The sequence below is a fragment of the Chlamydotis macqueenii genome, chromosome 1, assembly GCF_036417535.1.
Source record: "Chlamydotis macqueenii isolate bChlMac1 chromosome 1, bChlMac1.mat, whole genome shotgun sequence".
Classification (NCBI taxonomy): domain Eukaryota; kingdom Metazoa; phylum Chordata; class Aves; order Otidiformes; family Otididae; genus Chlamydotis; species Chlamydotis macqueenii.
The window spans coordinates 185258327-185319274 of NC_141556.1; the positions used below are offsets into that span (position 1 = coordinate 185258327).

The window sequence follows — 60948 nt, forward strand, 5'->3', positions numbered from 1 at the left end:
GTACACGAAGGGAATGGTCACGTGTGCTGGCGGCTCAGATACCATCGATGCTCACGGCTGAATGATGCTGCCCACATGTGCCAGCCAGCACAGCAGCAGCCTGGCAACACTGCCTGCACCAAGGTGTGGACACACAAAGTCCTGCTTGCTTTTAATAAAGATAAATGGGGACAGAAATAATCATGGTGCAATTAATATATACCTGTCATTCTCTACCATGTGGAGTTATTAATATCAGCCTCTTCAAAGAAGAAATGACAGGAAGTTATTAAAGCTGATATTTATTATTAAATACAAAAAGCAGCCAAGGCTTAGCTCGGTCAAAAGAAATCCATAAAGCACGCAGATGCTGCCAACAATGCCGTAATTTTATTTAATCAATAACAAGAAGACATAGGGAAGGACAACCTTTATTGTAACTGCAGCGCTTCCTAGAAGATCTTGCATTCACAGCTCAAAAACCCTCTACAGAACCTGGCAGTATTTTACTAGAAGTTGTTTATCTTGTAAGGCACATGAAACAACATATATTGCCAAAAACCAAGCTGGGGAAATTACAGAGACAGAAAATTACTTTAGTGTATTATCACCCCCTTGAACATTTCCCTCATTAAAGTAATTACACATTTAAGACAAAGAAACATTTTAAAAACCTTTGAGGTGTGCAAATTTCAAATGCGGTTGACATCTTTTGGGTACACAAAAGGATTTGATTAGTAGTTGCAACACACAGACCCCCTACAAAGCACAAACAACATTTGCAATTACAAAACCTGTGAAAGCTAAACTTTTTACTTTAGCAGTCTTTTAAAATTCATACAAAAAAAAAGAAGTGGGCTGGGAAATAGTCTCCAGCAAGCTGTCCAGGCTCTAGGAGTTTTAGCTGGAGTCATGATATATATAATATTAATGTCAGGTGGTGCTTGGTATGTTACAGTTCAGTGAATGCTATAGGTGTAGCTATAGCTGGAGAAGCAGCCTACTTTGGAAATGTTTTCACCTGGAAATTCTCTGTCTGGAATCGCAGCCAAAGGGCACATCAAAAATAGCAATCAGCACCCTTGTCAGCTTTCTTATTTTCCTTGGATAAAGTTACAGCATCTCCTAGGCACAAAGAGTAGGGAATGGATCTGGAATTGCTCTAACTCTTGACAACATCATTTAAAATGTTTGAATGTTTACTGTAATTTTCACTTGCTACACAGTTAGTTATAAAGTGTGTAATTATGTCCCTTGGTTCGTTGAAGTGAAAGATAGTAATTCCAACAAGACATTAAAATAATTCACCCAAACAGCTGCACGTAAAACTGCTGCATTACCCAAAGTGAAGCGGCAGCTGAGAATTGCTACAGACTCTTCAGAAAATTACTAGACTCTTGCTAAAATTTAGCTCCAGTGCCTGTCAGCGAAGTGAAAGGCGAGTGCATTTACAACTCACACCCTGCTCCAACAGTTTGCTCCTTCCTTTAACATCCTTTATTGCTCTATGTCTTCTTGTGTTCCAGTAATGAGGATTTAGCGGTAATTAAAATCTAGGAGAGCAAGGGAAGGGAAAATTTTCTGCTTTAATTGTATTCCTCAAGCATATAAAAGTACTCCATTGCTTCTTTAGAAGGTATAATAAACTCACAGTAATTGCTTACTGTATCATTTAAATTTCCTAATTCTTGCAATAAAAAATAAACTTTTTTAACTAGAAAATAATTAGGTAAATTTAAAATGCCAGGAAAGAGTTGGTATTTCCATCTACACTGACGAATTGGTCACAGATGGAGTTTTGAGATTCAGGTGTGTTCCCATTGAGAGACTTGAGCATCTCCAAACTCTATTTGGAGAAGAAAATCTATAATGATGTATATACAATGACATACGCTAACTATGACTACTCAGAGCTTTACAAAAATATGTATATATATTAAGGGGTCTGGAAAGATCTCTGTTAACTTCACATTGAGGCTGCTGGAGACTTCAATTCAGGAAAGGACTTGAGCGTATGCTGAAGTTTTGATTCAGCCATGCGTGTAACCAGGAGCTGAACTCAATACTGTTCAGGAACGTACTTGAAGTTTAACCCACACCTGAAGTCTTACCACAGTCATCTTTTGCACTGCTGCTGTCATAGTGATAGATTGCCTGGGCTCTGGCGATGAACCGCTGAGTTGTGAAGCACAAACTGATCTCCAAAGGCAAGCAACCAGTTTACCTGGACAAGGAGCGTGGAAGTGGCTGCTGAATGAGCATTTAAGAACCAGAGCTATGCCACTAAACGTATAGAAAATGCTGATGTATTGTCCTGGTTTTGGCAGGGATGGAGTTAATTTTCCTCTCAGTAGCCGGTGTGGTTTGGATTTCGGATGTGAAGAATGTGGACAAACACACTGATAATATGAGTGTGCTAATGAGACCAAGTACTCTGTCCAGCTTTCCAGGTCTTGCTGAGGCGCAAGTGCAGGAAGCTGGGAGGGATACAGACAGAATAATTGACCCAAATTGGCCAAAGAGAGTATTCCATGCCATAAATGTCATGCTCAGTGTATCAGTCAGAGTTGCCCAAGGGGGCGAATGGCTCCCTCTCACTCCTTTGCTTGCTGCTCAGTTTCATTCCCATGATCGCTGCACAGGATGGGCTGTATCAGTCATTGGGACATCAGGTGGTGAGAAATTGTGCATTGTTTGTATATTTTAGTATCCTTATATTCTGTTATTATTGTAAATTTCCTTTGGTATTCTAGTAAACTGTCTTCGTCTCAACCCAGGAGTTTTCCTTTCTTCCTAATTCTCTTCCCCATCCCTCTGGGGAGGGAGAGGGTGAGTGAGAAACTGTGTGGTGACTAGGGCTAAACCACAATGTTTTTCTAAGTATCTTTTAAAATACGATATATTTTTTTAAAATAGTTATATATATATAATATACATATATAGAAATAGAAAATTATATATTTCAATGGGATGAAGTCACTGCTTGAAATGTTATCCTATAAAAAAAGATTAATATTTTATTGCACATTAAGAAGTAATAAATATCTGTTTAATCTGCAGAGTATTAAAAATAAAAGTCAATAGACTTCAAAAGTAAAAGCCTGTGAATTTGGCCTCTTTTTCTCCAGATTACATTTTTTCCGTCCTTTTTTACAAGCTGCAATTTTCCAGCAGCTAGTGAGAATTGTTGTTCCTCTCACATCAGCTCTGATCTGAGCTCAGACAAAGCCCCTAGTACTCATTACTCTCTATGTTGTGATCTATATTGCAGCAACAAAAAACCCAGCTTCTTTCACATACAGATAAGTTTGTCAAAGTCAGCCCTGTTGGCTACCCCACACTGCTTGTAATCACACTTGATTGCTTTCCATATCAAATTGTGCCACCTTCATAAAGTTGTAGATGATTATAGCACTTTATCTGCTAACGGAGGGCTGTGTGGATCACACTTCTCCTTAAAGAGGATGCTTCCCTCAAACCACACTTTGAAGAAGAAGCCTGTTGTAGAAGAAAACTATCAAGGACCTTATTAGACATACACATCCTACCCACACACGAAGAAAAAACATGGTTGTGTTATAACCAAACATGGTTGTAACCAAACCAGAACAAGTACTTGCTCAGTAATGCAATAAGGATGGATGAGCAGTGGGACATTGTACAGAGGTGTGGAGTAAACATCTGTCCTGCTTAGGAACTGGCCATGTCAGAGCTTTGGGTTAGTGTTGTTCTTGCTGAAGCCACTGACAGGATTGCACCTGTATCTCAAATATGCCTTTTTGGTGGATTAGATTGATGAAAAGAGGTGCTTACTATAAGCAGGTCTGCACTATGAAGAGCTGCGACAAAGTTGAACAACTGCAGCAACTTGCAACTATTTGTGCTAGACCAGTCTCAAGAAGGATAACATTCAATGTCCAAAGTGGGACTGTTATAAAATCTTTTCCAACCCAGTTAGCCTCTGGTTTAAAGTCTTTTTGTTATAACACAGTTACATTTCATCCATGGTGTTTTCCTACTGTGTTCTCTTGTCTTTCGGAAAAATTAGAGATCAAGCTCAGACATAAACTTTCTGAGGAAGCAAAGCACTTTCCTCTCAATTTTTTCACAGTAATACAGCAATACAAATGCGGCAGCATTTAATGAGATGGGATACAACATGATCTATGACCCCTATGTCTGGTCTCAGTCATTTTTAATAACTCATTACTGGGATGCATGGGTTACGGTAGGAAGAGCCATCCTGCCAGCTGGTGATTTGCACTCCTATTAAACTAATGCTGTTCCCTCATCTTCTTCATCTTCTCTGTCTCTTCACTTTTATCCCTGCTCTAAATCCTCATACGGTGCAATGCCCAGCGTGCTTTGGCACAACTGTCATATGGCAAAGAGAGAGGTGTTTAGTTAGGCGTGCTGGCAGCACTGGGAGAAACGTGACACAGCTCATCCCTCTCTTTTCAGACATCATCTGTCATTCAGCTAGAAAAAGCACCAGCAGTAGCTAGGAGGCAGAGAGAGAGCTGACGGGCTGCATGTGTTAACAAGAGCACGTACCTGACGGCTCCTGCATGAAGCCCTTTCTCACCTTAGGAAGTTTCCTACTTCTGTGGACCCTTAAACGGTGGACTGGTAGTTTTTGAAAAGTCTTTTGTGCATGCTATTTCTTTCCTAATGTGACTGAGTTCTTTTAATCTGTCCCTTAAAGCCTTAAACTAAAAATGCTGTGGTGTTGGAAATCCCAGATACAACACCGAGAAAGGGAAAGCTCATCAGCCCCTCTCCCCTCCCTGCCTTCAGCTATACCTTTGGCTGCAAATGGTTGCAGAGACACCCATGATTTCAAAAGCAAAAGGTTTCAAATGCAATTCCGCTGCTTTTTTATTCTGCAACTCTGTCAAAATATTGGATGGGAAGTGAGCCAGGAAATTGCCTTCCTGTTGGAGGTACAAGGAAGAGCAGAGAGCTGATTGACAGCAACCACCACCATTTGTGTCATCAAACTCTTCGCAAGATGCAGCTTTCACACCTGCTCCCAACCCCGACGGTTCAGAATGTCTTCTGATGAGGAGATTCACAATTATTTTGTGATACAAAAGCAGTTCAGTGGATTGATACAGGCTGATGGTAATTAATGACTCCAGGGTAACTAAAACCTTTCCCCCATTCCTCTGGATGTCATCTCCAGCAGCACCTGCCTTCTCTGCTCTTCCCCAGTGCTAAGAAGAGAGCAAGGCTGGCCAAAGCCAGGGAGCTCTTGTTGCACTGCTGGAGGAGGCACAGGGCTGTGAGAGGTCTTAAAGCATCACACGTATTACATTCTGTTTTCTCAAACCTCACTTTTAAATGAAGATTGAAAGAATAAGCCAAATTATCCTCTCCTGTAAGGATGTAGACACTTAGAAAAAATCAAACTTTTGCATCTGAAAACTTTTCCCATGCACATATTTACATGCTTATAGATGAATATAGCCGTTCACACCAAAAAATATCATTATAAACTTGGGGTGAAAACATCAAACACCCTCATTGTGGGTATCCAGCTGTGTTTAAAAGTTTCCTTCACTTTTCTACTCCTCCCTGAGGAAGCCTGTGGACTATTCTAAATGGTTTCTGTATAGTTTACACCATGCCATGGTGTTTCTGCTTTTCCCTTGCAAGTCCCCAAGGAGTAACCTACAGTCTTAGTACACGTGAAAAACAGTTTTGGAGATGACAAAAAAAAGATGGCATGAGATTAGGGTTGTTTATGAAACGAAGTTTTCAAAGATGAACCCTTGGCAGGACAGAGCAATTCATACTATTTATTGGGTGAGTAAACTTGGAATAAAATGCTGTCTCCCCACAGTCCATAGAATGGTCTTTTACAGAAATGTCAGCAAATCTTTTCATGCCAGGTTTTTAACAATCACTTTGAACTACACCATAGAGCAAGGGACATTTGAACAGTTATTCTGATTAAAGTCGTGCTTTGTATCAGCACGCTCTCACCTAGGCCATTTTACTTGTGATTTGATGACATGGAATAATAGAGAGCGTATATATAAAACTTGCATGGTGTGCACTTAATATCTTCAAAATGTGGATGCTACTGAGATGTGGAAAATAGACAACCTCTTCAATAAAAGTGTGAAAGCCAGAAAAGGTCAGAGAAGCAGAGGAACAATTTCAGCTGCTCCCTAGTCTCTGGGATAGAAATGGGTAAGATGGTGAAAATACATTTTCAGTTACTGCTGAAAATTATACAGCAGGAGAAACAATCAGGAAGAGTCTCAGTTTGTGCCAATAAAAAAGTGTCACTTCATGGGAAGTCAGATCCAACGCTGTATATTGCTGGGTCATCTTCTACTCTGTCCTGTTCTCCTCCTTTGCCCCTTATGAGCTCCTAAGTGCTTTGCAGAACCCATTTCTCTCATCCAGTCAGAGGCTCTGCCACATCCACCTTGGCATCAGTATCTGCTTCTCACTGCCGGTGGTTCTATCAACTCCGCATTTTCCTCCTGCTTTCAAACTGCCTCACTCCAGCCTATGGCGGCACAGGGCTAGGCTGAACTCGAGTCAGATGTGCTTTATTAGAGAGCCAGCCCTCCCTCTTTGCTCTGTGTCTGCCAGCTATCTGTCTATATTACTTTAGGGCTTACACTCTAGATTTTATTCCCTTCTGTGATGGCGATATAACACTTTAAATTTATTCTCAATGGCATTTGAGTCAAAAACCCTTCGTCTCAAGCACAGCTGGCATTAGTTGCCTAAGCTATGCAACAGCCTCAAACTATTTCGTTGAACACGAGGAAATAAATGGAGCTACCTAATCAATATAGCAGGCTGAACTTGAAGCACCCATCCTTTATTTAAGCGTCTTAGCTGAGAATCAGTGTTTTATTAATCTTAATCCTGAGAACTGTGGTAAGCTGAAAGAAAGTAATTACTGACATTGACTACACTTAGCCAGGAAAGTATTTCTCTATTAGAAGTTCTGCAGGAATACAGACACACTTTCAGGAACGAGGAGTCATTAGCAAAAGGTGTTTTTCATGAAGAAAGTAAACTGTCAGCAATAAGAACCACCATCAGGCTGGAGATAACCATGGAGCGGCACACGGGTGCATAGCCCGTGCTCAGTGACTGTGTACAGCCAAACTGCTGCCTTCCATCTGTACGCAGACCCCCGGCTGGGGAATGTGGCTCTCAGGATCAGACTCTGCTTTGGGTCCAAGTGAAAACAGAGAGAAATGCCAGGTGCTCAGATGTCCAACATCCAGGCAGGTGTTACGTCAGCCGTGCTTCACCAGGGTGCAGATTTCTCTGGAAAGGTATGAAACCACCACGCTGGAGGTGTAATGACTCAGTGCTTTCCCTGTGCAAAACTAGGAGTAAGTATTTGTGCAGCAGCAGGTGCTTTTCCCTACATGTTTTTCTAGTGTTTCAGGACACCGATGCCAGACATTTCCTTTCCTATCAGAGCACTGGCTGAGTCAATGCTCCAGCGCTTGTTATTAATGTACAGGTGTGGAATCTAAACCAAACACCTTAAAAATTGTTTGGAGTGCCTTCGATTGTGTTTATCTCATGCCTTCATAAGTGATCTTCTGTGCTTTCATATCACTGATTTTCTGGAGAAGGTGGAGGTCAGGCAGGGGAGGAAGGGAACACACCATCCTTAATCATAGAATCATAGATTCATAGAATCTTAAGGTTGAAAGAGACCTCCAAGATCATCAAGTCCAATCATCAATCCAACACCACCATGCCTACTAAACCATGTCCTGAATTGCCACATCTACACATTCTTTGAACACCTCCAGGGATGGTGACTCCACCACTTCCTTTGGCAGCCTGCTCCAGCACCTGACCATTCTTTCAGTAAAGAATCCTATCAGTAAAGAATCCTTACAGACCTATAAGCACAAGGAAGCATTCGTGCCTGTTCCTCTTCATAGCACAGCCTGTGGTACACCTGCTAAACTGTGACTGCAGACAGTCTGAGCAGAAAAGGCACCGGGTGATTCATCTACCAAAAGGATCTCAAAAGCTTCCTGTTTGTGTGGATGTGTAGCAACCCCTTTGCTGTTATCCAAATGTTAATTTCTCTGATACTACTGAAGGGCACAGCCTGATGATCAAAAAAGTTCTGCGAGCATTGAGCAAATGGAGATGGAAAAGGTTCTCTCCTGTGTGAAGTCCATCAGACAACTTCAGCCCGTGCATGAATGTTGGACTCCTGAACCACTGGAGCCTTCAGCTGTGGAGAGCTCAAAGCCTACAGGGCTGAAGCCTGCTGCACCTTGCAGGTTCTATGCTGTGATCATGAAATACAAAGATTTGTTCTTGACTCAGTATTAGGAGGAAAGTGAAATACCTCTGAGAGAAAATATAAAGCCAAATGGCTTGTTTCCTACAATATAGAGTATGGATGAGTGTTTCAAGTGCCAGAGTCCCGCAGAAAGCTCCTCCTAGAAAGTCTAGAACACAGCTCAAAGTGCTGCAAACTGAGAAAGAAGTATTCGTGCTGTGTGGTGGATCACAGAGAGGGAAGGTTTGATGCTGTAGTGGAAATACAGTGTTACGAACATTGATAAACGCAACTCAAATGTTATCATTGGAAAAAAGGTCTGTCTCAGTGTCCTAAGCTACTGCTTATGACAAAGTCTGCTAAATAAACCCAGGGTCTGTCTCATGAGGGTGTGGAAGGCAGATCCACAAAAACGTAGCTGTAAAGACCTCGGTGCTGCAGTGCAGAGCAGTACATCTCCGTCTGCAGGACCCCAACCTCCCCCTTGCCTGTCTGCATGCAGCTTGCAGAGCCAGGGAAATCCCTTCTCTGGAATGCTGAAGACACCATTTTCCTACTCACATTTCTCACACTGCAGTCACCACCTCTTCTCCATCTCACTGCTGCCAGCTTTTCTCAGACCATTTCTATTTTGCTGCCTGGTCACACCTGTAGGACCTTCATTAGGTCATAGTTAGGCTCTTCATTAGCATTTTCTGAAGCTAGTAGATCCATTACCATGGGTGTGAAGTACCTCACGCACTGTGCAACAGGTTAGGATAGCACATCTGTGATCCTGGAAGAAGGATGAGAGCAGCAGCAAAGGCAATTTCTATGCCCGCAAAACCATCCATAAGTCTATAGACTTCTGGATTGCAGAAACCTAACTGCAGAGTTGATCAGTATTCACTCCAGCCGCTGCCTAATCCTGCAAGCTTCAAAGAGTAACAAACCTTTCTCTCACTTTCACTGTGCTAATAATTCTGCTTCTCCATATGCTGTACATTTCACACTCATTCTGGGATCCAGGAACTAAGAAATGTTACATGCATATAAAATTTTACCAAAAAATTTTAGTGTGCCACAGAAGCCAGAGCACAAGAGTGCCCTGCTTTGACCACCGTGGGAGCCAGGAAGGAAAAGTGAAATTAATATTAAACTTTCCAAAGTCTCACATTGCACAAGGTACTCCAATTGCCCTACAGGGCAGCAAAGCCAAATTTTATTCCAAATTACACCACTTCCACGAGGAGAATGTAATGATGATTTACAGCATCCAGTGAATAAAACTGTCTGAAATACCCAGCCCGATGCTTGTTGAGCAACCCATCAGTGTTGCTTCATTCCAATTACAAAACATCCTAAATCAAGGAATTCACCAACTTCAACCTTGTTTCCCTTCTTTAATGAGAAGCATCACTACAGTGCAAATTCATTCTAGCTAGCTTAAGTTTCCTTAATTAGGAGGTTAATGGAAAGGCATGGGGTTCTTTAGAGGACAATCCAGATCTTCACTGGAGCAAACTGCAGTCTCTAGAAGGGCAGAAATAGCACAAGCTTTCATAAAAACTCCAGCGACAGAGTAGGAGCTATTGTCTGGAAATGATCCAACCAATTCACTACAAAGCATTGTTGTCAGCATGAAGCAGAAATGTGATAATAAGAAAAGCTACAGTAGCCCTCAGCGTATTTGTTTTTAATATTTTTTACATCTCTGTGTTCTGTTTCTGATTTTGGTTTTGATTGTAAGTTCTTCTCCCTTCTTTCTCTCCACCTTTTCCCTCCTTTCCTTTCTGACACTCATTTATTTCTGTCACTAGATGCCTCTCCAATTTCTTATCTTTTCAGATCTGCCTCTCTCCTCCCATCCTCCTTCCTTTTGCTGTGAAAGCTGAAGGTCTCAGCCTGAACACTCCTCTTTGTCATGAACAAGGCTTTTTGGAGCAATTTCTGGGCACATGCAATAGGGAATATGCATCCCCCTTCCATAAAGCACACATGTGGAGAAGGAACATGAGTTACAGGTAGAGGTGCAGAATGCAATGTTGAGAGGTGAGGAAAGTTCTTCCACAGCCATTGCCCCTAATGCCCAGAAATCCCAGAACTGCTCTCTACAACAGTTTTGTTCATACACAAAAGTAATAAGGCGCCTACACGGGAGCTATTAAAAGAAGTTCAGAGAAATTCAGCTTTTTCTGCCATTCAATGAGGTTTGAGGTTTGGGACAAGCCTCTTAGGATTTTGCCCCACATTCCTGCCACCCCATGCAAACCAGAAACTCTCCTCATGCACAGTAACAGGGGCTGGTGTCCTCTCCCCTCACTGGCATTCACCCTCACACATGACCTCTTCATACTGCAAGACAAGTCAGCTTCTCTGTTTTTCTCTCATTCATGTCCTGCTTTTCTCTTCTTCCTACCCAGTCCATCTAATGCAAAGACCTCCTGCCATGGCATTACAGACATCCATTTACACGGAATCCTTACAGAGCACCAGCACACGATGAATCTAGTTCAATTATCCATCATCAACATTTGGCCTGCTCTGTGGGGATAATCTCATCCTGGCAGGTCTTCCACCTTCAGCCCCTGATTCTATACTGGTTGTAAAAATTAAATCAGACAGTAAAGATCATCAGCTTGAGGAGTTTACAGACCACTTCAAGGAGTAGAAGGTGAAACAAAGCACCCGAGGGAGAGAGCAGAAATGTCACAGAAAACAACACGTCAGTTCAATAAATAAGTAGGGTTTGATACACACAAGCATCCTGACAGCAGTAGATCACACCAAAGGAGCTGAGACAAGAAAGTGCTTTCCCCATTGCAAACAGATGAGCTCACTCTACACAGAAACAAGGGAAGAATGGCAGAAAGGCTGGTCATATCAGTGGTGACAATGGACAGGAGTTAGAAGAAAGAGGAAGAAAGAGAATGGAGAAGATAGACAGATATGCTGGTGGTGAAGTTCTGCTAACTTCTGCATTCGAGAAGGCATGTAAGGAAAGGAAACCAAGACCAGGGTTATTCCAGAGGAAAAAGCGTTCATCCACAATGCTGCCATGTCCTGTATGGCTGTAAGTGTCAATAGTTACTGCATTCCTCCGCACAAAGTGGTGACACTGTGACACCTTCTGCCATCGTAATTGCTAACCAGGTGCTACTGGTTCCAGTGCCATAGAGGGAAGAGATAAGGACTTGTGACTGGGGGGGATAAAGACGTCCATGTTCATCTGCCTCACCATGAGATAGCCACTGTGTTTGCCAGGACATACACTTCTCCCTGCCCCCTCAACTTGTAACAAGCACATCCCAAGGAGAGAGCATAGCTCCTCCCCCCATGACATCCATGAAATCTTTGAGAGATCCTGTGGTTTCCAGCAGCTTCATGCCCTGGAACTCCTCAGGAAACTCCCTAACCCAAGGAGCCACAAAAGCAGAAAGTAAGTGTATTCCGTCTTGGAAGAGAGCAGGAGGGGAGAGAGCATTCCACACACTGGTCAGCACACCCACAGGTGAGCCTTCCACAACGAAAACTATTTATCTGAGGAAGCATTTGCTGAACTGGGCCTTTACTACCTCTGCTGCAAAGCCTTACAAGTCATAATGGAAATTATCAAAACGGAAAAGTTGTCAGAGTAGCGGAGCTAGCAGGGAATTATCCATCAGTACATATTAAAATTGAATGGTCAGAAAAAAAGCCTCCCTCTTCCAATGAGAAAGTAATGACGGACGGTCAGATGAAAAACTAGTTAGAAGAAAGGAAGGAAATTTTCAGTCCCTTCTGCAGCTCAGCAGTCATAAGCCTTCCGTTAATTTTAGTTATAGAGAGATGATGTATTAATTAGGTTTTGCCCGAGGCATATCACTTTAATTAAATATCTATTCAAACTAGGAAAACAGGAAAATGGTTTATTTTCTTTCCTAATTCTCTGCAAGAGCTGAATATTTTCTTACATAATTTCAAAGAATAACAAACAACTCTTATTAGGACTGAAGTCTGAAATCCTTAATGAGGCACGGAAATTAAATCAAAGCACTGACTTGTATAATACATGGTTTACAAAAATTAGTCACATATTAGATTGAGAAACTATCAGCTTGTTTAAATAGCTGGGTATTTTATATCTCACATGAGACGAAATCCCCCACAGTATTTGAAACATCACAGTGCTTTCTGTGAGCCTTCGCCTGCTGAATTGTATAATGATTGGTGTCGTATAAACGCTTCCAGGAGGATCTGACCTGCTTCAAAATAGCAACGAGACAGCCTGCCAGGTAGAAGCAGAGTTCAAATGGCCTGGATATGACTCAGCTGGTTCATTCCTACTGCCCTTGGCTATAATTACAAAAGCAGGGGAGGGATCAGTTTCACATCCAAATCGTAAGTGCTCGAATTAGCCTCCTAATATAAGTGCCAGAGCTCCCTACCTACAGCACAGAGAATGAGGCAGGTGTCCTCAAAGGTATTCAGAGGAAGAGGAGTCTGCCTGTCCATGTCCATCTTATCCAGCACTGACATCAGGCAGAGGTAATATCCCTCTGGAGATCCTCAGATTAAAATATTGCTTGAGCTTTGAGGCTTTTCCCATTTAAACATCCAGAAGTTACCTGTGGGGCAGGGAGAGCAAGGCGCCTGTTTAGAGGAGTGCGAATACAACTAAGTCAACATGGCACTAAAAAGCCAGACTGCTTCACAAGCTGCTCATAGTTTTTATTTTGTACACTAGGGAGACTACTTTGTCCTCCTTCGATTTGACATAGCACCTTGTGTAATGGAGCCAGGAATCTTACGGGGACATCCACATGAGGTAAGTGACGAAATCATGAACCTAAACTTTCACAGAAGTCTTCAGTACAGTTTTAATAGATTCCCACTGGCAGGAACATGCGAAAACTTTAGAAAGAAAATAAATGTGCTTTTTGAGTGTTCTGTTCTCAAGGAAGAAAAAGGGAAAAAAAAAGACAAAAAAAAGAGCCTAAATGTAGAAAAATGACAGTCACTAGTTAGAATAAAGCTCTTCACAATCTAAAGAGGGCCTATCCAAGGAGACTAGTTACAATGTGTGTGATAAATTGCATCTTTTCATACTTTGCTTTTATTCTTGTAGTCTGACATCACTCGTTTGGCCCTAGCCATTCATGTCTTTCAAAGGCCGTTTGATTATTTGTGTTTATTCCTGAGTAGGGGGACTTCAGTAAAGTTCATAAGGAAGAAACTGATATAGTGGCTTCAGCTTTTTGGATCACTTAATCAAATCAGTTCTTGCAAGCTCTGCATGAAAAAGACAGGCAGCTCAAGGCTTATGAAGAAGACGAATACATTTTGTCACAACACATCAACCACTGACATTTTTCCTATGTATTTATCAGTAGGGAAGTTGCACAAAATCTTATTGTTTGTCTGTCTTATTAAACCAGCTTACAAAGGAGGTCACTCGTTAGCAATGCAGAAAAGGCTAGGAATAGTAAAAGGATCTGCAGAGTTCCTCAGGGAAAATTGGTGAAGGGCTTTTGTGGGAAGAGGTGAGGTGGTCATGCGACAAGTAGAAAATTAGGAGAGTTCTTATATGGTCAAAGATGGCAGAACTACGGATATTTGAGCAGCTGTACAGTGCCTGGGACAAATGGCTTTGAGGAGAAACATGGCCACCTACAAGCATAAAAACATCTACAAAGCACTGATGTGAAAAAAGATTAATTAGTATTTATATAATGTTGCGGTTTAGCCCCAGTCAGCAATCGAGTACCACACAGCTGCTCACTCACCCTTCCCCTCCCCAGGGGATGTGAGACTAAATTGTGAAGAAGAGAAAACTCGTGGGTTGAGATAAAGACAGTTTACTAGGATAGAAAAGGAAAATATAATAATATATATCAAAATAATAATAATAGGAATAATAAAATATACAAAATGAGCAATGCACTATTTCTCACCACTCGATGACCCGATGACCAATACAGCCCGATTCAAGCAGCAATCACCAAATGAAAAACTGGAAAACAACCCCAGAACGATTCCAAATAGCGAGATAAAAAGTAAGACAGCTCACCAGCCAACCTCCACTTATACACTGAGCACGATGTTTATGGCATGGAATACTCTCTTTGGCCAGTTTGGGTCAACTGCACTGGCTATGTCCCTCCTAGCTTCCTGCACCTGCACATTAGCAAAACCTGGGAAGCTGGAAGGTGTCCTTGGTCTCTTTAGCAACAACTAATAGCATCAATGTAATTTCAACATTCTTCACATACCGAATCTCATACTAAATCCAAAATACAGCAGATACTAAGAAGAAAATTAGTTTCATCCCAGCCAAAACCAGGACATATAAACACTCTGAAGAGCTGCTTCCTAAAATCTCTCAGTAGCACACAAGCATGCAGATGCAATACTTCACTAGACTTACAAGGGATATTGCGCCTACCTGGCATCACAGTGGGAACTCATACCTACGTGGCTTTGTCCAAAACACCTCAACTGCCACTTCCAGCATTTCAAAAAGTGCCATAAGACTACCATGTCTTTGCTGCAAGAGTGCTGTTTTGACATGTTCTGTTTCAAGAAGCAGAAGTGACCTAGCCAGCAGGATAGGTAAATCCAAATCCAGAAAAGCTGTTCCGCACAGCAAGGTGAAGACGTAGGGTGACGACATTCAGTTCCAATAGCTGCAATCAGCTTCAGAGAGGATTTACCCACCCACTCATAAGATTTGTGAGTGGGTGGGTAAAAATTTGTGTTTGTCCTCTGGTATAATTTGGTAACTGATCTGTGTAAGTGAAAATCCAACAAGATAGCATGAGAAGGGGCATGAGAGCACTTCAAATGGAGCCAGCTCTGAATCAAAAAGGATAAAGCATCTTCATTTGAATCACTTTAAACATTGAAGCTCAGCAGATTTGGTGAGAAAAGGTTGAATTGTGTGTTGGAACATTTTCTTTTTCAAAGCTGATAGATCAAAAAGGTGTGGAATAGTCTTACATGGGGCCTCTTGCATTCTTTTTTGTTCTAAAAGCAGCATAAATAGCTCTCTTGGTGATGATTCAATGCAAGGAATTGTACAGTTAGGGATGGGACTGTGCTCTCTGAAAAGGTTACAGGGAAGAGGAAGAAAGATAACTCTTCTCTTTTGCTTTGAATGTCTTTTTTTTTTTTTAAATTATCTACTAGCTATAACGAAAAGTCCATGATAAAGAATAGCACGATAATCCCAGAGATAATAGTGTTTACCTCTTAGGTTAATCAAATCAGGAACACATCCTACTGAGTGAGATATAGCAGAAGTGTGCGTAGGATTCTGTCAGTTATTTGCAGAATTGACAGGGTCATATACTCGAAGATGACCTCATTACATAGATGTCTTAGGGTTACGATAAAAGATAGATTGCAACATAATACGTCAAAATTGCTTTTTTTACCAGGCACTGTTCATGACTATATACAATCGAAGATGCTTCTTCCCACCAGATTTGCAAGAATCCTTCACTTCAGATATACAAATTGTAAAGCGTTCGAGATCCAGAATCAAATCAGCTACCTGTTCTCAAAACAGTTACCATCTATACCTGTACCTGGTAAGACACAGTTGTCTCTCCATTTACCATCTACTTCTGAACATTGTGTGCTAGTAATACAAATGAAAGACCTGACACAACCTGCAGCACTTTTTGTCTACTGACTCGGACGAGAGGAGTTTTATTGTAGAGGTGTGCAAAATTTTCAAGAACAAATAACTATCACAGCTGTCCCAATTCTTTATGGCCAACTTGAGACATTTCTTACAGCTCTGATGTGAACATTTTGCTTTAAAAGTCAGCCCTTCCAGTGGGTCTCAAGTAGGAAATCTGACCTGTGCAATGGAAATACCTGCTGAATGGCAATTGTTGCTGTCCTGCAACCATGCCTCAACCATGTTCTGTTGTGCCAGAGAGTGCAGAAAGCACATAAGAGCAGGTTTCAGGAATGATGGAAACTAACATCTGAGGTTGGGGCCCACCAAGCATTGTAGATACCCTGTGTGTACAAAGTGAAGCACTGATTTGCAATCCTGAAGGCCTCCACAAAAAAAAAAAAAAAAAAAGTTTGTGGAAGATTAGAAAAATCTTAAGAAAAATTTTCGAGATGTCATAAAAATGTATACAAGTCAGTTATTAAAGTATTTTTTTTCTTTATGTCATTAAAACCTTGAGAAGAAAACCAAGGAAACCAGACTATGCTGAGTGGTTGCCAGTAGCAGCTGTATTGCTCCAGAACAGGGAACAAGTGTGCACCTCTGCAACTGTCTCTCCTATGCCACCTTAAGGAACTCGGCTGCTGCCAGCAGCTAAAAATGTAAAGAGTGTAGCAGGGTTATCTGAAAAAGACAGCCACAGTGGAAAGGGTGTTAGGCTTGTAAAAGAATTAATGAATACTAGTTTAGACCATCAAACTTATCTGGATGCATACTTAGAAGTAGCAATGGATGCATCAACCAACATGCTTTGTCACCACAGGCAACAGACAGAAAGCTGGAAAATTACTTAAGTCTTGTATTTTCTTAGCTGCCTTGTTTGCTCTTCTCCTTCCAGATTATTATTAGATTTATGTTAGGGAAGTTCATTTTAAGTGTGGGTTGACTAGACAGTCCAATTTGCCCTTGAATTGTTCTGGCAGCAATCAGAGTTCACTGGTTGCTAATGAAGTGGACATCCATGAGGAGACTCTTTTCTGATATGTTTTCCAGAGTCTTTTTGAAAATATGTTGATTCCAGAATGGCACCTGGAATTCCAGTGTGGGTCTGTCTGGTCAGGTACAGCTTTATAGAGCAGCAATTTTAGTGAGAAGTTTTACAACAGATGGAAACCATGAGCTCTTTTCCCTTCTCATTTCCTTATTTGGAGAGTCAAGAATCTTGCTGTAAAATACAAAGAAAACAATAATTCAGTAGGATTTAGCCTTGTGCCATCATGGTGATTTGGAAAAGGAAAAAGTCATCAAGGTGAAGAAATATACAGTGGGTTACAGTTTTAAGGGAAAAAAACTTTCAGATGTGGATGGGCCCAAAAAACCAAAGACATGTACAGTCACATGCCAATCTGTTTGTAGCCCTAAGAACACAGACGAAGTCAACACAAGGTGAAGAAACACAGAAACTAATTTTCAGGATACACTTCATTTCCTCAAGCACTTGTTACTGCCCTGAGGCAGAACAGCCAGGAAACATGCAGCAGTGTCCCGGGTGTCGTAGTTCAGCCCCGAGTTCATCCATCTCCTCTCCTCTCTACTTCTTGCAGCCGGGTCGGGCCATGTTGGGCCCAGTCGGCCGCCTGGCAAGAGGCCAGAGGGTGAGGCCTGCAAAGCCCATGAGGCCTGCGCCTCCCCCTCTGCGCCTCTGCCCCTGCTCAGCTGCTTCACATCTTCTCTTCTCTTTTTTTTTTTTTTTTTTTTTCTGTTTTCCCTGTCTTAAATACATTATTGCAGAGGCGTTATCACGGAACATTCTGCTACCAGTCGACTCAGCCTTGGCCAGCAGCAGGTCCGCCCTAGGCCCAGCCGAGTCCACTGAACAAAGGGGAGCGACTTCTAGCAGTTTCCTACAGAAGCTACCACCTTAGGCCCCCCCTCACTAAACAAAACCACAACACCAGGGAAGCTGTGGCAAATAACACAGCAAAGGCAGCCCTGTGGAGGCTCCATTTTACCCCTCCTGTTTATCTGTGTTGCACTAAAATTTAATTATAGAATTTTATGGCCTTTTCTTGTCTTAGGATACTCACCTCATTCACCTTGATGGCGCCCAGCTCATGAGCAGCAAGTTAATGCATTGCTCTCTTCTTGTTGCTCAGACTTCAGCTCTTGATGCATAGTGCAGTATTTAAACCCTGCTCTGGCCACCAAAATGTTTGTATGGACTCATCATAGAATCATAGAACAGTTAGGCTTGTCATCATCACATTGATTTTCCGCATGAAGCTCCTTTCTGTCAGGGGAGCATTTTTGCCATTTCACAGGTGGGAGGAGAAGCGAGAAGACCAGATGCTGAGGGACATCTGCAAATTCCGAGTCCTCAGATTGAGAGACCCTGAGTCAGATCTTTGAGTAGCTGGTATTAGATCGCACATTACATGCACAGTCCAAAAAAATTCATCTCCCATTGACCAAAGTTTCAGTTCTTAGCATGCAGGCTCTGAGTCGCAGTTCAACTATCCAGAAAATAAGGAGCGTGTGAACAGGGAAATGCTTAACTGGGAGACATTCATGTGTTGTGTCTATGGCAGCGGCAGGGCTCTTCCTGTGTGCTCCCTGCTTTGCCCATTACACACCAGCCAACGTCTCTCACAAAATGCAGTTTATAGGCCTGTCTTTATGTGCTTTTCAGAAGGCATTGCAGAGAATTTGTCTTCAAAGTTTTATATGTGAAATCCTGGAAAATACGTATAAATCATTCCCAGCTGACTTTCAATGAATGTGAATATAGAGTTCTCTGGCAGAATAAACATTTAGTGCACAGATAAAACAAAAATGGGGAAACCTTCTCCTAATATTTGGAAACCATGGGAATAATAACCTGGCTTCGTCATATAGCGTTAGCCTCAACCACTGCTACACAAACAGGTGGGTTTGATATAACATTCGTATTTCTTTTCTTTGGCAGACAAATACAAGCATCCTCTCTCTTTCAGTGGTGACTGCTCAGTCCTTATAGTGAGACCATGTCCCCTGGGCTGTTCAGAGATGGAAAGGATCTTAATATCCATCCTGAAGACACCACAAAGGCCTCTCTATGTCCAGCCACCCCCATGTCCACCAGTCTCCCAGCACTTGAGCTAAAAGGAACATGACAAGTGGTTACACTTCCCCCATAACCCAAAATTTTAGTCTTGCCTTGGCAATGGCAGGACAATGGAGGCTTTTCTTGGACCTCAGTTTAGTTTTAAGTTGTGCAGATATCCTGGGATTTGCATGCTGTAGTAGATCACTTATCTGTTCATGGGTTTGTGTGAATAATACATGAGGGAAAGACACTTGAAGCTACTTGTCCCATAATGGAAATATGTCCATTGTAGCCTGCTGATTGATTATTAAATTTCAGCCTGGCAACCCAAACAAACAAGGTGAACATTGAAAAAAAAAAACCCAGAGCTTATCAATTGGCACTCCTCCACTGCCCACCTCCCAAAAACAGCACTGACATTTATGATTATTGCTGCAATTCTCTCTCAAAGCCCTCATCCAGAGTTACTACGTAGACTTTTAAACACTTTCAGCGATGCTTTATTATTCACAGAATTAGTTACCAAATGGGATCCTCAAATGCCATTGTATGAACTTTGCATCTAAAAGCATCTATTTATTCAGTCCAACAGCCCGCTCGAGTACACAACATCGCCTCTCTCTTCCCGTGTTTGTAACAAAAGAGGCACAGGAGAGTTGCTGTGAACTGTCAACCTTGGATTTCCATGGCTGCTGTAGAGTCTTAATGTGAAAGCAGGGAATTGTATAATTCATGACCATGAGCTGCCTCCATTTGGAATTTTCTCCCGGGGACACTACTCAGACAACAGTGCAAAAGGCGAAGCAGTTGCTATTGCAAGAGCCTTACCTCCAGGCTGGATGCACAAGGTGCAGATCTCCCTCATCTCCCAACAAAGATGTGCTGCGGAATGTACACGGAGAAGCTGAGAGTGCACCACAGGTCTTTTGTCCAAAGAAAAAAAAAAAACATTTTCTAGCCATGCAACGTGGCTTTTCTGACCACCCTGTACAAGTTCTGCTCTTTGGCAAGGTTGGTATCTGAAGCTGCATGTTGTAAATCAAGCCATGCTACATGGCCAGTAAATGAAAAATGTCACTCTGAGTAACGGGTCAGTGAGCCCACACAGAATCCTGTAAACTAAACCTGGTTTTATGCTCCTTTCGAGTTGTCACTGTGTAATATATCTCTGTTTTGAAGGCACGGTCATGCAAATGCTTTCAAGCACAAGATGCTGAGAAGCCCTGGGCACTACATCAGCATGTCGCTAGCTACATTCATCCCACCTTTCAGCAGCAAATTTTCTGTCTCTGCAAGTCATTCTCAAAGCAGGGTAGTGTATGGCCACATGCTGCACCACTATTTCCTTAGATTACCCACAGTCAGGTTGCTGCTTTTGAGGTAAATATTCTTGCCATGGGATGTAGCTGGTGCTCTCTGCTCAGAGGGAGCTCAGAGCCTGTGAGAGACATGAGTTTGCCCTGTACATGGGAGCCTTGCAAGCCTGAGGAACCAGCAAAGAGCACAGGAGCTGCAATGTGGGAGAACCTCCCAGCTCCTGCTCCTTCCTGACTCCAACAGGTACCTGCACCAGGGTGAATGCTACCAAGCAGCTGTTAACAGTCTCTTCCTTCTGTGCAAGGGTCCAGCTTGCAGTCATGCAGGGCAACAACTCCTGCTCAGACCCCCAGAAGCTCCTGAGCCGAACTCTCACTCCAGCACTGTACTCTGTACCATATACTGTCACCTAGTCATCCTGTCCTATCCCCCTAGGACTGAGAGCCCTCAGGTTTTGGGTTAAACATCCTGATAGAGGTAGATGCTGAAGAAGGTCAGGACTTGGTTGAAAACGTAGAATTAGAGAATTATAGAATGGTTTGGGTTGCAAGGGACCTTTAAAGGTCACCTAGTTCAACTGGACTAGACTCTCTACTGAGAGTAGATTGAAGGCAGAACAGCAGCATTGCAAAAGCCCCTCTTCACCTCCAGCTGAACACCACTGCAGCCTTTCTCTTCCTTTTCCAGCCTTACCCACCACAGATGCTGGGGGTCTTTCCTCACAGCCACCTCTTCCCCAGCAGGTTCAGCACTGACCCAGAGACTCAGCATGTTGGATGCATGGCTTTCTTTCAAAATATTTCTCTTCTGAAAATAAAGCATCAGAATATTTTGTGCGCTATTAAATGAGTGATTTTTTTTTTCTTCTGCTGTCAGACCTAGATATCTGGAAAAACTCAGAGGAATGGATGAAGGTTCACATACAATAAATTAATGAGGCTCATAGGGATGTAGGGAGATGTAGGAATCCTGAGGAGTTTGGGTAGGTGCTTTTCCACTGAGCTACCTGGTCCTTCTTCCTCTGAGCAGAGGCGTTTAGAAAGAAGGGGGCTTTGCTAGTTTGACTGCATCTCTGCACATTACAGCAGGCAAGGCAGTAGGTTTGAACAGGGTGAAACTCAACACTGTCATCCAGCAGCAGCTTTTCCTTGAAAGTCTACCCATTCCTGTACCAACAAAAACCTTTAATAAATGTAGCAATTAAGCAAGGAAGTACCTAATATGCTCGTTTGATCTCCCTTTCTCCCTTGTGTTCTCCAATTGCTGAACATTTCCTGCAGGTTCCTTCCTAATGCCTTCCTTCTTAATAATGCTGTCTCTGTGGCATGATTTCAGTTCTCACTACTTTCCTTCCTTTCTCCAAGGGAAGTTACATTCCCACTGCCTCTTTCCAAAGGATGTGTTGGATTATTGTGCCCATAATTTCATTTTGCGCTAGCTCTTTCAGACTGTAATCCACAGTCCCCTTGGAATGGAAGAGCCATAGCTCTTTGAACCATGTTATTTAGCTATTGCTTGTCTGCACTTAAAGGAAAAAAAAAAAAGCCTGAAGGAGCACAGAGTCTTGCAGTCCTAACCTCATACCATGTAGTATTTCATTGCATTGTTCATAAATAATGACCTCCTGCAGTGTGCTCAGGAGCAGAGCTGTACAGATAATGCGGGGATGCACCCCCATGGTGCAGCGAGACTTCAGCACCAAGATCCTTAGAAAAAAAAACCTTTCAGAGGTGAACTGGTGCTTTGTGGATGGACAAAACTGATGGTGGGGAGAATAGTAGGAGATAACAGGAAAGCCGATGAATTAAAATGAAGTCATTTAAGGGTGTAGGAATTTTATCCCACATGATTGAGTATATCTTTCTTTCACAGAAACTAGTGATTTCTCATTTCTTTTATTAATTCTGATTACCACTTGAGTGAAAATTACATTGACTTTGTATACAGGACCCCAGAAACCCTGTGTGCCAAAGGTTTCCATGAAACCCTAGCAGAGCAGGATAGAAATCCTCCAGTAACACTGAGTGCATTAAAAATTGAGTTTTTACTGAATAAAACATAAAAATGAATAATGTAGTCTGCACAGTATTCCTTGTGTTATTAATCTGATGGTAAGTTTAATTAACTTAATGCTGCCCTAAATTTTCATTTTCCTTCTGCTGTGGAATCTCAGGCAAGAAATGCTAAAGGACATTAGAGAAGTTTTAGAGAAACCACTGGGTATTCATGTGGCTGAAGAAGAGATGGCTGGAGTTGTTGGCAATGTAAGGCATGGGCAACTGCGCAGGAGAGTGGAGTGCAAACTTTGGATCATCTGGATCTTCCAAAATCACCAGTGATTAAACAATATATAAAGATAATGCTGGGGGGGGGACCCCATATAATTTATTTCTTCCACCAGATGGTGTAAGCTGAGGTAGATTGGGAGGATATAGACTGCCTCAAGAGCCTATGTTTAAGGACGGTTGCCGACTGAGATTATGTCATTAGAGTCACATAATGATTATTGTTCCAAAGAAAATTTACATTTCTGAGCCCAGTTTGGTGGCTGACTCATCTGTAAAGCTGACAGGTGTCAGCAGGCAGCACAAAGGGTGTTTTTTTTTATGAGAATCTCCAAAAGAAAGCATGGACGTTAATAAAACGGTCTCTTCCTGGTTGCTCGGCTGTGAGCATCCTGCTGATGTGGCCTCTGAGCTCTCAGCAATGCTGTGATCTGACAGGTTTTATCTCCTGGACGATTTGCCCACAGGGCTGCAGTCATAATCCTGCAGCTGGCACTGGTGTCTTTGTGTACTTACATTGAGCCACTAAAGATCTGCTGTAGGGAAGATTTTTCATTCTCTCTCCAGGCAGTGAGATGCATCCCAGGAGGGAATATTCAAGAAATTACCATTTATCTGTATCTTTATTTGGCAGGGCTCCAGGTATAGTGGGCTAGAACCAGTCTACCCTTATCCCAAATCCCTCAGCCCCATGTTGGGCACCAAAATAATTGTCGTAGTTTAGCCCCGCTCAGGACCAAGCTACGCAGCCTCTCACTCATTCTTCCCACACTCCAAGGGAATAGGGGAGAGATAATATAACAAAAAGCTCAAGGCCTGAGATAAGGATACAGAGAGATCATTCATGTTACCATTACGGGCAAAACAGACTCGACTTGGGAAAAGCTATTTCAATTTATTATTAATAAAAGCAAAGCAGGATAATGACAGAGAACAAAAACAACTTCCTCCCACCCCTTCCCTATTCCCAGACTTAAATTAATTTCAAATTATCTCTACCTCCTTCCCCACCACCCCAAGTAGCACAGCGGGGAGTAGGGAATGGGGTTACAGTCAGTTGATCACATGTTTTTTTCCACCGCTCCTTCCTCCTCAGGGAAAGAACTCCTCACATTCCTCCCCTGCTCCATCATGGGGTCCCTCCAATGGGCCACAGTCCTTCATAAACTGCTCCAGCATGGGTTGTTTTTCCACGGGGTGCAGTCCCTCCAGAACAGCTGCCCCAGCGGGCCCTCCACATGGTACAGCCTCCTTCAGGCCTCCACCTGCCCCAACATGGGGTCCTCCCCAGGCTGCAGGTGGATCTCTGCTCCTCCATGGGCCTCCATGGGCTGCAGGGGGACAACCTGCTCCACCATGGGCTGCACCACAGGCTGCAGGGGAATCTTGGCCAGGAGCAGCATTACTCCTCCCTCTCCTTCCTCACTGACCTCGGCGTCTGCAGCCGTTCCTCTCACAAGAAATTCTTCACAACCGGCTCAGGCAGATGCCTCTCAGGTTCTCTTCACATCTCCTCTCCACTTCTTGCAGCCGGGGCCAGGCCGAGTTGGGTCCAGTCGGTCGCCCAGCGGGAGGCCAGAGGGTGAGGGCTGCAAGGCTCGCGCCTCCCCCTCTCTGCTCCTGCTTCTGCTTCTTCACTTCTTTTTTTTTTAATTATTATTTTCCCCTTCTTAAATATGTTATCACAGAGGCATTGTCACTGTCACCAATTAGCTTGGTCCTGGCCAGCAGCAGGTCTGCTCTAGACCCAGCTGAGCCCACCAGACAAAGGGGGACCTTCTAGCGGCTTTTCTCAGAAGCTGCCACTGTAGCAACCCTTGACTACACAAAACCAACACACTGCCTTAAAGCCAAGGAGGTCCAAGGTAATCCAAGAGCTGTCAGTCACGTACAAAGGCACTCAGGAGAGAAGGCACCAAGGTAAATGCAGAGTTACTCTGCGTACTCTGGTTCCTCTAGCAGCTAGATCTTGTATGGTTCAGTATATCTGGGTACACAAAATATATTTCTGTGATCCTTCAAACTTTTCTTGGATTTTCTGTTGCATGAAGGAGAAACACAGTCTGCTGTATTGCAGATCCTCTTTCTAGCAAACTTTCCCCATTTCCTCAAAGTTTCATTGGTAAATTAAGTAGCTGTGCTGCTGGCCGGCTGCCAAGCAGCTCTTTTCATTTGCAGCTACAAAACAGAATCCTCCTAAATAGGAGCTGTCACTGACAGCCAAGAAATTACTTTTGTCTAGAAAATCGCACATTTGGCTCTTTGAGGAACTAACCTTTTTGCCCTGGTTTTCCAGGCCAGTGGAGCAGAATTCCAGCATCTTCATGCATATCTGCCTTGGCAGGTTTTGATTCCCAGCCTCCATCCTTCCAGCATCACAACAAAGATGCTTGGTATCCATCTGCAGTCAGATGGTGGGCCCCTGTCTCCCAAGGGTCCTCTGAAGATTGGGGCTGCACTGTGAAGAAGAAGAGCCATGACAATCCTCTCCCCGTTCCCCTCTATCATGGTATATATCCCTCTGAGACAGAGACAGCCTGACAAGAAGTCACTTACCCTGAGCTGGTTGCTACTTCCATGAGGCAAGAGGGTACCAACATGCCTAGTCTCAGCCAGAGACTAGTAATAAACCACTCGCATTAATTTCTTGTCTCAGGTGTGACTGACAGTTTGTACAGTAATAGGAAACATAAGGTTGAGAGCTTAGAGGGCTTTCACTTTGCTATTTCCACCTTGCCTTCTCAAGGGCAGAAGAACCTTTCAGATCTTGGTGGATTAATGGTTTGTTCATGATCTCATCGAGAACCTAAGAGGACACCTGGTCTCCCACAGGAGTACGAGTGCTTCCTGTATGAAGAAGGCATGATCTTCACCATGGGTTAAAGATCCATCAGAAGTGGAGGTGAAAGAGGGACCTGGAGAAGATTTAAATCCAAAGGTGATCCCATGGAGACCTCAAAGAAGGGCTTAAATACTAGCATATTTAATCAGTCTTGGAATGCGAAGTGTGAGCTGGGCAAGAAAGCATGGCCAAGTGCAGAGCAAGGAGCCATGATCTTAGAATAAATCAGCAAAATATAGTTTTATTTTGTTTTTCTAACATATCTTTTTAAACCTGTATGACAGACCTCTTTAGTTGAGGTCAATTAAATAGCTACTTTTATTTGCTTTAAGCGGAACCTGGCTTGACTTTGGGGGAATTTCATTCAGTTTCCACCAGGGCAGGGACTGGCATTTTTAGGACATTCATGCAAAGTCCTTGAGGTCTCTCCCAGACATCCAAGGGCATCCATTACATCTACACCTGGCTTGACAATCTACAGGGCTTACCTCTGCTTCTGGTATTTGGTGTTCCCCACTCCCAGTAAGTACCAGACATTTCTTCAGTAATTGGGTAGCATTCACAGTGAAACCAAGAAAGAGTGAAGGGCCTGCCTGTTAAAGATACTTAGCTACCCAAATAAGCTGCCAGGCTGAAATTAAAGAGGAGCATTTGCTAAGCCTAATGCTGACACCTTCTCATATCATCAACAGAAACAGGCTTTTCTTAAGCACAAACTTAGGACAGGGGCCTGACTTGGGAGATCTCAGGCACCTTTGGAAAACCTGGAGTGAGGCTGCTGCTTCCTTTGATCAAGCTCAATTTTCCCCTCTGATTATCAAAAGAACCAGACACTGGCCTCCTGCCACTGAAATCAGCTTTTTATCCCTTCCTCCTCCCAGGACAGAATCTACTTGCAGGTGTAGACAGCTATATGCATTGCATTAGAGTTCTGTGCAAAAAGACCTCACAGCTCAAAAGCAGACTTCCAAAATCTATAGTGAATACAGTTTAACTCAACAACATTCAGGCTCATTCCAGCATAAGCAAGAGAAAATCTACCTTTAGCACGGTTTTGCTTTATGTATTTCAAACAATTCTATTTGCAGAGTTATAACAGCATTGGTTTCCCTTAAAACAAATTATTATCACTTTTTAAAAAATCTATTCTTTTCATTTAATTCCTTTTTCTAGAGGTTGGTGGATATTCCTTCTCCTCCCTGCTTCCATGGGAAGGTGAATAGCTCCCTCAAGTGCCCCATTTAGTCCCTTATCTAACAGAAAAGTAGGGCTGACACCTCCCTTGGGAATCCCTCTGTCTGTTCTGCAATTCAAGCTGCTCCTTATGACCCAGCAGTTGGAAAATGAATCAAAAACATAGCCCAGGAGAGCAATTATCATCCAAGCTGCAGACTTTCCCTCCCTCCTGTTTAGGTGCAATAAAAATGGGGAAAGTGGTCATCCAAAAATCTGGAGTTTGGAGAAGGGTAGGTCTCTAAGTAAGCAAAAAAAAAAAAACCAAAAAAAAAAAACCCAAGAATATGTTTTAAATACGTTTTTCTGGAGCAGGCATAGCCGTGCACTGCATTTGAGTGCTGTTCAAATACCACAAACAAGGGGACGCAATAGGTCTCTGCTTGTTTGTTCAATTGCTGCCTAGCAGCTGCGTGAACTTGGGGCCTTTGGTTTATTTTCACGATCACTCCTCAAGATAGTCCATTTGCTCAGCATATGCATGTCAATGTCTCAATGCATGAGACAAATATATATTCCCAAGAAAAGGCTGTTACTGACAAAAATCTGACTTTGAAATGTGACCAGAAGCTCAATCTTGAGTTCAGTCAGGGTTTCAGATATTTGAACACGACAAAAGGATGCAATGAAGGCGGCAAGTGTCAAAACTTTACTGCTTCTGGCCTTAATCAGTTTGAGCACTTGTATTTGCTAATGGATTAAAAATTCATCTGGGCAGCGCTGTGTTCTGAGTCACTGGGTGTCATCTCATCTCAGCTCTAGTCTTGGGCCAGAGACTCTCCCTTCACAGCCTACTCCATTCCTTCAGGATGAACTTCTGTTTCCTGAAGGTGCCTAGCAGCCACAATGCTGCTTGGCCGCTTCACCCTAGCGTGCAAGGCACGTGGGGCCTTCGTGTGCAGGAGGTGCAGGACCCCAGCACGAAGGACCTGCAGAATGGACACCTTCCCAGCAGGCTCATCCTGCAAACAGACATGGGTCAATGGCACAGACCTCCTCCAAGGTGCAGACTGGGACTGTTAAAACTCTTCTCTGCAGCCTGGCTTCCATCTGACAAATACTTTGTTAACTTTCCAGGCTGCATCCATATGAAAAGCTAGGCAGTTTCACTTATTCCAAGGAACCTTTGGCCTACACTTGGTGTTAGCTCATGCTTGGGGCAGGAGGTATTGCCTGAAGCCTCTAGAAAGCTGAAGACTTGTCTGACTCCCTGCTAACCAGCCACCAGCAAGTCCTGCATCCCCTGCCCCACTTCAAATGGGTGAAATTCCTCAGAATGGTCAAACACAGACTTGTCCAAATTAAAAGAGGACATGAAAAGGTGGTTAAGGTAGAGGAAAATGAATTCTGAATACAGATAAGAGCCTCAAATAAAGTTGTGTCTGTGTATTAATCTATTGGTTGAAGTAATTATAAGGTACTTACGAACATGAAACACAAAGTCACACCACTCTGGCAGGTTTGGGCTTGATTTAACTCCCTCTGAGTGTGCATGTAAACTAGTGAGAATCCTTAAATGCAGAAAACTACTGATCTGGTAGGAGAAGCTATGCTAACACTGGTAATACTGATGAGGCTGTGTAATTACAGGCAGTGACCAGGAAAACTAGGAAAATTCCAACTGACTTGCACTTTTCGGAGCGATGTAAACAGGCAGATGTTTAGGAAGCCAAGTTAGCCTGTGTGAAGTACACAAATCAGTGAGACAGCAAACGGATAATACAAGGCAATGCAATATAGACTGTATAAAAGGGGAGCCCTGTCAGCTGTTAGAAAATGATGTCATGTTCTCCCTGTCTCTGCTCTTGCTTGCATGCAACGCGCCCACGCTCTGCTGCCAGACCCACTCCTTGAACGAGGGAAACCTGAGCCCAGCAGCCATGCTGTCCGGAGGGGTACGTGTACGTGGCCAGGGAGAGCTGACGGGAGAGGCAGAGCACTAGGGCAGAGCCAGCAGCCTTCTGACAAGGTCACAGCTTCCACAGTAAAGGACCATAGACCTACGTGAGCTGCAAAAGCATGAAAGATTTCAGTAAAACATTTGGATAATGCAATCCAAATATGATGCAGCTAAACCCAAGGGTCATCCAGCTGTAGCTCCAGCCTGTTTTTCTCCATTTTTTCCTGCATTATTTTCTTTTTACATCAAAATGGTTCTCTCTCCCTTTAAATCCTCTGTAATTCAGGAGTGCAGACTGTGTTTTTGAAAGCAGCAGTCTCAGGGGACTTGAAGGAATTTAATCTCTGCTGTCAAAAGAGGAAGAAAATTTGAGGGAAACAATGGGCTTCCCTGCCAGCTAGGAACAAGGAAGCATTTTTGAACAAGGAAGCGATGTGCTTCTGGGGAGAAGTGAGATCTAACATACATCTGCTCTGGTAAACCAAACCATCTTGATTACTTTTCAGGTCACCACCTTTCTGTTCTGGACTGCTCCAACCAACTTTCTCCAAGACCTATCTGCCCTGGAGGAAGGTAGCCCAAAGAAGGGTCAATGTGAACCTATCCCTAACTTTTAACTATGAGCATAGACATAAGTATGGAGGCCAAGCTTTGTTTAGCGATGCCAGTCCAGGATGCAATAAATAGTTTCATCAAAAGGCTTGTCAGGACCATCTCAGCCGCAGGAGCACCTGTGTTAGTCTCGAGAACGGGGACAAATCTATCCCAAGAGTTAAGAACATTCCCCACTTTCCATAAAGAAGGGAGCTAAGGAATGGCAGGGATTGCCTCACCACCAGCAGCAAGGAAAACAGGGAAGGGAATTAGTGAGGTTTAATCTGCCACCCCTCTACCCTGTTCTTAAAGGCCTCCACGAGGAAGACCCAGCAGTGTCCCAGCCAAGCTGTCCCAGCGCTTTGCAGTCCTTACCCTTAAAAATTCTTCCTAGCGTCTAACCACAACCAAAGAGCCTACTGTTTAAGCCTCCTTATCCTATCTATCACAAACAGTGACTGCCCTGCAGTCACAAAAGACCACTACTTTGTATTAGGAATAAACTATCCGCATCGCTGTGTATCTGCTTCTCACAAGCTCATTCACTCTGCCTCTGTAGATATCTGCAGAGTTTCTTGTACTTTAACACAAGTTAAAAAAAAAAAAAAAACAAAACCCACCCACTTTGTCAAGAAATCAATTCTCATTAAGACCTATCTTTCAGATTTTATTTTTGTGAGCAAAAATGTTCACCACACCTGAGTGACTTTGCTTCTCTGTTCCTTGTTCTTCACAGGGAAAAAACACCTGACTGCCTCATCATTCCCTGCTTATGGGAGAATGTTACCACTGGTTGCAAATGTAAGAGGAAAACACAAATCAATCATCTGAGTGTATAAGCCCTTCATTAGGTTTCTTGCACTTTAACACGCACTTGAAGAAAATCTTTCATTACATTTTAAGTATTGCTTAATTATGACATACCATCTTACAAAACTAATTATTGCAATTGACTAAGAAAATACGTGGTTCAGTTTGCAGGGTGTTTCAGCTATTCACCTCAAATGAAAATAAACTCATCTGAAGCGCTAGAGCTCACCTGCAGACTAGAACTCCACAGCACAGCTCCTGCCAGTTTTGAGTAATTTTGCCTCAGTTTTGTCTACCCCTGATTCACAATACTCCGAACTCCAAATCGTTGCTGACTGGGAAAGTGCATTTATGAAGCATCATTATTGCTTATCCAGATCCAATACCTTTCCCACGCATCCCCTGCTAGGTGAACATTTTACCTGACCCATGCAGTCAGTTCCTGTCATGTAGAACAGCAGTAACTGAATTTCAGTGGTATTTACAGTTCATACTAAAAGTTTGGCAGCAACTACACACCAAGGCTGCCAACATCTACCCAGACTGGCTGGAACAGCAAGGCTTTAAATTAAATCTAGTAATAAACTCTTCTCCTCTTTCTTCCTCGGGTGCTTGGTATTTCAGCTGACTGCCAGGTAACTTGCTGGGAAGAATAGATAGTTTATGCCTCCTCCTTCTCCTTTGGCCCCAGTCTCTGTTCACTAAGGAGGTCGAGCTGCACTTTTTTCCTTTCCCTACCTCCTCTCACAAGATGAAAACCTTACGACACATCTTTCACAGAACGCTGGCCAGGACAGAAGTTTTCTTAGACTGCAGCTTCCCATGACTGGAATACAGCAGATATTAAAGATACCACCTGCAGTGAGAGCCTCTGCCAGACAGACATTAATCAGGCAGATTGACATCATGTCTTTGAAAGCAAGCCTTGGTAGTCTGAGGCACGGGTCTCCACTACGAAACAGTGGCAATTCACTACCTTCTGCCTACAGTCCCTGCACAGCTCAAAGGCGAGCTATTGCTTCACGCATATCCTACATGGACCTTCTCTTATGTTCGTATCAGCTTGGTATTTGAATAGGACTATTTTAAAACAAATATTTAAATTAGATTGCAATTAAAGCCTCCATTAAATCCAGGGCTACTGTCCCACCTGCACAAGGTAAGAAGCTAGCTAGCCACCTGAAGTTTAGCAATTTCACTTTTGTGACACTGGAGGTTTTTTCCTCCTTGCTGCAGGGAGTTCTTCAAGGGGTTACTATACAGGCCTTCCCCACATTAAATGCATTAGACCTATTAGTAATTTGAAATACAGCTTTATTCCCAGTTCCTTCAGTGCTTTATTTTTTACTTTTCTTTCAAAAAAACTGTTCATCATTGGAATTCTAGCAGAAGAATTGTTTTAACCAGATCTGAGTATCTCCACCAATAGTATCTATATTAATACTGCTTAGAATGCTATTATGTGTTTTTCTATGCAAGTCAATTATTTCACTGAAGTATCGCAGCAGAAAGTGGTTTAATACATTAAACAGAAACTGGTTCATTAGAGAACATTAAAAAAATAAGTGATCTAAGACTTAATCTTTTTGAATACTTATGGAATATGATTTACCCTTAATTTTCACCACAGATGTCTTCAAGCACATTGCCCGCAACATGCCACAAGTCTTGACGCTCGAGGTAGCTGTGGAACATGAGAACAGCTAATGTCTGAATTACAAGGTTGGGTGCAGCTACACTATTCTTACAAAAAGGCGTCTGTTTTTCTGGTATGTCAAAACAGTTCTAAAACTCTGCATTGATAACAACTGCATCAGAAGGCAGCAAGTCACCCAATACAGACTCCTTTTACTGCCACTAAAATTCCTGGTTCTTTGAGGCTCTTATCTGTAAGAAGTTATTCACATTTTTTTCATGTTTTGTTTACTGTGTTATAAATTTTGCTTTTGGCTGTATACACTAATTTTACTAAGTTTCCATTCTTACACATTTTTGATTATTAATTTTGCAATACAGTATGTGTAAGGAAGCTGTTTATAAGGCTTTAAGAAGATTGAGATAGTTTCTACATCAGCTTTGAGCCTTTAAATTATCAACTACACACCAAATGGATTAACATTCCTTGGTTGCAACATACTTTGATTTAGGCAAAACAGTTCTCAGAACAATTAAACACACACATAATTAAAAGGTCCCATAGCACTCTAGCACCTTGTTCATTAAAGCAATCTCTATAAGCTACTTAGTTTCAAGATACTTAACACAAATCAGACAATCACTAATTCCATTTCTTCAAGTGAAATAACAAGAAATAATGTTTTGAAATCCCTATCTTGGGAAAGGGGAATGCCTGCCACCTATATACACACCATCCTGGCACAGTCCTTCATACTACTGTTCACACTCCTCCCATCCTATCTGTGACAACGTTCAACCCCTTACACAACCCTGTTTCCAAAGGGAAATTCAGTTTTATTTCCAATTAGGAAGTATTTGGATTCCAAAGCCATAAGCTTTGAAGTAACTTAAAACAAGTAGCTTCCGCTCCACACATAGTTATTTTAGAGTCAAGAGTGATTTGGCACATTCTGAACGCTCTGGTCAGCAAATTGTACGCAGCCACCTTCTTATCCCACACCTATTCTTCATCCTTTGTTAAAGGAATACTATGGGCTTTAGATTTACCCTAACGGCATAGCACTGCTTTCTGACAAGTCTATTGCTTGTGAATACGTTACTGAGAATGTCAGTATTTTACATTCCTCTCAAAGATGGAAACAACTTTACCTTGGCTCCCTCTCCCCTATTCAACTACATTTAACAGTTCAAATAGGGTATAAAAAAAATTCTGGACTAACAGCAGAATCTAGTTTGGCCTCCATTCTAGTCCAGTATTTGTACCAAAAGATTATTTCCATTTGTCATTTTTGGTAACATCAAGACACATTTTTCTTCTTGTTCCTCCCCCTGATTTAGAAAGGATTGGGCTGGTATGTTTTTTTTAAAAAAAAAAAAAAAAAAAAAAAAAAAAAAAAAAAAAAAAAAAACAAAAACCAAAAAACCTCTTTACGAGCCTGGAACATTATCATTCCACACAGATTTTAAAAGTAAAGAAGTAAGGCTAGAAGCAAACCCACACGCTAAAAATTAATTATATTCTCTAAATTATTCAGTGCTCAATAAATCTATTCAAACTAGGTATCTCTGCAAACCCATTCAAGGCCATGGCATAGAAGCAATTCCAAGCATACTGACAAGCCCCATTTAGCCTGCTGGATCGAGAGTACACAGCAGTCAGTTGAGAGAGACCAACTAGGATTGCGTATCCTATTTAAATCCAGAGCGAGTTTAATTTCTGCTGGTTTTCTTTAGTACTGCCAAAAAAACTACTGAAATACACCATGGTAGTTTAAACTTTCTTCATTTATCACTTTATCTACTTCAAAACTGTATAGACTGTAAGTTTCCCAACACTTCATACAATCATTTTAAGTTCTTAGTTCATGATTATAGGATTTCCCATTTCGAAATCCCACTGTAGACAAGTCTTCATTATTTCCTGATGAAACACTATCATTAGCCAAAAAACATAGCATTTTAAAGAAAAATCCCCTACAAAATACAAGCCAAAATTAGTAAGAGTAATTTAACATAATTTGTAAACTAAGCCAAGTTCCATATAATGCTAAAATCAACAGCATTGTAAGGTGACAAAAATTAGTAGTTAATTATAGATTTGACAGTAGAAGCAACAATTCCCCCAAAAGCAACATCTTACTGTGTATTTGTTTGTGTAGATATCAGTTATGGCCACTTTAGGAAGATGTTGCACAGATGGTATCTGTCCAAGCTTCTCAACACAGCATGAGTTCACATGCTTCTAAGCACGCAATGCAATTCAAGGAAGAAAAATTTAATACCTGTGCTATTGTAAATGTACGCCTGAAAAGCTTTTGGCTTGCTATGGTAAACTGTGGTTTAATCCATGAGTTTATGTAACGTATCAAAATGGTGAGATATAAAGAAAAAGACAGTAGATGTTTTGGGAGACATTTTATTAATGTACAATTTTATTAGCGATGTACAATAGACATTTTATTACTCTATGTATTCTGTCTCCTTGAATTTTGGTAAATGCTTGTTCATATATAAAACTACATGATGCGTTTCTTGTAAGGACCGGAAATCATGAAAATCTAAGTGCTACAGTATATTTTGTAGTGATTAAACACGTTGTCCAGAAGAGTTACCAGCCACTTCAGTGAAGCACTTCTAAAAATGTTTCCGATTAAGTTCAAATGCATCTGTTCATAAATAATGATTGGTGCGCTCATGTCCATTATACTGCTAAGTACAACTGTCTCCAATATAAAATACCGTTTCAATACATTTCTCCACGTGGACAACTAGATAATCTAGTCATTTATTTTAACCAAGGCTAATACAAATTTACAAGTAAAGTAACTTCAGAATTTATTCAGAATAATTATTTTTCAACCAGAAGCTTTACTTTGGACAACGCAGAAGTATATTGCAAGTGACATTCTGCAGCAGAAGCTGGAGGCTTGAGAACAACAACTAAGGACTAAATATCAGCAACACAAGCTCTTTACGAGATCTCTGACCATTCTGAATGTTAACATTAAAGACCAGGTACTTCCGTTTGTGCGCCTGTCAAACAATCAAAACCTCCACACACAAAAAATGAAAAATATCCCACAGAACACAGTATTTCAGAGAACATGTTAGACATTGGCAGATCAAATTGGCAACTGAAATTTAACATCCACCTGAGCTTGTTTTGCTAAGCTTACTATTTCAGAGAGCTTCACCACCTGAAAAACAGAAAACAAAGACTTAATTTCAAAACAATCCTAACATGAGTGAACAAAGTAATGACAGAGAATCATCAGCAAGATCTGAAAGGAGGGGTAGGGCAGGGGGATTACTACTTAGTCCACTGCTTTTCAATAACCTTTAAATGAAAGATCAGTCAAGTCTTTTAGAAAACATCTCACACAGTTATACAATGTCTGGTTCTCATTTACAACCAAACATCTTGATAAAATGCTACAAGTTTTAAACTTCATGTGCCTCCTTGTTTACCTGGGAGGTGTTGGAGGTCTCCCACAAGAGATTCTATATATCTAGAAGCTATTTCTGCTCTGAGTTTTTCTTGCAAGCATTTCTGGATGTTATTTTGATACCTTATGTAGTCTCAACTTATCTTGCATAACTACTCAAAACCTCTATGAATTATTTTCTGCTGAGAATCAAATATTATAACTGAGTAAGTGGTTCTTTAGGGGGGAAAAAAAAAAAATCAGAACCGCAAGCTTCCCCATGATACAAGATCTACCAGATGCCCTCTAATTTTTTTCAGATAAAAAATTTTCATCTTCACTGTTGCTACACGTTCGTAGTATGTTTTTCTTGTCCACATTACCTAACTTCAAATGCACCTAAAATACTATTTACCTAGAATAATTTATAGACATCTGTTGAATATTTAGGCAGAAAAAAAATACTTTCAACACCACTGGTTATAATCACTGCTTCGAATGCTCAGCTTGTTACTCTGATCTATCCTCATTCATTTGTTTATCCCACTCATGGCATCATCTTACATAAACTTGTTAAAGAAATTACCTGTGGGCAATATACAAAAGCAACTATAACCCTTTCAAAAAGTGCTTCTACAGATATAGATAATTTATGATTATAAAACTAATTTTAACTCCATGATTTAGCTGAGAACTGTCAATTCACCTGCAGCTTTAGAAGATGCATTATATAGATGTAATATAGCTTAAAGACCTGTAGGTAATGCTAGGGGAGATTTCCATTGACCTAACCAAAGCTTGATCAGCCTAGCAGGACTTAATACTATTCATTAAAACAGAGGGCCATACTGTCAGGCTAAGCAAATTCTTCCTCTAAGCAACCTACAGCTGTTTCTAGAGCTTCAACCCCAGGAAATAAAGCAAAACAAAACACACACACACAAAAAAAAAAACATCCACCCCACAAACAACCTGTCTGAATGTCTAAATATCTAACTACCTTACAAGGCAACAGGATGATCAACTATGTTTCGTTTTAATCATGCGCACTGAAATACAGTAGTCTATCAAATGAAGTGTTATATTGCATTTTCCTGCTACCTCAATTTAAGTATTTTATTCCAACTAATAAAGCTGAGCTCTCAGCCATTCCCCTACCAAGGGGGGTGACTGATCTGGTCATTTACCTGTTTTATTTTTTTTTAATTTACTTTTTAAACTTCTTTTCAGAAGGAGGGGGAATCTAAGTCCCAAACACAGAAACTTCTGGGGTGTAATAGCTTCTGACTGTATAGTTCTCCTTACAAAATATGTACTTACTAATTTGTAAAATATTTGCTTCAGGCCCTGATAATAACTGTCACTGTGATTTATCCTAAGCTACTTTTAGCTGACTGGAGTTTCAAGTTTTCAATATTCTGCAACAGATGCTATGTTCTGAAAAGAATACTCATAGCCGGCTATCTTACCATTTTTGCAGCTTCATCCAAGTCATCACATGCCAGGATTTTGAGGCCACTAGCTGTTATTAAAGCTTTGGCATCATCGACTCGCGTACCTTAAACGGATAAAATGCCACTTTTACTGAAAAGGGAACTACTACTTCCAGAGCACTCTCATATTTTCTAGGAAGCTAGTTCCAAAAGTCAGCCAGTGAATAAATCCAGAAGACAACAACTTTAATAGTTATAAAAGCGGTAAATCTTTTTATTAACTTGCCAATCTTCACCATCTAAATTCAAGGTTTGCCTTATTCTTCCATAGTCTTCAGCTTACAGGTAACTTGCTATGCAATATATAAGCTCAACAACATTTGCCAATATGGACAGAAATATATATAACGTACTGAAGCACACTCACCTTGCAACCGTACCACAATAGGTATTTTTAGGTCCAAATCCTTTACTGCCATAATGATGCCTTGTGCTATCACATCACATCGCATAATGCCACCAAAAATATTTACCAGAATTGCCAGTACCTACAGAATCAATTACAATATTCGCGTTAAAAATGGCCAGAGGCACATCAGATAAAAGCATCACTCAGCTTTTCAGCTTAAGGAAAATTCAATCTCCATAAAGAGCTCTGCGAAAGACTGAACATTCTGTTCTAAAGAACATCAGCAAAAAAGTACAGTTCAATAAGGTCACAGACGACAGAACAGTTACTTCAGGAAAACCCTATTGCAAAAATGCCAGTCCCAGGAAATTTCCACAGTCTTCTTCAATCCATCATGAGTTGCATGCAACAGCCATTTCTCTTACACTGTGTATTCTGCGTAGCTACTTGAAAAGACACGCAGCCATTTTCTGTACAAACCCAACATTGTACATTACTTCAGAATATTCTGAGCATGATTAATAGAGAGAGCTGTTTGATTTTCTTCAAGCAAATCAAACTGATGAAACTTCAGTAAAGTCATTTAACTACTTCATTTGTCAACTGTTTATTCTTCCGTTTCTAACATTACTCCAGCAGCAGTACTTCCCACACTAGTACCTCTACATAGTGAAGAAGCCATGCTAAAGAAAATAGAAAATTTACAAAATTCATACACAAGGCACTGTTATAGAGTTTACTCAAAAGCTAGCATGCTTAGAGGTAAGCTATCTAAAATATGTTTTATTCAGGAGGACTATACTTGAGACTAAGGAAAAGCCTTTTCTGACTCAAGTGGTGGAAAGAAGGTGTAAAAAAAGATCACAGTCAATGGTGAAAGACGGAATAAAGTAGGAAAAAAAATGGGTAGATAGTCTTGGAGGACAGAATAAACTTAAGAACACAAAACATTAATGCGCTACTGGTTAACAAACAGTAGCTTGGTTCTTGTTACTTTGCAATTAGACTAGCTCATCTGTGTGACATTGTTCTTACTCCTGCTACTAATGGGGAGACACAACTTAGACTGGCACCTCAGAAAGCTGTTCCAAACAACCCCTGAACTGAACTCAGAGTGCCTGCCAGAGTGTAGTCCATGACACCAGTGGGCTGTACTGCCGTTCGACTTTCAGCACCAGAAATCCCAGCTACAGTCATCATTTTTTGATAAAATAGTGAGGAGCTGAAGGAAGGAAGAAAAGGGAAAATACATCAAGTAGCGTTTGGACGCCCTCTGTCCATGCATCAGCAGAGAACTGGCATTGCAAGAATCTGTCCCAGATAAACAATTCCCAGATTCTTCTTTGTTTCTTCTCCTCTACCCTCTGTAATTTAGGTGCTCTGTACTTCTGTCCCTTACTTTTCCTCAGTTTGCTGAAAGCACATGAAGAAAGAACACCCTTGGAGCATGTGTCAGACCCTGCACTGGTTAACAAAAATCTTTCCAATAGGGAAGAGATCGAGCTACTTTGTAACATCCCTCACTATTTGTTTCTAGCCCTTTCCAAAGATGAGCAAGCAGTATACAAAATTCTGGTGCAAAAGTAGCATACTATTACCAGGTCTTGCAAGTCACTCCCACCTTATTCAGTTACCTCTTTTTCGTATTTTTCTTTCTTTTCAAAAAGTCCCAAACTCCCATCAAGTTCCCACTGGGATAATCACCTCTATGTAGACCATCAAAATTCAGTCCACACAATGTCCTTCTGAGATGGTAAAGCTCCTCCTCTAGTTGCAACCAATTTATTATTTGAATAATATTCACACACTTCTGGTAAACTTTCAACAGGATAAAACATGAATGATCTTCCAAGTCCATTACAAAGTTAATTTATCTTACATTACATGTAATTACTACCTTAGAAACTTGTTTGTGCACAGGACAGTGAATATTCGTCTCTACAGCTGCATGCACAAAACAGACCCAGCTGCAAAACAGGTCCAAAAGAAAGGAGGGAAAAAAAAAAAAAAAAAAAAAAAAACAAAAACCCCACCTACAACCCACAAAAAACACACGTCCAAATACCAAATGCTGTTTAAACAGCAGGTGAGGGGAGTTTGTGACTCAAAACCTTTCTGGAAAGGTTCAAATACAACTGTAACTTCAACCAAAGGACACTAAACAGCCTACTCAGTACACAGTTATTTTTAAAAAGCAAAAAAAATTCAACAAGTTTTCAGGCCTTCTTCATTTGCACCAAGATTAAGCTAACACCTCCATTTTCTTCCCTTTTTAGTTCTATGCTTATAAAACCATGTTTTCTGGAGAACATGCACTAAGCACTGCCTTCCAAATCATAACCTGTTTACCACTGTGTAGGACTTTGATATACCAACTCTTCCCTCACCTTTTTATCAGATGTAATAAGCTTAAAGGCTTCTGTCACTTGCTGCACTGTAGCACCACCACCAACATCAAGGAAGTTTGCTGGAGTTCCGCCGTGAAGTTTAATTATATCCATTGTGGCCATGGCTAAACCAGCACCATTGACTATAGGAGAATAAAGACAACGTTTAGGAATTCAGTTTGTAAATCCATTAGGTCATTTAAAATGCATTAAATAGAAGGTACCTAAGCAGCCTATGTTTCCATCCAATCCTATATAGTTGAGATCTGCTTTTGCAGCGTCCCTGTCTCTTTGATCTTCCTGCGTCCAATCCTGCATATCAAAGATCTTCTTCTGACGATAGGCTGAATTACTGTCGAAGTTTATCTTTGCATCCATACACATCACTGAAAGGAAGGGGGGTGCGGTGGGGAAACAAACCAAAACAAAACACTATCATTTAATTCTAGAATAACAGCTCAGTTGCTACATGAATACATTAAAGTATGTTAAGCCAAACTTGGCAGCTAGCTAATGCAGTCCAAAGTTTTGCTGAAAAGACACACTTAGCACTGCATGTAAATACAAGATTCTCTATAGTTTACCTACATAACCAGTTAAGACACTTTTACTGCACAAAAAGGGAAGATAATTGTGTTTCTTGAGACACTTTAAAAACAAAGAAGCTTACAACAAGCTGTTTGAGAAATCTGTGCAAATTATGCTTCAGTAACTAGCATAAAATTAGTCCCTACAGAAAGTCTCTGTTTTGGGTTTTTAACTTCTCTTAGTTTTCTGCTTTTAGATTAAATATACAGTGTGTGTGTATGCATGCATGTAAGAGGACACAATTAAAAAATATCTGAGGTGGAAGAAAAAGCGTCAGAAGAATACACACAAAAGTTTCACCTAGATATAGCAGGTGATGTGCTAGAGTATTCTTTACATGAGAACTAAGTCTCTGTCTGTACCAATGTTAAGATCTCATTTCCACCTCTCACTATGGATGATACAAAAATGGCAGGGCACAAGAAACAGATGGCAGAGCCCACTCCATACTGTTTATGTAAGCAGTACTACTAAAAAGAACACAGTAACAGTAGAGTAATTGTAACCTTTGAAGAAGGAGCTACATTCACTTTTAAATTTAACACTGTTGTATCTGAGTCCAAGTACGAATATTCTCCACAGATTTTTTTTTTTTTGTGTGAGAGGGGAATTGGCTGTAATTGAATATTCACTAACTATTCTGCAACTGCATATGCTAAAAACCTGATAAACATCGAGATATCACTTAAACACCTAGAGTCTTTCAATACATCAAACATCAGACTCAGTCATTCTCATGCCTGAGCAGTAAAGGCAGAGGATTTCTAGAAGGTGCTACTATTCTGGTTACCTTTTCAGTACCAACTGTGAATACACAAGATGGCTCACGTTTCAACTCATTAATTTGGAAAAGACCCAATTTCCAGGAATGCCTTAATGCTGGGATGCTGGATAGCCAAATACTCAAGAGTAGGAAATACATTCTTTTTAAATAAATAATTTTTAAAAAAGTAAAGAGGAAGCTATTTAAACTTAAGATACTACTTAGCAATTAAGAGCAGACATCTACTATGCTTAGATTCTCAAATTTACATGCTTTATTAAATTCATTTTTCAACATACCACATTAATGCTAAGTCATCCAGGTGTATACAGCTGAAGTATTAGCACTGTGAAGCAACTGAGATTGACAAAAATGTCAAGCTGTTACATGAAGAATACGAAAAAGAAACATTACCAATTCCTGATGCATCTTCCACCATAGGATTTATTTCTATCATGGTAGCATCATATTTCAGAAAGAGATTATATAATTTGATCATATTTTCAGCTGCTTCATCCACCAGATTAGGAGGAAATCCCATTTTTTGGGCAAGCTGAAAGTAAAAGATTGGTTATCAGTTAACTGACATTTGAAGTATGTAGTTACAAATTAGGAATCTCCTAGTTTAGCTATTATTTCACTGTCAATTGAACTTGTAGATGTAGAACCTCTCCTGTCTTCCTGGAAAACAGTAACCCTTGCATTTGAAAAGATTGTTTTCAATACAAAACACTGCACTTAACCTAAAAAAGAGATAGTAAAAAGTCATCATCATATGCCTTTACAAATCTATTGATTATCACCTGAAAATACTTAAATATCTAGTTCAAATCTGTTTCAAAATCTCAAAAGGGTTTAAGACAACTCAGCAGGTTGAACGTGTGCACACTTTACAAAAATTAGAAGCAACCCTCCCATCCTCGCTAACGTGTACTTTTCCACATCAACAATTACCCTAACAGCTTGTTCCTTTTTTATGCCTTCTACTATATCAATGGGTTCCTTAATTATCGCATCAGGATTCTCTGCAGCAACATCTTCAATATTAACACCACCCTGAGAACTGCCTATCAGCACAGGACCCTAGAACAAAAAGAAAAAAAAAGCGTAAGTAATCTTATACCACACAATTGAAACTTAGTCCTTCCCATAAGATGCCTCACAGCAATAAAACCTTGTTGCTAGTTAGATTTTTTTTTTATTTGGGTATTTTACTTGTATGCTCTGAGTAGAATGTTACTATCTATTCAATATATCTATTTAAAACTTTTCAATAATACTTTCAAAATTTTTAAGGTGTATGTTTGGTCCAATTTCTTTTGACAAGGAAAACTTTCCTTTGTATACATTGTAGCAACAGAGCAATTAACAGACATACTAGTTTTAAATTTTGTAGAAAGATTCAACTTAGTAACCATATGCATTTTATCTTTTAGGTTGTCACCAGAAAAAGAACAGCTTTCTCATCTCCCCCTTCTCCACTCACACCTACACAAACACACATCAAACAACAAGCATTCATTTATTTATTCTGCCATGCTCCAACTCGAAGGACAAATCTAGGTCTGCAGAACCTAGTGACAAATTACTGCAAACTACTCCTGTTCAGTAGGATCACAAAGCTCAGTAACTATAGCCATCACTGAAAGTCAGCCACAGAGTTCCGACAAAAGAGCACTCAATTATTCAATAATAAAAGAAATTAAGAAACCAGAGATGGTAACATTTACAGTAGAGCTTTTTTCATAAAGCTATCTAAATCTCAATAAAAGCATCAAGAACTTACTACTATGGAACTTAAAAATCTCTCCCCATGGGAACAGTCCTCCAGTTTACAGTAAAGACATGCTCACTTGTATCACCTCAATCTACCTTCCGTTATCACCACTCACGCGTGGATTACGACAGCTGCTGTACTAAGGCAACATTTCATTTCAGCACAGGTCTTAAAAATTGAACAGCCTTACAACTGTTGACAATTACTTACAGAAAGTGTGACACTGGTTCAGAGAACACACTTAATAACCACTCCCCTCTCATCACCATCCCTCCAAATGGAAACATACAGATAGTGAATTATCCCACATCTAATAGCAAGGTTCAACACAACAAACATTTCTGGATATTCATATCCTAAACAGCCAGGGAGCTACAAACACATTCTAAATATAACTCATGGTTCCACAGAATTTGCTAAAGTGAACAGTTTCCCTTAAAACGTAAGTCGTCTTCCTCCTGTTGGCAAGTAACATCTGAGATAACAAGTTCCACTTTCAACTGACAATTTTACAGACTTTTTCCCCTCCTTAAAGGAAGGGGTTTGCAACAACATCAGGAATACACGCTGTGCGCTATTCAGCCTTTACACTTCCTTCTTTTGAAAGGCATTTCCTCATCATAAGCATCCTAGACAAGTTACAGCAATTGCAAGCACATCTAAAAACACAACTTATGAAGTCAGCAGCAAAAACAAAGCACATCCCTATCAAAAGACAATAATCCACACAGTTATGCTCAATATACACTAATATGATTTATTTTTTTTATACAACAGCAAGAACAAGTCCGGAAAACATTTTTCCCATCTTTATCTAATTTGCTTAAATCAGATACAGTAAATTTTATTTGCATAAGGATGCTTGCTTATTGCTTAAACAATTTTAAGAGTATAAAATCCAGCCATTTACAGTATTTTAATGCCACCTTGTGGTAAATCTGAGGTCTGTACTCTAACATCTGGATCTTCCCTGCTGTTACAGAGTACAACAGAATGTAGGTGCCCAAGTCACACAATTGTACTGAAACTCAATACAACTGATACTTTCCTATCAGAAAGAACACTACAGAGCATGAGGAAGGAACAATTAAAATATTTAACTCCTAACTTTGCAACAAAAAAAAAAAAAGAGTAAGACTAGTTTCCTCATTCCTCCACAAAAAAATTATTTCATACTCATGCCAGCTACTCCTCTAATTACCAAGAGCAGTGCCTCTGCAAACTCTTAAGCACCTGGACAGACCAAACTCAGTTTTTGTTGAGTTTCAGAAAATAAAGTTTCAATATCTGCTTCACCCTGTCTTTTTTGAAGTTATTTAGCACTTCATGCTCTACACTCCATAATGGAACAATGGTCTGTCAGAAAATACAATGACACATTTCAGTAAACAATTTTGAATTGTAGCCTAAAAAATTGCACATCCACACATACAGAACACACAAGTAGAAGCGACTATGGCTTTAGTCTTCCTGAGAGCTCTACAGACAGACTTGTAGGCCCAAATCTTCTTACCAGTTCCTGATGAGTACTGGCATAAGCAAGCTATCAGAACTCTCAAAATTGAGGGACACACCTGTGCACCTCTAGGAACCTCCACATACTGGAGATAGATTATGTTTGATTTATCCAGGACCATTGGCTCTTCCAAAAGATTTTCACTTATCTTGTTCCTGGGACTCTTAAATAGTGTGTACATCTACATGCACACAGAGCTGTATTTTTAAACTAAACTCTAATATGAGCTTCTGGTAGATAAGTGCAAACTAAAACCAAAATGAAAATACCCCCTAATTCCACCCATCTCCCTTTCAACCACGTGACTCTCAACTTCACAGTTGGGGCTACTGATACTCATTTATTATTCCTTAAATTTAAATTGTAGCAATACATTTTTAAAGCTTTTAAACACTAAGGCAACCATATAGTCAGAGATACTAGGAAACAAAATTTAGTTATATATATTTCTAATTTTCAAAAGCAAGCGACCAATAAAGTAAACAGGGGTTTTTTTGGTTTTTCTTGTTTTTTTTTTTTTTTTTAAATTCAGCTGTAACAAGTTAATTAGTTTACTTCTATTTCTAGTATTACTCACTTGAAAAGACCTTTCCATTGTTATTGCAAAATAGTATTCTCTCCTTGGATATCTGCGCTCACAGATAAATACTTGATTGCATATCCTGCCCTTTTCTCCTGTCTGCTTGGTAAACAACTTCTTTCCAATCATTTTGGAGGAGATATCTTTTGCTTCTTCTGGACTAGAATAAAAGAAGCTCAGAATGTGACAAAGAAACTACTGGAAAAACAGAAGTTGCATTAAAAAAATTATCTAGTTCTTGTTATTTTAAGGTTAATAATTAAAACACTTATTTTAAACTAAGCAATAACTTCACTTCATAATGTGAAACTTCAAAGTTCTTCCACTTGGTCAGATAATTTAGAAACAACTTACGAAAAAACTATTTTCACTCCTCCTTTGAGGCCACCTTCAAACGTTCCTTTTCCTCTACCACCAGCTAAAACCTGTGCTTTTATCACAAGATCCTTTGAACCTAGAATGAAAGAAAACCCAAAATTTGTCATCTGTGACTACCACAACAAATTGCCCCAGGTAAAATAATAAAAGTTGTTTTCATTTTGTCCGCGATTCTCCACCCTCCCTCCCGATACAACACACAAATATGTGAATCAAAGACTGTATGGTAACTCACACAGGTTATTCCAAGTCTCAAACCATCCACAAATTTCAGCTTTAAGCTGTTCTGCGAACAAACCCTGGTGAGTTAGTATCCAAAACTGTAGATACTTTGAATGTTCTGATATATCTTTAACATGTTTGAATCACAAATGATTAAGCACCCAGTAAGAAATGGCAACTCACAGGCTATGAACAAGATGAAACTGAGTATCTGACACACCACAATCCAAGATTTTCCTTAAGCGAGTATAAATACTCTGTATTTGTAACCACTATCTTCTCAGCAATAATATGTAACTGTGGCACTTACCCAAGTCAATTTGCAGGTCCACTATGGGTTCCAATCAGCAGAGCACTGATGCATAAGCTTGAGTGCTTTGCAGAAGTCAGAGGCCTAAGCAAATCCACTATTTTTCCCAGAGTAGGTAGAGTAAGCCCTTTAGTTGCCTTTAGTTGTTTAAAAATCTTTTACAAAATATTCTAGGTAGAAGAGACTGTGCATTTGAGTTTAAAAAGTGAAGTATGAGAATATAATAAAAATCAACTGGGACATTCTGAAGTGTCATTGAAAGTCAAAAAGCAAAAAAAAAAGTTCATCAAGTCACTTAAGGTGATAAAGGAAGAAAAACGAAGCCTTGAGTTGTTATTCAAGTTCAATTACACTGAATACACTGCAGAGAGCAGTTAGACTGCAAGATATTAAGAACTGAACCATTCACATTTGTGCGGCACACCCAATCTTTTCTTATGCTACCATTAGCTGAGCCACTCTGGTCTTTCCAAGCAAAGAAAGAACTTGCTGTTCTCTTGGATGTGAAAAGGCAGCCATGGGAAAGGCTAAGAAAAATTATGGTACTCGAGCAAAACTAGCCGCTATGCATACTGAAAAATATTACGGCAGACAAAAAAGTTGTGTTGATTCCTATTTTGGCCTGCATCGTGCCTGGCCAGATAAAATTAGACTTGCATAACACTCACAAGCTGGAGTGGCTAAAAGGAAAGGGAATGCTCAAGTTACTACTCCCAACTAGCTACTTGTTCATTTTACTTCTTGACTGTCTACCTAACAACAGGTCTCTGAATTCACAACTGATATAAAGTTCTTTGGCACAAGAAGTACGAAGGCTGTAAACACACAAGTATATGTTGATTTACTATAGTCTATTACCTGATATTTAATTCAGTTCCTGAAGGTAACTATTTTTTATAGCTACTAAGTACTGGCAATCAAGTAAGCTAACATGCTTTACAGAAGCCACACAAAACAAGACTTAACTTTTATGCAATTACTTTAAGTGCAAAGCTTGCTCTAGGAAACACTAAACCTCATGTATGAATAAGATTATAAGTAGTAGCTTCATGGATAAATTAAGCTGCATACTCCAACATGTGAGCTTAAAAATAAAGTTCAATCCATTTAAAATCAATTTACCTTGTACATACATACAACGTACTCAAAATTTGGAGGAGTATGACTTCTTAGCATTAGTATAAAAAAAAGAGAGGAAAATACCTTTTTTTTCCTGTGATGATTAAAAAAAGAAAACAACAACAACAAAAAAAAAACCCACCACCAAAACCCAAACCCTGCACTTGCTCCCTTGCTCACAGAGGATCCACCTGGTCTCCTTCACAAGGATCTGAAGTGACTCAAATATTTAAGATTTAAATATTCATAGCATTATTTTCCTATTTGGAGCTTTCTATTGAAGTTTTCTATCTGACAAAGATTCAGAACTGATATACTTAGCAATCCAGACTAAGATTTAACTTACAGTCCACTAGGAAGTTCAGAAGAGAGGTTCAATCCTACTTTTCATCTCTTACACTAAGACCAGACAGTAAAAGCTGCTTCTATAGAGAAGTTTTCAGGAAAGCCATGAAGTTTACCCACAGGCACCTTCTTTGTAGCGATTAGTCCTCCTAGTGATAAAGATCAGAATCTGAACAAGTCAAAACCAGATGCCAACTAAAGCTCTGGTAAGATCTCAGTTGGAACATTATGTTTAGCTCTGGATGTGATCATGTAAGTAATATTCAATGGGAAAGACTGGTTACTAGGATGATCACTGAAATGAAGATCTTCCCTTACAAGAGACTAAAAGAGCTTGGTACTTCTTTAAATCTATCAAAGGAGAACAAAGCAAGAAGATTATCATGGTCTTTAGCCATACCTGGTGAGGGATAAAGCAAGAACACACAACTAGAAGAACATCATACATTTTGTTTCCTGCTCTACACCAGCCAAAACCAAAAGCCACCTACCAAGGGAAGTCAGTTTTTAAAAGGTGCAAGAGAAAAAAAAGACACTTCTTTACACAGAAGATAGTGAAGCCTGCCAGGAGACAAGAAGGAAGAATAGGAGATTCAAAAGGAATTAGCTAGAGATATCCATAATACAATTACAAATGCTGGGGGGAAATGACGGGCATGGACTGCAGAAAATAGCCAGGCTAACAATCTCCCTAAATAGCATGTTCTTTTGCCACCATGAGAGGTGGAGTACTGGGCTAGATGCACCACTGCCCTGATCCCATAAGATATTTCTTAAGTTAATTATTATGCATGATTACACTTTAGCAACATATAAAGATATCTGAAAAAAAAGTGAGAGAGAAACAACTTTAAACTTTCCACAATCAGTTTTGGCCATAACAAAGTTGTCATTGGACTATCCCCTATATAACAGAACGCAACAATTGTGGCATTAAATGAGCAGGATATTAATGATTTGTAATGTGAATTCCTCTAGCTCTGCAAACAAACTAGCTGCTTGACTGCATAAACACATAACACTTCAAGGGTTATTTGACCAACTATGTTTACAAGCAATTAAGCTGCACAGAGGTACCTGAAATAAAATTTAAGATAACAAGTCCCAAAAAACCCTTAACTTAACCCACACAGAAAGTCTATTGTTCAATAAACATTCTTTCCTTCAGCTCCTATTTGAAGTGGCTGTAAAACTAGAGGACTGAAATGTTTGGTCACAGACCTCATCTGCAGTATCACAGCTGCAGCACTATCACACAATCTGACCCAGCAGAGAACTGTTGGTACACAGTAACCCAATAAAAAGTTTGGAAACCAGCAGCTAACAGAGTTTTCTACTCAGTACCAACAGTTGTGCCCTTCTGTTTTGCTTACATTGCTTTGAAATACTGCTAGGCTTTTGTTTCAATGAAAAATAGCAGTTTCTGCCCTAGAGAAGTATCCACATAAGAAGTCAGGACAGTTTATGCCAGCAAACACTACACCATCCTATCCTGCCTCCTGTCCTCAGCTTTTCACATCAGTCTCCTTTCTCGTGCCAGCATAAGCATTTGTATGATCAGGTCTTCAAGCATATCTGAAAAGGGACTCTGCTGAAGGCAACAGCTAATCCAGCAGACACTACCTCTGCAAGCCTGTGCGACATGTGCCAAGCACATGCACCTCGACACTGAAGTGGGCAGGACAGAAAGCAGGACACCCGCTTTCAGCAGCAGTAACAAACTGTAAAGCCTTAACGCAGGGCACTAGAACAAAATAACAAAGCTTTAGCACAGCTAGTATCTCAGGCAAGCAAGCTACAGACCAATGCACAAAACTCAGAGCAAGTATTTGCGAAGAGCCGCATTTCCATATTAATGGCAGTTAGCACGTAAGTAAAGCAGCCTGAAAAGAATCAGGAAATGTTTAAAAAATTAAGAGTAGAGACCAATGTGAAGAGGTGCCTGAAATCAGCAGAACACTGAGTTAGCATCTATCTGTTCAGGACAATAAAAATCTACACAGTACTAAGACCAAAGATTTCATCTTCAACAATGGTTTATTAATTAGACAGTGAAAGAGCAATAAAGCCAGGAAATAGCCCCATCTTCATTTCTATAAGTAGTGATACTTATTGTTCGGAAGGAACAATTTCTGCTTCCACAACCTAAGCTTTCAAAGTGGGAGAAAGGGCTCTCTCTTCTCACATACACGCATTGATCTAAGTAAAATACAACCTTATGAGAAGTTTACTAGAGGCAAGAAGGCTTGTTGTTCTGTTGTATCTCTGAAGTTTTCTGTGCAAGTAGGAAGTCTGATGGTAAGGGTAGACAACCTTTGTTAAAATGTTCTGATTTACAAAGTTTCCACTCTGACTTTTCTCAAATCATTTTAATTGCCACTTCTCCGCCCAATATTGACCACAGCAGCAGTACTGCTTTTCACATATTATAAACATCTTCATGATAACTATGCAAGCCTAATGTGTTCTGACAAAACAGATAACAGTAAAAGGCAGTGATAGGTTAATAAGAGAAGTGCCAATCAAGCTCTAAACTACCATTCAACTGCAAACTTACCGGGAGAGGGAGACCCGTAACTTTTGCCTCAGTTACTATGAATTTAGAAGTTTTTAGTTCCAGGAAGAGTATCTCTCCATTTATAATGCAAACCAATTTTTTTTTCTTGTTGCACTGATATTACAAAAACTCTAAGTTTAAACAATCTTGTTGTATTTACTGGAATTAGGGATGGAAAATACGGGCTTATAGCTAACAATGTATTATCAACAGAAGTCTCAACACAAAGAGTATGCTGACCCAACACAGGCAGAGAATCTCTTCAGTGTATTGTCTGTGTTTTGTTAATAAGTACAGTTATTTAGAATTTAATTTCAAAATTACATTTTTTCAGCATTTGAAACTTTTGAGGGTTAGAATTGTTCCATGCAAATCAAAAGTATGATTACTGAAATAATTACATGCCAGGAATCTTCATACTTTCACTGAAAAGACCATACCAGTCAGGAAAGCGAACAAGATGTTCCACATCTATTACAAAATATTATTTTCTACACAAGTACTTCCTGACATTAATCAAATTCATCAAGTTCTTCATAAACTCACAAGCCAAGTTTGGTTTTGGCAATAGCTTAAGTTAAGCAGTTAAAACATAGCAGTCAAAATTTTAATCTGCTGGTTAGACAAGTTATTTCAATTAGTGAATTATTATCAACAACATGCTTTGGTATTAGAACTTCAAAGGAGCAAAGTGCTATAGAAGAAAGCAAAGACTAAAGCAAAATGTAAGCTTCAGATGCCAAAAAAGCAGTGTTTGCCAGAATTCAAGTAAGTGTTGGGTTTCTAGACTACTACTGCTGGTTATCTAGAGATTTTGACCACATAAGGAGGAACATAATTGCAAAAATAAAAAAAAAATAAAAAAATAAAACACAACTATTTGGAACTAACCACTACAGCAGTGTGTTTTTTTTAACACCTGGGGGATTTCTGCACAAGTTTGCCATCTTAGATCATCATCCATGTCCTACAGCATCCAAATGAACACTCTGGAGCTTCAGACTTTACAGATAACCTAAAAGACATCAGTTAACACACTCTAGAAGATAATGAACAAACAGGGGAAACTAATAATGGCAAAACAACCAAAAAGTATTAGGAACAAAAAACCAGATGTGAGCCTTCAGTGTGACACAGAACAAAAAAAAAACCTAAACTTAATCACAGACTACCAAAGAAGGTGTGGCATACACTAAGGAGAAAACTACTCCAGCTTTTGTGCCACTGTGCCTGGAATACCTATTCTTTTGAACAGCTATAAATAAAATACTAGCTTTTTCTTTAAAAAAAAAAAAAATCATTGCACAGGTTGTACTAAACTTTGGTTTCCAACTAAATCATGCCTGAGATCAGCAAAACTATTCAAAAATCTACCCAGGTTTACACATTAAAAATCATTCCTTATAAACCAGACTGGTAAGGAGTTGAACTAGATCTCATAAACTGCAATAGCAGAAGTAGCAGCAGACTCCATTGTTTCAGTCTCCCCTCAAGAACACTCATGTAGAGGGGTGAAATGTTACGCACTCAGTTTCTCAATACCTGCTATGCTGGATAGCTTTTTAATTTACTGAAGTTTGATAAGTCTGCCATGAGCATAAAGCTGTGGGATTCACTATCTTAAAACCCTCCAGAACTGCTGGAACACAAAAGCTGCTTCAAGATGTTAATCACTTCAGAAGCCTTACCTCTCAAATCATCATGAATAGAAATATATGCTTTACATAAAAGCAAAGCAGGCTTTTCTACAGGCATACAATATGTCACTCCCTTCCACATAACTGTTAACAGAGGAAGGTGCCAGGCAGCATCAAAACTTCCGTTACAGCAATACACACACTTTCATAGGTGCTGTCTTAACAATCAGCAATACTGCACATTTCAAAGAGCACGTTCTGCTGAGCTATCTGCTATCACACTGATGCAGCATCTGTTCTTCAAGAAATAGTATTTAGGTTCATTAGTCATGTTCTTGACAACAAAGGCATATCAGCTTCTAAATCAGCACTGGTCACAGTGCTAGCTGAATGCGTGCACAGGCTGAGAGTAAACCATGAACTTAGAGGCCACCATCAAGACATTATGCAGCCTCTTATCCACACTTTGGAACAGAATTTACTCATCTCACTTTTCCAAAATTTAAGTGAGATGCTCATCTAACTTATGAAGAGCCACATATTGCAAAGCCCACAAGTAACTAAAAATACTTATTTTTAAAAATAAAGTCTTTAAAGACTTCATCACACGCAAGTCTTCTCAGCTCTGAGCAGAATGCATTCTTTCAGCGGCACAGATGGGATCTGGAGGTCATGAACAAAGACAGTGAACTATTGAAGGAAAACTGAGCTAGCGGTGACATTTCCAGAAGGTCCAAACTTACTCCCAGAAATTGAATTACTCAGCAGCAGTTATTTTAAAAGAATAACAGTTTAATGAACCAGTATCTGATAACAATTTACTTTGAAATTAGATGGAGGGGTTTCTATAGGGAAAAGCTGCTTGTGATAAGTAACAAATTCCAGTGATGACTCTCAACAGCCAGACAAATATGAAAAGGAAAAGCTACATGCAAACATGTTTTAATAATTACAATGGCCAACCTTCTCATGACACAACAGAAAATATTTTTAAGAAATAGAAGCAAAATAATAATCATTTGGAGAATCCAGCTAGAATAGAAATTCGAGTTGAAAACAGCACTTTAAGACATCTGATAGCTGCAACAGAAAACAATTTAAAAAAAAAAATAGCAAAAAAAAAAAACAAAGTTTTTTTTCCCTTAAGGTTCAAACCATAAGTGATCTGTCATCATTGCTCAAAAGTTGCTCACAGCATCTAATGTAATCTCAGTTTCCTTTAAAAATACTAGAAAAACGTTATAGGGAAGAAAACAATGCAAGCTTAAATACCGTATGTTACTTCACATATGTTTCACAATTACTCCACATGTAGATAAACAATTTTCTCTCTTTAGGAGACCTCAGTGTTTAGCAGAAAAAAGTATTTAGTACAAAAAAGACTAGGGGAGTGGAGAGGAAGCAACCTTTCTAGGCTTCCAGGCTATTTCATCTAACTTCAGACCTCAAGATAAGCATAACTTAGAATGAAATTCTGACAAATTTCATTATTTCTGTTATTTAAAGAATATCTACTGCACTCTTTTAATTAGGCTCTAAGACAAATTGCAACATTCATGTGCCTCAGCTTCATTCTACCACATGCTAGTTACCTTGCAGTGAGTGATAATAATCTGTAGTATGGTTAAGCTTTGGCTTTGTTTATACAACAGGGTTCATACAACCGATTTAGCTACAGCCACAGCTAAACTACCATCATCTCTGTTAATGAAAAGGTTGTATTTAGTATACACTAGAATAAAAAGTTACCCATTTCTAACTGGAGTGAGGTATCTGCAAAAAGAAAGAAATCCAATGCCAAACTCAAGTTTACAGAGACCAGGTTTCTGATTAAAGGTTATCAGGAGCATGTGGATCAGCACTAGGGAGATAGAGCAAGAAGTACTACCCACTCTCTTTATAACACTTTAGACAAACATTTGAAAAATCAGTTTAACACATAAAAAAGAAGCAAAAGATAATCTTGTATCTAGCAGCAACAACTCTTACACAACAAAAATAAACAGTGAGCAAGTGGACAAAAAAGTGAGATTTTTTTTTTCATTCTGCTGGAGATTTTGTTGGGTTTTGTTTGTTTGTTTGTTTTTAAGTACATACTAAATGAAAACTAATGGAGAAATGGCTACAATAACAAAGAAATCCAAAACACTGGAGCAAAGAATAATCTATCACCATTCAGAATGAGTTCTGGACAATGCTTGAGCAATACCTTAAAAACTCAAGCTCCTTTGGTGTCTTCTTCTTTTGGGAGGTCTTCCCTTCCTCATCTCAAGTACCAAAGAAAGCCATAGCATCAAATACACAACAACTTAAACAAAGCGTATGGTTGACAACCAGAAGCCTTGAATTCCTTTGTTCTAGTTTACTAAAGGATGTTAACATATACACTTCACAACGTCTTTTTTCTGACTTCCAAGAAGTGGCATACGATCACATATTCCAAACAAGAAGCACACCTATGAATTCACATGGATGAGACAGAGCTATAAACCAGCAGACACGCCTACTTTGCCACAGGACTCCTCTCTGAACACCGAACACCACAAAAGAATCCTGACCTGCGAGTTTCCCCGCTGTCTGTTAAAGCGCCATAGGCAAAGGTTGTCTCTTTTGCCGCTAGCAGGTCTGTGCAGATGTTAATGTCAGCAAAGGGGCATGGCCTATTTGTGAAGTTTAGATCACCCTACAAGCTCACTCTTAACAGAAGGTGAGGGACTGAATTTGAAACCATTCTCAGAACAGCAGTATTTTAACAGATTGCTTTCTTTCACATTAATGAAGTTACTTTTGTATCATTTACTCTCTAATCAGAACAAGACAAAGAGGGCAGGCAGAAAACACCTGAACTTCTAGGACATCAGCTCTGAAGGAAAAGCAGGTTTTCTATTCCTTTCTACATTACAAAGCAGCATAACTTGCTACAAAAAAAAAAAAAAAATTATCCTCTCCTTCAGATCTCATTTCTTACATTAAATCTGTACATGAAACTGAAATGAATCTAACAAAACCTATAACCTTGGAACCACTACAAATGTATCCATTTGGAGGTGAAAAGACATTTATATATTTCCATATGGGAGTGGAATACAACAAGCCATGTCCACCATTAAAACTGTGGCTAGCCTATGAGGAAGGGTGAGCTCTAAACTAAAAATTATTATTAATACTAGAAATTACAGAAGTTGTCTTCTATACTACATGCAAATTAAATTTAAAAAAAAATTACTACAACATATAGCAGGTGAAGTGGCAAAGCAATAGGCAGAGTCAAGTCCTAAATGAAAGATCAACTCTAAATTAAAGTATTTAAGCACCAGACAAAGGAGAGTGGATGCTTTTTCATCAGCAAGCCAGGAATTTACTGTGTAACTACAAGCCAAATCCTCCCCTCCTGCATGCAGCTGCATTCTGCCAGAACAGCATGTTCACAAAGAAACAAGATTTTACTCTCCTCCTGCAGCCCAAAGGTTAAGTATCCTTCACATCTTCTGCTTTATATGAGATTTTTGACTAAAGAAGCCTTATCAGCCCACCACCACTGAAGCTCTTCACACAAGATTTCCTCTAACCTTCCCTGAGAGCAAAATGAACTCCAGGATTTGCACAAAGTAGAGACTTCTACTTACCTCAAAGAAGTTTAGGTAGTTTTATCAGTCTAGGCTAATACAGTTTATACCTATCCTGTTCTTTCTAAACAGGTTCACAAGTTACAGGAGATGTATCTGCAGCATTTGGGCTACAGAAACAATGGTGCCTGAAATATACGTTCACAACCTTCAGGGGAAGTACAATTAAACCCTTCCTCATTGGAATTTCAGGGACATCATTTAGCTTCATAAACCACTCTCAATACACAACCGAGATAGTCTTTAAAACGAGGTCACTTAACTGATTTCACTATGTGCTTGTGCACTGAGCAATCTTAATCATTAGGAAACTTCATATTAGGAAAATGTTAGCGCTAAAGTAAATACTCAAATCTGCAAGAAAGTTGCTTCACAGGAAGCTCTCTTAAAGAGATGGTATATTCAGAACTCCAAGAAATGTCTTACCAGGAAAGACAGAAAAAGTAGTTACACCTTGTATCAATCCCATGCCTATACTGTATATATTCTCTTTAATATTATACCTATTTCTTTTGCTATTTTGTAAGCTTCATCTGGTGTCCTGGCAACTACTCCATGCGGAACAGAAATGCCAGCCTCCTGCAACAGTCCCATGCTCAGGTATTCATGTAGTGACAGCCTCCTCTGCTGCTGCTGTTGCACCTGAAACCCATGATTACTGAGTATTCCTGGACTTCCACCAAGTACCTGGAAGAAAAGAAAAAAAAAAAAAAAATAAAAAACAAACAAACAAAAAACAAAGAACATGACTGTGTTCTGAAAAGCCACCCTCTTTGTTAAGGTTAAAAAAAGACTACATATTAAACAAGTACAGTTTAGTGTACCAATGCAAACACCTGAACACTTAATCCTACACTTGTGTGTTACCCTTCCACATCAGTCATTCATGTCAGGTCTGGTTTTGAGATCTTTTACTGGGGCAGTGAGAAAGAGCTGGGGAAGCTGCTAGCAGTGACAAGGACTGGCAGGGTTAAAACACTCTTGAGTATTTAGTCCACATTTAAGTATTTTAAGGAATATATCTGTAGGGAGAACCACCTTGAGGAAGTCTGAAAGCATAAGAGAACAGAGAAAAGCACGTAGAATAGATTTGTTCAGAAGTTTTGGTAGATTGCCTCCTTCTGCCAAACTAAGAACTAAGCCCTGGGGAGGAGGGGCAGCAGAAACTAAGTTACATCACCTTCAGTGGTTGCACACGGTGAAATTAATTTGTTACAGAACAGACTATTCAGCCTTCATAGCAAAACAAAAAAAAAATAGCTATGACCCATGTCAAACATCTACACTGAATCAGAGGGTTGCCAAAAGCGTGAGATAACGTTAGCACTTCAAATGCTAAGTAAACTAAAATATTATTAATATTCAGTCCTGGAAATTCCAGTGTGGAATCATCTGCAAAAGTGACTTACAAAACCCCAAGAATTTGATAGATATTTGCAGAACACAAAAAAGGGAGAAAACTGTTTTGATTATAAAACATCAGAAGTGGTACATGAGTAGTGCCTCTTAAAAAAAGAACAGCTACTACATAGACTTCCAAAAGCTTGTAAAGTAACCATGTTTCCTAACAAGAAAATTATCAACCACAAAAATAAAAAAATGTTTGCTGCATTTTTCATATTTCACTATACAGGAACAAGTCCTTAACTTAATACACATAGGAAACAGTAAACCTACTGAATTCAGCTAATCCATGTATGAAGATTAGCACTGAAAGATTCATAGTATAAAAAGACTACAAAATAAACGGATACAAGAAAAATTTTGCCATTTTTTTTTTTCAGGCTGCACAAGTACCAGAAAAATCAGTCTGTATTGGCAAGTTTCTAATACACTGGACTTTTAAGGTTTAAATAAAGTAAACACGCAGGCAACACAAGAGCCTTACTACAGCATTTCAAGCTAGTGAATTGACAGAGCCTATTTAACCTCCAAAGGCTTCCTTCTACAAACAGCAGGCCCTTTCCTTGGCATGAACCCCAAAGTGAGAGGTGCTGACCGCTGTAGCTGCTGTTTCTGGCGCTGCCTGACCTGCCACGGGAGGCTCTGCGTAACACGAGAGGGGAACTCAAAGCGACCTTCCTTCTCTGCGAAAGGAGAAGAAAGCCGCACGGAGTTACACGCTTCAGACTCCCTAGCTCTTCTGTTTACACTGCTTTCCAGGGCTTCAGCGGACAAAAACAAGACCTTATGCCGAAAGGGCATTCACAGGTAACAAGAGCAGAAACTGCGGAGACGCGAGCTGGAAGAGGAGTTTACTGGCACAGCCTGACCCCTCGTACGAGTAAGGCAACGGCGGAGATGGGAAACATTGGGATTTCCAAGCAAGTTAGGGGAGGGGAAAGAAAGGAAGGAAAAGGGAACTACGCCGGGAAGACCTGCCGCGAGCAACAACAGCAGCTGCGGGGGGACGCACGCCAAAGGCGGGCACACGACTGCCAGCCCCGCCGCCGTGACAGGGCAGGGCCGGGCAGGACGGCGGCGGGAGCGGGTCGAGCCGGCAGTTCCTCCCGCCGTCGCTTCACAGGGAGTGACCCCGACCCCAGCTGGTGCGGGCCCGGCCCAGCCCGGCCCTACCAGTTCCGTCCCGCTCCCGAGCGGCCGCTACCTTCGCCGTGGCGGTGCCCAGCGTAGCGCGGAGGCCGTTGCCCCTCAGCCCGGCCGACACCCGGCTGCAGATCATGGAGGCCGCCATGGCTGAGCCCCTTCGCCCTCAGGTGCCCCTCTCAGCGCGCATGCGCGACCAGCGAGGCGGGGGCCAGGGCGGGCGGGGGAGGGCAGAAGGAATGGGGTGGAGCAGGAAACGCTCGCGCGACTCCGCTCCCTCAATGACAACCGCCCGCGGCGCGGGGGGAGCGGCGGCTCTGTGGGCCCCGCCCGTACCCGGGTGGACCGTGCTGCCCCCTGCCGGGGCGGATTTAGGAGGCGGTAGGCTAACCGCCTTACAGCCCCTCGTTTTTCAACGATTTTGTTTTAAGAAAAGGTTGTTTTCCGACAGGGATCCTAAAAATGGCTGTAATTCCCCCACAACCGCCCCCCCCCCCCCCCAGGTCGGCCTTGGCTGGCGCCGTGCGTGTCAGATGGGAGGAGAGGGCACCAGCTCCCTTCTGCCATCCCTGCCCAGGTTCTGCTTCAAAGTGGAAAATTTGTCAATATTTTTACACTGAGAATATTTTTTTTTCCTGGGGTTCAGGGTGTCCTCATGCAATAACTCAAACAGATCCATTACTGAGCTGAACATCCAGTATTTCTAGGTACTTATTTTGCAGGCCATCCTCACTTCCTCCCTACCTGGCTCCTCCATCATGACACAAAACCGTTTCTGCTTCATGCAGCTCGAAGCTGCGCCTCCACCCTTGCAGTTTAGCACCTGTACATTTACTGTGGCCACCTTGAGTCATGTCACTAACAAACCTTAGCAGGGGACAGACATCTCTGCAGAAACCAGTGAGGAGACCTTCTGAGTCACAAGGAGGAAAAGCTTTTTCCTGTAAAATAAAACAGTAATTAGGAAAAGCATAGTGGCCTGGTGGCTGTTCAGCCTGGAGAAGAGAAGGCTCAGGGGAGACCTTAGAGCAGCCTTCCAGTACCTCAAGGGGGCCTACAAGAAAGATGGGGAGAGACTTAGATTTTATACTAGGCAAAAATTTTTTACACTGAGGGTGGTGGAACACTGGAACAGGTTGCCCAGAGAGGTGGTGGATGCCCCATCCCTGGAAACGTTCAAGGCCAGGTTGGATGAGGCTCTGAGCAACCTGATCTGGTTGGAGATGTCCCTGCTCCTTGCAGGGGGGTTGGACTAGATGACCTTTGAAGGTCCCTTCCAACTCTAACCATTCTATGATTCTATGTTCTCTGTGAATGCAGTTACTTCTATACATCGTGAATGTCAAAGCTAGACCTGACCTAGGTCTGAAATATATGTTCACAGCCTTCAGTGGAAGTACGAGCCATGCGAGAGCTGTGATTCTCCTGAGTTTTGAAACTGTAATTACCCAATAACCGGGAAATTTACTTTTTTTTTTTAGTTCTGAAAGTGCACTATCATAGCTTTTCCTTGGGCAAATATTACAAAAGACAGAGTAACTGTAGTTCAGTTATTTTGCTTCTGGTCCCCTGCTGTGTGCAAATAGTGGAGTTGTCACCTGTTAGCATTGCAGCAAGCGCAGTGCTTAGATCCGCACCTCTGACATTCAGACACTCAAGGTAGGCGTACATGTCACTGAACCTGTGAACAGCTGCAAAATTTTAATAGACCGTCCAAAATTTTCCACCACAGCTGATCAAAACTTCCTTCTGCCAAGGGGGTCAGGGCGGAGGGACACAAACCACGCTTAAACTTTATGCTCTTTCTCCACCAAAATATCTCTCCTCTGTACACAGAGTGGCTCTTCACAAGTTGCCAGGACTGCCTGCAGCTCCATCACAGGACAGTACTTGTACGTCATGTCCACATGCAAACTTGAGGAAATCTCGTAACTCTGAGAGATTCTCCAAAATGACCTCTCCCCTGGAAAGGGGAAGAAAGAGCATGTAACAAAGTTTACAAAGACCATGTAATGAAGCTTATCAAAACTTAAAAGCTTAAGCTTAAAAGCCCAAAGCCTACTGTACAGGCTGCAGGTCAAGAAACTGGATTTACAACCTCACTCAATTGCTTGCTACTGCAAGAAAGCTGGGCAAATCTCCCTGGGTGTATAATTCATTCTTGCCTGTGCGAAGAGCTGTAAGACATTCAAATTACAACTACTATTGTATCTTCTCACTACGAGTCACTTCTTCCAGATTCAAGATTAGAAGGTTTAAGGATTAAGAAGGATCTTATACATCAAAAGAAGAAATGTTACGTGGTCTTGCAATGTTAAAGGATTTCTAGAAAGACTGTGGCAGTTGCTGCCATTGTCTGTAGTCTGATAGACAGCTGTACGGAGAGCCTTAGTTATTTGCATGTTGCATTGTCTGATTTCCTTCTCAGCTGTGAGAACTGGTCTAAGTGGGATTCATGGTAAAAACGCATGAATTTCTGTCTCCTTTCTATCTGATAACCAGTGCCACCATCTGGCTCAGACTGTCAGTACAAGGTGATCCGGAGTTAACGCAACCCAAACCTTAAAAGGTAAGTTCTTGGAAATGACACGATCATCTTTTCTTTGCTTTCTTAGAGAAATAGGAAAAGATAATGATCTTGGCTACAACCAGGCAAATTCCTAGTGAGTGCAATTAAAGTAAATCAGGTTTGCATAAGGTCAGCTTGGTGCAATACCTGACCCACACTCGCAAAGACTGCGCAAGGAAAGGGAACACACTGTAGGATTCTGATAGATACCCAAGTGTTTTGCTAAATCTCCAGAAAAGTCTAGATATAGGTTCCTTCCTATTCAAAGTTTAAAATGGTGAGATTTCTTCCTCCAGTCAGAATAAGCTTTTTAAACCAGGCCCTCTCTGAGGCTGTATTTAAAGCTATAAAGGAGGAAAAAAAGGTACATTGCAAATGAGGTAGAAGAAGCAAAGATATTTTAAAAGACAGATTGCTGTTTGAGGCCAAATAAAGCATCCCGGAAAGGTCAGGCATTATGAAATAGATATGAATTTGATTTATTATGGATCTACCATATCTACCTACTGACAATGGTACAATCTGATTTGCTTACCAGACCTTGTGAGCTCCACTGGTCACCATTTAATTTGACACCATTAGGACAGAGGGTCTTGCTAAGGACACCTGAGTGATAAGGCCAAAGCCTCTGCTAAGGCCATGAGTTTAGAGGGTAGAAAATTCCCAAGAACAAAATAAGAGATTTAGCAGGGCCTTAAAAAGCATCTCAGTGCCCATAGAAAGAACTTCACTGAGCTTTCCAGAACACTTTTAGTTGAAGACAGGAGGGAGGAGCCCACTTTTTCGGTATGGTAGGTGAGTAAACTGATTTAGCTGCCAGACCAGCCAAGGTCAGAGTTAAAAACCTGACTGGAAGCAGAGTGAGAAGAATCCTTCAGTGGTGTCTGTGTTGCTTTACATAGCACATCTTGCAGCCAGTGAATTCTCTCTGCATTGTTTGTCTGCAAGAGTACCATCAGAGTTGACTCTGGACAAACTGCAGGTTGCTAAGGGGACCCTCAGGAGCATCTAATAACACGAAACTATTCACTGGACTCATCTGCAATATAAGCAAGTTATTCCATGTGTTCTTCCAATGACTGTCATACAGAAAAGGCAATCCAGGGTCCTTCCCTGAAGGTGCTCCAGTGTCTCTCCTGCAA

The 60948-nt window shown here is 40.7% G+C and overlaps 1 protein-coding gene across 1 annotated transcript; it reads right to left on the bottom strand.

Annotated features, from left to right (window-relative positions):
- Positions 1–34016: 34016 nt before the first annotated feature.
- Positions 34017–57451, bottom strand: SUCLA2 (succinate-CoA ligase ADP-forming subunit beta). The gene is made up of 11 exons (XM_086771844.1): positions 57299–57451; positions 55194–55377; positions 44851–44950; positions 44494–44656; positions 41578–41706; positions 41038–41176; positions 39497–39658; positions 39273–39415; positions 36904–37024; positions 36513–36601; positions 34017–34815 (listed from the first exon to the last, which is right to left on the bottom strand). Exons 1-11 carry the CDS (start codon positions 57383–57385, stop codon positions 34741–34743), a joined length of 1392 nt encoding a protein of 463 aa, XP_086627970.1. The 5' UTR covers positions 57386–57451; the 3' UTR covers positions 34017–34740.
- Between the last annotated feature and the right edge of the window lie 3497 nt (positions 57452–60948).

Coding starts and splice junctions, on each gene's coding strand:
- SUCLA2 (XM_086771844.1), bottom strand. CDS start 57,385: ATGGCGGCCTCCATGATCTGCAGCCGGGTGTCGGCCGGGCTGAGGGGC. Junction 55,378..57,298: donor TGGGCACCGCCACGGCGAAG/GTAGCGGCCGCT, acceptor CTTTTCTTCCAG/GTACTTGGTGGAAGTCCAGG. Junction 39,416..39,496: donor TGGAAACATAGGCTGCTTAG/GTACCTTCTATT, acceptor ATTCTCCTATAG/TCAATGGTGCTGGTTTAGCC.